At 37.3% G+C, this 72,089-nt stretch overlaps 1 pseudogene; it reads left to right on the forward strand.

The window, feature by feature from the left end:
• Positions 1–39,821: 39,821 nt before the first annotated feature.
• On the forward strand, positions 39,822–40,515 carry LOC125401422 (large ribosomal subunit protein uL16-like; annotated as a pseudogene).
• Positions 40,516–72,089: the final 31,574 nt, after the last annotated feature.

Here is a 72,089-nt window from a genome sequence, read left to right on the forward strand (position 1 = left end):
CATTGTATACCTTTAGCCCCCTTGTCGAAAATCAAGTGTTCATAGGTTTGTGGGTTAATATCTGGGTCTTCTATTTGATTTCATAGGTCGACTTCTCTGTTCTTATGCCAGTACCAAGCTGTTTTCAATACTGTAGCTGTATAATAGAGTTTGAAGTCAGGGATGGTTATACCTCCAGATGTTCTGTTATTATATAAGATTGTTTTGGCTATCCTGGGTTTTTTGTTTTTCCATATAAACTTGATTATTGTTCTCTCAAGGTCTGTGAAGAAGTTTGATGGGATTTTGATGGGGATTGCATTGAGTCTATAGATTGCTTTTGGTAGAATTGCCATTTTTACTATGTTGATTCTCCCAATCCAAGAGCAGGGGAGGTCTTTCCATTTTCTGGTATCCTCCTCAATTTCCTTCTTCAAGGACTTAAAGTTCTTGTCAAATAGGTCTTTCACTTCCTTGGTTAGAGTAACTCCAAGATATTTTATGCTATTTGTGGCTATCGTGAAAGGTGATGTTTCTCTGATTTCCCTCCCTGCTTCTTTATCCTTTGTGTATAGGAGGGCAACTGATTTTTTGGAGTTGATCTTGTATCCTGCCACATTACTAAAGGTGTTTATCAGCTGTAGGAGTTTTTGGGGTCGCTCATGTATACTATCATATCGTCTGCAAATAATGAGAGTTTAACTTCTTCCTTTCCAATTCGAATCCCCTTGATCCCCTTATGTTGTCGTATTGCTATTGCTAGAACTTCTAGCACTATATTGAAGAGGTATGGGGAGAGTGGACAGCCTTGTTTTGTTCCTGATTTCAATGGAATGGCTTTGAGTTTCTCTCCGTTCAGTTTGATGTTAGCTGTCAACTTGCTGTAAATAGCTTTTATTATATTTAGGTATGATCCTTGTATCCCCAATCTCTCCAACACCTTTATTATAAAGGGATGTTGGATTTTGTCAAATGCTTTTTCAGCATCTAATGAAATGATCATATGGTTTTTTCTTTCAGTTTATTTATATGATGGACTACATTCCTGGATTTGCGTATGTTGAACCAGCCCTGCATCTCTGGAATGAAGCCTACTTGATCATAATGGATAATTTTTCTAATGTGTTCTTGGAATCGGTTTGCCAGGATTTTATTGAGAATTTTTGCATCGATGTTCATGAGTGAGATTGGCCTGTAATTCTCTTTCTTGGTTGTGTCTTTATGTGGTTTTGGTATTAGGGTAACTGTAGCTTCATAAAAACAGTTTGGCAATAACTCTTCTGTTTCTATATTGTGAAATACCTTAAGGAGTATAGGTATCAGCTCTTCTTGAAAGTTCTGGTAGAATTCTGCATTGAAACCATCTGGTCCTGGGCTTTTTTTGTTTGGGAGGTTTTTGATAACCGCTTCTAATTCTTCGCGACTAACAGATCTATTTAGTTTGTTCACCTGGTCTTGATTTAACTGTGGTATATGGTATTTATCTAAAAATCAATCCATTTCTCGTACATTTTCCAACTTTGTGGCATATAAACTTTCGTAGTAAGATCTAATGATTCTCTGAATTTCCTCTATGTTTGTTGTTATGTCCCCCTTTTCATTTCTGATCTTATTAATCTGGGTGTTCTCTCTCTGTTGTTTGATTAGTTTGGATAGGGGTTTGTCAATCTTGTTGATTTTCTCCAAGAACCAACTTTTTGTTTCATTGATTTTTTTGGATTGTTTTCTGTGTTCCTATTTTGTTGATTTCAGCCCTCAGTTTGATTATTTCCAATCTTCTACTCCTCCTGGGAGAGTCTGCTTCTTTTTTTTCCAGAGCTTTGAGGTGTGTTGTTAAGTCTCCAATATGTGCTTTCTCCGTTTTCTTTAATTGGGCACTTAGTGCTATGAACTTTCCTCTTAGCACTGCTTTCATTGTGTCCCATAGATTTGAGTATGTTGTGTCTTTATTTTCATTAAATTCAAGGAAGACTTTAACTTCTTTCTTTATTTCTTCCTTGACCCAGGGATGATTCAGTAGTTGACTGTTCAACTTCCACACATTTGTAGGCTTTCTGGTGTTAGAATTGTTATTGAATTCTAACTTTATTCCGTGGTGATCCGACAAGACACAGGTGGTTACTAATATTTTTTTGTATCTATGAAAGTTTGCTTTGTTTCCGAGTATGTGGTCAATTTTTGAGAAGGTTCCATGAGCTGCAGAGAAGAAGGTATATTCTTTCCTTTTTGGGTGGAATGTTCTATAGATATCTGTTAAGTCCATTTGATTCATTACCTCTAGTAATTCTCTTATTTCTCTGTTGAGTTTCTGTTTGATTGACCTGTCCATTGGTGAGAGGGGTGTGTTGAAGTCTCCTACTATTAGTGTGTGTAGTTTGATGACTGCCTTGAGTTCTAAAAGTTTTTCTTTTACATAAGTGGGTGCTTTTATATTAAGGGCATTGATATTCAGGATTGAGACTTCCTCCTGATTATTTGTTCCTGTTATGAGTATAAAATGTCCATCTCCATCTCTTCTGATTGATTTTAGTTTGATGTCAGTTTTGTTAGATATTAGAATGGCCACGTCTGCTCGTTTCTTAGGTCTATTTGCTTGGAAAACCTTTTCCCAACCCTTTATTCTGAGTAGATGTTTATTTTTGTGGTTGAGGTGTGTTTCTTGTAAACAGCAGAATGTTGGATGCTTTTTTGTATCCAATCTCTTAGTCTGTGCCTTTTTATAGGTGAATTGAGACCATTAATATTAAGTGATATTAATGACCATTGGTTGTTGATTCCGGTTATTATTTTTTTGTGTGTGTGTGTAGTAGAGTTTGTGTGTTTCTCTTCTTTGAGTTGTGGTTGTGAAGGGTCGCTAAATGTCTGGGTTATTGTAGGCAGTGATGGCAATGTTGGATTCCTTGGGTAGCAATTTTCCTTCTATTACTTTCTGTAAGGCTGAATTTGTGGCTACGAATTGTTTAAATTTATTTTTATCCTGGAATATTTTGTTTTCTCCGTTGATAGTGAATAATAGCTTGGCTGGGTATAGTAGTCTGGGTTTGCAACCAGGGTCTCTTAGTTTCTGCAGTACCTCTATCCAGGATCTTTTGGCTTTCATGGTTTCCAAAGAGAAGTCCGGTGTAAGCCTGATAGGTTTACCTTTATAAGTTACTTGATCTTTTTCTTTTGCAGCTCTTAAAATTCTTTCTTTAATCTGATTGTTTTGTGTTTTGATTATTATATGGCGAGGGGATTTTTTTTTCTGATCCAGTCTATTCGGTGTTCTGTATGCTTCTTGAACCTTCATAGGACTATCGTTCTTTAGGTTGGGAAAGTTTTCTTCTATAATTTTGTTGAATACATTTTCTGGGCCTTTGATCTGCAGTTCTTCTCCTTCTTCAATCCCTATTATTCTTAGATTTGGTTTTTTTTATTGTGTCCCAGATTTCCTGAATGTTTCGTGAAGAGAATTTGTTGGATTTGCCATTTTCTTTGACCAGAGCATTTATTTTCTCTATGGTATCTTCAGAATCTGAGATTCATTCTTCTATCTCTTGTATTCTATTGGTTATGCTTGATTCTGTAGTCTCCATTCGTTTACCTAGGTTTTCCATATCCAGCCAGTTCTCGGTTTGTGTTTTCTTCATTGCCTCCATTTCAGTTTTCAATTCTTGAACTGTTTCCTTTACCTGTTTGATGCTTTTTCTTGGTTTCTCAGGGTATCATTCACGGATTTACTTATTTCTTCAAACTTTTTGTTATATTTCTCCTCTATTTCTATACTCATTTCTTCAAACTTTTTGTTATATTTCTCATCTAATTCTTTAAGGGAGTTATTCATATCCTGTTTAAGGGACTCTATTGCTTTCATAATGGCACTTTTTTCCACTTCTTCTGGGTTAAAGTGTTCAAGTCCTTCTATTGTAGGGTCCTTGGGATCTGGTGTTTTCATGTTGTTTTTCAGATTGTTGGATGAGGTCTTGCCTTGGCGTCTGCCCATCTCTTACTTCAAATGCTCTTTATTGGAACTTCTGGTACCGAGTCAGGTTCCCTTCTTGGGCAGGGACTTCACTGACAGAATGCCCACCTTTCCTCAGGCAGGCTATTGAAGCACAGGCACTCCCTCTTTCCGGGATGCGCTTACAATGCAGGCCCAGCTTGCAAGGCAGGTGAGCTGGGGAATTTTTATGGCCCAAGGGGGAAGGGAGAAATATAGGAATTCGTCCCTGGATGGGAGCTGGGATGGCAGGCGGGAGGGGGGAGCCAGCACTGCAGGGTGACCTGGGAGTCTATGGGGTCGGGGAACGTCCGAGGTCCTCCTCACTGGGACCCTGCCACGGGCCCAAAGCAAACTCACCCCTCCGATGGCCCTCTGCCGATATAATATATCTTGATATAATATATGAGGTATCTTGCTTAATACTTGTCTTGTTATATGTAATTTTACTATGTTAAAGTTAAAACCTTCTCTTTTTTTTAAACAGAAAAGGGGAGGTGATGTGAAATGTCCCTGTGTATGCTGTGAATCCAATTGGTTAATTAATAAAGAACTGTCTTGGATTGTAATAGGGCAAAAGAGTAAAGCTAGCTAGAGAAAACTGAATACTGGGAAAAAGAAGGGTGGAGTCAGAGAGAAGCCATGTAGCACCACTGGAGACAGATGCCAAAACTTTAGCCAGTAAGCCACAGCTGCATGACAATACTCAGATTGATAGAAATGGGTTAAATTAATATGTAAGAGTTAGCCAATAAGAAGCTAGAGCTAATGGTCCAAGCAGTGATTTAAATAATATTTTCTGTGTGATTATTTCAGGCTGAGGAGCCAGAAACAAACTAGTGGCCTCCTTCAACATTCCAGGTCTGGTAATATTTTTTGCTGGGTGGTCTTCTTGTATTTAAGTGTAATACTTCGAATTATTCCCTATTTCATGCCATGGTCCAATAAATTTGTGAAAAATATGAATTGTTCATGATTTACAAATAATGTTTTTCTGTCCTTATAAAGGCATATGTGAAAGTTTTATGTGAACCTGATGTGGGATTCCCTTCTGTATTCTGTGACTACTATTGGTTAATAAAGAAGCTGTTTTCAGCTTGTGATGCAGTAGAGTTGAGCTAGGTGGGGAAAACTAAACTGAATTCTGGAAGGAAGAAGGTGGAGTTAAGGGAGAAGCCATGTAGCCCCACCAGAGACAGATACCTGAGGGAATTTTACCTAGTAAGCCAGAGCCACATGGCAATACAAAGACTAATAGAAATGGGTTAAATTAATATGTAAGAGCTAGTCGATAAAAAGTTAGAGCTAATAGGCCAAGCAGTGATTTAATAGAAACAGTTTCTGTGTGGTTATTTCTGGAGTCTGGGCAGCCAGGAACCTACAAGTGGCCTTCATTGCAATATGAACGAACTACTTAAACATTTAGTGAAACTAAACTCTTACAGATACTCCAATACTAAGTTAAGCCTTATTAAGCATTGAGAAACTAGTAAAACTAATAATGTTGGCACATGCCTCAAATCTTAATACCAAAAAGGCAGACACAGGAGAAATAGAATCTCAATGTCTCATGAAATGAGAAAGTCATAAAATTTTGTATTTTATTTGTTCATGTAAAGAATGGTTCAGAAGGTGCAACTGGGCTTCCTTATCCATCTTGAGATTGACATGTTTCTTGTGGAGGGATTCATTCTTGTGCATGTGTGATAAATTTTAATGTTGAGGTGTGAAGAATGGATTTAGAAATTTGAAAAGATCATACAGGGAGTTTTAATATACAGTTTCTCCAATGCTAACTTGCATGTAATAGTTCCTTTGTTAAAAATGGGTAGATTCCACCAATTTTTGTTAATTTCCATTTTAGCTCCAGGATCAAGTCTAGAACACCACATTGAAACTGGGCACCTGCAGTCCAAGCCTCAACTATGTGCAGATTTCTCAGTCTATCTTCACTTTACATGACTTTGACAGTTTTAAGGAACAATTCTTAGTACTTTGTAGAATGTCTCTCAGTTTGGGTGATATTTGCCAAGCAATTAGACCAGTATTATGGACTTCAGGGGAGAATCCCATGTCAGTTCGCTAGCTTTTTCTTATCATATATTGTTCAATACAGAAGGTCAACAACATGCATTATTGCAAATGATATCATTTTATCAGTTAAGGGGATGTATGACAGCCTTTTGAAAAGTTCTTTCCCTCCTATATTGGTTCAATATTAGTTATGAAGTCCACACCATATTCAAGGGATGCAGGATTCATTTTATTATGTCCTTTTTACTTAGTGACAAAGTTTATTTTGAATATTTCAACATAATTCATTTGTGTATTTTCTCTAAATGTAAATCTACAGTTTTATAATAATTAATTTCACCATAAGCAAATTTTACTCTATACTACCTACCTTCTCCTTATGTATATCAAACGTAGGATAATCGAAGCACTAGAAACAGGTAAGGAACAGTTAATAATTATCTGTAAATATATGGAGAAAAATTGAAAGAAAAAGCTAGTAATAAACGGTTAAAATTGCACTCACACAATTAGGAATTTATCTTCGACCCAGTGAGTGTTGTTTCTGATCCTATTATATCTGAGGGGGAAAAGTTCAAGAAATATGAATGAATCCACAAATTTTGTTCTACAGCAGAATTTTAAAGAATGTCTCCTAATTACAGTTTTATAGAGTGTGCTTTCAACCATTCCTATTTTTAATGTCAGACACTGTCACTAAAGTTCCCAACTCAAGCATGCACAACTAACTGCCTTTGCTTGAGCTCAAAAGCTATGTTTCTTTGGATTTCGGGTTTTTCTAACTGAGCTACATGAACTCTGACCACAGTTATGAAAGCGATCTTGTAAAAATTCTCAGTGCTGGAAAGTAGCTATTTGTTCAACAGAGCATCCACTTCCCCTGCTTTTCAAAAGAGCATCTTTGCTCTCTGTCTTCATTGTTTAATAGTTTTCATAGTATTCTCCAGGTAACAATTTGTGCTAAACAGTTTTGAGACTGCTGGAAATGATCTTTCTCAAACAAGAGTTCCACAGATGTGACATGGTCTCCTCCACATGCAGCTTGAATCTGGAGGCACTTCGAGTATGAAGTAAGAGTCTTTACTTTATTGGCTCTCTGTGGGTTGTTTGGTTTCTTGGCAGGCATGTTTTGCATGTTGAATATTCCCCATGAATACTTTCTTTTTTGTTTAGTGTTTTGAGGCCTCCAGTACTAGTAGGTGACCAATAAATTAAGCAAAACAAATTAAATATCCCGTTCTTCATGCTTCGGTTATACATCTTTAAGAGACGAGTATTTAGGGCCTAAATTTTCTACTTAATTGACTAAATTCTTAATTTTTATTTTGCTTCTTATAAACCCTCAGTAAGTTTGTGATTTCCTTTGAGGGTAGGGATTATGTTGTTTATTTACTCCCACAAGGCTCCATACAGCACTTAGAACAAAATCGAACTTCAAAGTAGGAAAAAGAAAATTTCTCTACTTTAGGTTTTACTCATTCCTAAAAATGTTGTAAGATGTTTGCCAAGAAATTAATACTGCAAAACTGAATCAAGAAAACCATTCAAATACCTAATGGTCAGAAGATACATAATGATAAAGAAGTGTTTTCTTATATGCCACTTACACTATATACAAATGTCTTATTTACCAGTGTAGCCATTTTCTAAACTTCATTCTTTTCTAAACTCTGAATCTCACATGTATGTATGTATATATGTATGTATTTTCCTATTCTGCCTCTTCAGCTGTCCTTTGTGGCTGTTATGCCAAGAAACCAACCAAACAAGATGAATTATAATAGTTCAGATGTATTCCTATCTAACCTTGAATGTGTTTTTTTATTGCATCCTTCTTATTTCCATCTCCTCAAGACTGGCTCTTCATCCCTAGTGAACTTCATTTGCATTTTAGGAGCATCATTTAGACTATACTATGTACAAAATAGTGGAAAGGGGCTGGGAAAGATATTGTCTAGGAGCCCATCTCAGTTGAGATTCAGGACGTGGAGAGAATGAGATGCAATCAGAGTTTAAGGTCCAAGATGACTAATGGAAATGGAAAATGGGGATGGAGAGAGAGGTTGGAAAAGATCAAAATATGCTTTGAGGCTGCTTGCATAGATGGTAGGGTATTTCATCTTTACTACTGATAAAGTGACAACGTAATACTGAACATCACACACAGTTGAAGAGGGAGAGCTAATTGATGTCGTATGACTTGAAAGCAGGCTGGGTTTATTTCTATTTTTGAGGTTGAAAGTCCTGTAGAATATTCAGAAACATGTTATTAAACATGGATTAGGCAAGATTCTGTGTGACTATTTTGAAAAATATCCCATAGTGTCCAGTCCATCATCTTTAGTTCTTAATAACTATTTTCCTAAGTAAATGAAAAACTGTGATTAAGGGAATACATGAATAGATGTAGTCAGGTCCTCAATAGCAGAGACATATTTATAGCTTTCAATATTCCATCCTCTAAATTGGTTCATGGTGACCTCCAGGAGAGCAAATCCCTTGAGGCAGCAATAGTCACATCCCATTTATATTTGTCATGGAAGGAACTAAATACAAGACAGTGTTCACCAACCAGCCTGTCACTGTCCACCTCTATTTCCTTTCTAATTTGGGGTTTATTATATTGCTCTGTTCTTCATCTGACTTTCTATGTATCTCTAATTGTATTTCAAAGACTGAGAAAATTCACAAAGAGATGGACTGTTCCTGGCAGAAGGTGTCAAAGCAATATGAGAAAGCTAGACTTTAAGTTGGGCATAGGGTTGTTAATGGACAGTCAAATGAAATATGCTTTTCCATAACTGAATATAAAGTTTTTGTTATGTTCTGAAATACTTAAGAGTCTTGTGGAACCACTACCAACTAGGAACTTAAGAATTTAAAAAGTCTTTTTCCAAAAAAAAAAAATCATAATCCTTCAGCTTCACATCCATCTATCCCTAAGCAAGAACTTGGTATATTGGACAGCTGCCAACACATAAAATCAATTTGATTTCTGCCTGGCAAATGATGGCTAACTTCTGCAAAAGGCAGCCATATGGAGAATACTGGCAAATATTTGAAGGACTTAGGCAAGAAATCATCTGGCAAAAAAATTCTCATTCAGTAAATACTTGATGAAATAATAAACTTATGCACAGGAACAAAGCTGTGTGCATGCTAGCTCTGGCCTAATTAGGTCACTGCATTTTTTTTCTGAAGTAATACAACGATTCTATGTTGAAGTAGTATTGCAAAGTACAGGAAACTCTTTCAATAAAGTCATGCTTCCCAGACTGCAAGTTAGGTGTTGATAAATTGCCTACCCTTCCCACAGCTAAGTTTCTTCCAAGAAATAGACATGGCAGCACCTTTCCTTTTGGGTAAGAATCAAATATGATTGTGAGTTAATAATTTAGCAATTCTGGTCCTGCAGGTCTTGGCACCTGCTACTGTCTTCTCAAAGAGCACATGATGTTCCCCAAAGAAATAAAATAGAATCACAAATCTGCATCATTGCACTTCTATGGCAAAAATAAATAGCAGAAGGACACCAATAAATGTCATCTTGATAAAAAAATGAATGAGCTTCTTGATTCTGCCTCCGCTACTGCTGATTCATCACACATGATTTTCTTTACACATATTGAAATCCAGATCTCTTTCTGCAAATAGTGTCAGCATCATGTGCCTGAGTTACTCAGGGGCTTTCAAGTCTGATGAGGACTTTCCCAGAGACTCTGAAAGCCTAGTAACTTCTAGGTTCCAGACAATTCTGGCGAGGGCTGGAGAGATGGCTAAGCAGTTAAGACTGTACAGAGCTCTCTGAAGCGGACTTGAGTTCAGTGGTAGCACCAGTAGTAGGCAGTTCACAACCTCCTCCAACTCCAACCCCTGGGGGATCAGATGCCTCTTTCCCATGCTAACCAGTAGCAATCCATAGTGTTAATTATTCTCTTAAAAAGAGATTTACTCTTGAGTGTGTGCACATGGACAGCTAAAAAGTCCTTGAGACAGACAGGCAGCATGAGTCACCACTCCCCTAGGTGCCCTTTTGCAAAGGTGGACAACAGGTGCCACTTATAGAAAAGACAGAAAAGCATGACTCACTATTTTAATTTAGACTACTTTAATGAGCAGGAATTCAGAAGGGAGACAAAAATCCCTATTTTTTTTTTTTTGGCAGCTCTTTTGCTTGGTTTTTGACTCTGCTTATCTCCAAATTAGATAAAGTAGCAGAAATAGAGGGAAGGTTTCTAGAGAGGCTTAGATAAGAGAAAAGCCTGTGAAAACATTGTGCCTCAAGTAGGACAGGCACCTCCTCTTCGCAGCACGGCAGACAAGCCAGAGGAAGACACAGGCTCTCTTTTCCCTCCTTAATTTATGTCACCAAGGGTGTAAAACCTAATGCACTTGTTTTCGCCTAACTTAAATATTAGTGCTATAAGAGGTTTTCAAAATATTTTTTCCATCAACCAATATTAAAACCTCATATCTCTTCCTAGGTGTTTTGATAAGTGCTTATATTTCTTGTTCTCCTTTTAATCTGTTGTCTTATTTTGGTTTACAAACTTATAGAGAACAAATTAACAAAAAGTGAGGATGACTGGAAATAGTAAGAAGCAAAAGTGACATCAGGCTGATGCGCAGAAAGAAAGCCTTGTTCAGGATCTGGAGATGGGTCTGTGTGACAGTAGGAGGTAGGTGAGCATCAGTAACTCAGCACACAGGGTCCTCTGTGCTGCACCAAAAATAGAGCTTTCAATCATATATAAAATATGTTGTATTTTACAATATATAGGAAAGATTTCTACTGCAGTTTCTGTAACTAGACAATCTAGAAAGAACATGGGAATACATAAGCATAACACTTAAAGACTGAAGTGCTACCCATTAAAAATGTAAAAAAAAAAAAATAAGGAAACTGGCTTAGTTATGCCCATGTAGCTCTCTCTAGAGCTCTCTCTCCCAGCAGCCTGGTGGCTCCCCGACTAAAGTAGACTAAAGTTGTCTCTGCCCATCATCCCAGCTGACTGTTGTTTCTGAACTCAGTCCAGAATTCTTCTTATCACTGCCTGAGTCTCCATAAATTAAAGTCACGGGAGTCCTTTGCTGACCTGGTTTTAGGGGCTGTTTACAGAGCACGGAGCTGGTGTACATTTAAACAGCAAACACATGTGCAAAGACTCAACAGAATCGGTGAAAGAAAGCTTCTCTCACTGGTTTTAAAAGTAGATCAACAAGGCTGGAGGAAAGCCACCGAGGTTATGAACTCTTAGTGCTCTTGCTGAGGACAGGGTTTTCATTCCCAGCAACCACTTGGTTACTGACAACATCCCTACCTTCAGTTCCTAGGTATCTAACTCCCTCTTCTGGCCTCCGAAGGCACCAGGCTCACGTGTGCTGCACAGACTTAGATGCAGACAAAACACTCACACACATGAAATAAAAATAAATATTTCTTAAAAAAGCAACTCCAAGCCCTAAAGTAGGGATGTTAGGATCAGGAAAAACAGAGATTCCCAAAATACACAGAGTGAGCAAGGCAAAAACTTACAAAAACAGGCTAGTGTAGAATTTACAGAACATGGAATTTCCTTATTGAATGATTACTACAGTATAGTTTTATGGAAACTCTACATTAGAAACAGAACTCTAGAAATTTTCTTAGAAAAAAAATGTCCAACAAGAAGGACGCTTAACCCACCCTCTCCCCAAAATCCCTACTCTGGGACCATCTTCTCCTCTGCCTCTTATCACCAGTTTCAGTTCCAAACGCTCCCCTACTCCTACCTCATAGGAGATGAGATGGACTCAGTGCAGGAAACTATTCGCAAAAGTAAACCATATTTTAAATACTTATATGTGTAAGAGATTTTAGTTTTTATAAGCCACCAGTTAATTTCTGAGATTTGTAACTACAGTTTGAGATTATAAATATGAAGGCAACTAAATGAATTACTGGCTACAGATGTTTGATGCCAAGCCTGATCACCTGAGTATGACCCCTGGGAACCACACGGTAGAAAAAGGCAAGTGGCTCGTGCAAGCTGTTTTCAGACCTTCACATGCAGTGAAACACGCATACAGTGCCCTCACCCACACGAACAAGTAAATAAGCATAATTAAAAATAATTATAATAACTTTTACTGTCAGGCATAGTTCAATTTTGTGGTAGTAAGGCCTAGAATAAAATATTTAATACAATGAAAAATTCTCTGATATATTTAGAAATAAGCTTGTCAAATAAAGAGGAACTTATATAATCAGAATACAGAACAATTTCATGTATTTTTGTCAACTTTTACTTACAGTTTTAAAGTTCATAGGTGAAAATATACGTGTTAAAATATGCTGGCCATGTAAGCCTGGGAGAAATGTTCTAAACAGCCATCTGATAAGTCAAAAGATGACCTGAGATTAAGGTTCCAGGAAGAAGGTAAAATACAGATTTCTTTAGTCTTAATGTCAGTTAAACCTTTAGGGAAGCCCAGAGGACAGAAGAAACAAAACTGACAGCCTTGAATAGTTTAGGTTGTGAAATGGGCAAGCTGTGTTAGAATGTGAAAATTGTAACACTTGGTGGAGGTGCATAAACGTTCTCTCGTTTTGACTATTTAGCAGTCTGACAAGCCTTTAATGTTGGGAATAGTGAACAATGGTGTACTGTAATTATTAAAAAGATGAAGTCTTACGTGTCGTCAGGGGTTTCCACAATTCTGCTTCTGTATGTGCTCTGGGAGCTTCTCTGATGTGGTTTTAGTTACAGCTTTTCTTTGCCAGAGAGGATCAGCATTAAAAGAAAACCAGACTCAACTCCAAACTCTCAAGATTAAAATGCATGCTATTTCCCCTAAGTATTTGACAACTATCTTACATATTTACCCAAGAGGAATTTTTATAGTATATAAGACTGAAACTTGGGAGGTTATACCATTTGAAGAAATAGAGTAAAGTTTAAAATGGTCTCCTTTTCCCATTGTTTCATTTGGACATCACTGTTTTCAAGTTTTTGCATTTATGACAAAGAGAAATGGAGCATTTTGCTAAATTCATGCAGAATATATAAGGCATTTTCTCATCTTCCTATCAATGTTTAGAGAAACTGGTGACAACTGAATCTCGTAGCAAAATTATTTTCATGGTTTCTAGTATTATTGCTTAATTTTACCTTTAATTTTGAGACCACTGTAGTCTCACTTTCTGGTATGACAAGTGACACCGTGAGTTCTATTCTAAACCTTACTGGTTTCTCGCAGTGATTACTCATTCAAAGTATAGAATACTAAGACCAGAATACCAGCACCAATTTACTCCCTTAATCATGTTTCACTTTCCTTGTGTTTATCTGCATGTGTGAATTCAGTCCTATGAACGTTTGTCTTGTGTGTCCTTTGATGCACATAATACTGTAACACTCTATAGAACTAGCCATCAGTATCAGGAAGCACTGTAGGACATGTTCTTACTACACTCGACTTCTAGTCCTTCACTACCCTTCTCTTTCTTTAATTTTCTCATTTAAATAATTGAGGGTAGTCATATTGATGGCCTCTTCATGTATAATTATTAGAGTTACACATGCAGAGAGAGAAAGCATATCTCCTAAGTTCATGCACTATTGCTCATCTTATTACAGTCAGAATGATGACCAACAAAAGAGACAGCAAAAGCTTAAAAGAATGCGTAGAAAGAAAAATCCTCAACTACTGTTGTGGGGATTGCAAACAGGTCTAGCCATGATAAAAGAAATAGTATAGAGGGTTGTCAAAAAGCTAAAAATGGATTTACTGTGAGATCCAGCTCTACTGTTCCTGAACATGTTCTTCAAAGGACTCAGTAGCCTCCTATGGAATACTTGACTCGCCATGTTCATTGCTGCTCTATTCACAATGAAATGGTAACAAACTGGTTGTGAACTAATAAAATGAATAATGAAAATGTGCTACATGCACACAATGGAATTCTATTCAGCGCTAAAGGAAGATGAAATTTTCAGGTAAATGGGTAGAACTACAAACTACTATGAGTTTAGTAACCCAGAGCCAGAAAGAAAAAGGCAAAATGTTCTACCTTATTTGAGGATCTTGAGTACATTTTAAGGATATTTATAAATTGGTTATGTAGCATGTTTGAGAGTGGCTTCTTATACTCATGGTAATGTCCTTTGCCACTCAAGTTGTACAGAGCAATGCAGTTTTAAGTGTTAAATACTAAATTGAAGAAGACAATTCAAACCACAATCTTCACACAGCTTTATGGTTGTTAACTTTTTCTTCTGTGAATGGTCTGGCATAGCTACTCAATCACCGTGATGGCTTGTTACACCAAATTGCAGCCTCTAAACCAGCCCCTTGAGTTTCTGACTAAGTACTCTAGAGATGGACTTAGATTAAAACAGTTGTATTAAAAAATCTCCATTGTTGTAGGAGGCGGCTTGTTTGTTCCAGGCTGCTCAGTCCTAAAATAACCACACAGAAACTATATTAATTAAATCACTGCTTGGTCTGTTAGCTCTAGTTTATTATTGGCTACTATTACATCTTAATTTAACCCATTTCCATTATTTTATATTTTATCACAGGGCTCATGGCCTAGCAAGGTACCAGCTGGCAGTTCATGTCTTTCCCCTCTGGTGCCTACATGGCATCCCTTGACTCTGCCCTCTTTCTCCCAGCATTCAGTTTAGTTTTTCCTGTCTAACTGTGTTCACTTAAGCCATTGGCCAAAAGCAGCTTCTTTATTAACTAATGACAATAAAATATATTCACACCATAAAGAGTGGAATCCTACATCACTCCATGAGACTGACGCTTTTGAGATCACTTTGATAAGCACTGTATAAATTTATAACAAAGAGCCCAGCATAATTCTCATCTCATTGTTCTGGAACACTCTGCTTTCACTCATGCAGGACTTGAAGTCATGGACCTACAAATGTGAGAATTTTCTTGGACCTCGGAAGGAATCTTCCTTTAAACAGACTATGTAAAACAGATATAAAATGAGCAAATGGAAAACGCATTTATAGAAGAGAAACTATAAATGGTCAATCAACATATGCAAATGATAGTAAAATCAATAAAGGGTAACTTAAAAGGAGCTCACAACATTTTATTGGCAAATATTTCACCATTTGGTAACATAATACGCTGGCTAGGAAACAGAGAAACTTGGAGTGTGACAGCTAGCAGCTCAGTTCCTTCCATGGTCATTGTTTATAACTTATCAAGGTTAAGTATGCTTCAGGGTTGAGCTATTACAACAGCACATCTCTTCTCCATAAACAGATAAAAAAAAGTTGTTCACAAAAGTAGAGTCTAAGTGGTTTGTTACAGCTCATTGAAAAACTCAGCAAACCTAAACATCTATCAATAAAGAGAAGACAAACTGATAGCATTCAAGTATTTTTTCCCTAAAGGAAGTCATTCTCCCTGAGTGTAGGGGTTCACACCTCTAACCTCTACACTCAGGAAGCCAAAGGACCACAAGTTCAGGCCACAGAATGAGACTCCATCTCAGGAGAAAAAAAGAAGAAATGAAAATGAATTCATTTTACAACTATCTGGGTAGAAATGCTTGATAGTGGTGTTAAAGTTTTTTCCACAAAACAGTATATATGTATTTGGCTTAAGTTTAGTCTTTTTGTCAGCTTGTCTCAAGCTAGGGACCTCTGAGAAGACGGAACCTCAATTAAGAAACTGCCACCATCAAGTTGGCCAATAGACAAGCAAATAAGGCATTTTCTTGAATAATGAATGATGTATGAGGACTCTGCTGACCTGGGCAGGTGATCCTGAGTTGTGGAAGAAGTCATCTAAGCAAGTCATGGAGAACAAGTCAATAAGCAGCATTCCTCCATGGCTTCTGATTCAGTTCTGGCCTCCAAGTTTCTGAGAAACTTGAGTTCCTGCCTAGGCTTCACCCCATGATCTACTGTGATGAGAACACATAAGACAAATAAATCCTTTCCTTTACAAGTTGCTTTGGGTTTTGGTGTTTATCACAGCAACAATAGGCAAACTTGGACACACTGTCTGTCCTTAAAAGAAACATCTCAATGACTCAGAAAATGGCAAATAATTATTAATCATTCACATGTTTTGTTCTATACTAAGTGAATTATATTTGTAAATAATTATTACATTGCAGCTCTGTGCACTAAATCCTCTAAAATGATAACTGGTACTTCCAATTATTTATTATGTATTCTAGAGATTGTTTGATATTATTCAATAATAATAAACAATAATAATATTAGTGTATAATACTTAATAAAGTATTCTTTTAGTCATATTGGAAAACACTATGAGGTAGGTATTACTTTTCATGTATACATTTCAGAGAAGACAAGCAGGTACTCAACAGGCTTTAGTGAGAATATGAAGCAGGGTGAGGCTGGGAGCATGCACAGCCATGATGTCCTTCACTGGAAAGAAGGTAAAGATTTTTTCAAGAGGAGAAATCTAGTGACAAGGGATTTTTGCCTTGTGTCAAATTCCCAATGGAGAGACTCAGGTTAGCTTCCACTGTTGACGTTTCCTAGCCTATCTATCTATCTCTTCCGTCAACAAAGTTCCAGGACCTAGTCCCTGGAGCCTGACCTACCTACATATACTGACTTATCTCTCTGAGGTGAGAGTTGACGAGCATAGGGCAGAAACACGATTCTAAACCAGGAAGTTCTCCCAAAGTTTGTCTGTCTTAGGAAAGAAAGTTTCTGAGGACTGCTAATGGTGATTCAACACTATAGATTCAATTAGTATTTACAATCACATCTCAAGCACCCAGGCTGGTTCTGACACTACTGTACCATGATTGTTCTATAAATATTCTTAAGTAGATTCTTCTCCTTTCCCAGTCTCAAAACAAACACAAGGATCTAAGTGTAGCAGACTGTATTCTGTCCTGCCTCTACAGATGAAGAAGCTCAAGCTGACAAATGGCTGGCCCAGGAGTCATGTGTTAGCAAAAAGGGAATGACACTGGGACTCTGAGCCAGGACTTTGTATCCATAGACTATCATCTTCCTCATAGATTAGAATATTCAGGACTGACGTGGGAAAGAAGAGGCCCTAATAGTAGCTGATTGCTCTGAGAAAGAGGATGCTAATGTCCAAGGAGGTAAGTAGTAAGATCTGGATGAAAGATTTCACTAGCTATAAAATATGATGGGTAACAAAGAAGAAATGTATAGAGAAAGATGCAGCCAGTTTATTAATATAACATATATGATAAATTAAAGTAGTAAGTAAAATAATATTTAAGCCTAATTTAAGGAACCCTCTATGTGATATAAACAAAAATTTCCTCTGATAATACAAAAACACTCCATATTTATATCAATGAGAGGTACTATCAAGACGGCTTCAGCTTAAAGATGAAAATCTGTAGTGAAAAGGGAGGTCTTGATCTTAAGACTCTTGGAAGAGGTACATCTAAGGAATTTCTAAAGTTAGTACTTGTAGATACTCTTCACTGTATTCAGTTGCCACACAGAGTTCGGATTAGAATTATAGAACAAAAGAAGAAATTATCAGGTCAACATCAAGTTCTCCTCTTTCGTCAACTCAGTCTGTGAGCAGGAAATGGTCCAAGACCTCCCTGTGTAGAGTAAGGCATAGAAATAATGAGAGTAAAGACTCGGTTAGGCACTTTTTTCTTTTTAACTACACAAAAAAAATATTTTTCCTTGCTTCCTTGATGTTTCTTTCCAAAAACTCTGATGCTGCCTCTAAACGCACCCCTACATATTAGTAGTAGTAGTAGTCATAGTAGTAGTAGTATAGTATATTTTTATTTAAGCAATATAAATGATACTACTGAGACTTTGAAACACAACATGCTCATCACTAAACGTATCCTAGGTTCCAAAGACATTAACATCAGTTCACTTAATGTTTGTGTAGTCCCTCTCAATCTGCAGCAAATGTTGGGTTTGCTTAACTATATTAGCTTATTAGCTTACTCTTTTTTAATTTAAAGAAACCTTTTTTTCTATTTCTGGGGTGCTAAAGATACTTTCATACTTTAAAGATCTTGAAAACGGTAGAACAATGTCCCACATTCATAGTGGGTGACCAGTGTTTGGCACAGGGAGCAGTTGCCAGGACACCAAGCATTTTAGCATTGTTGTGTCTGGGGAAGGAAGAGGGAGGTGAGACAAGTGGCAATTGAGAGTGGGAGAGCGTTTCTTCTTTCTAAACGTTTCTGTGTGCTTTGAGTCTTTTACATCAACAATGTATTTATACACGACTTGTATGATTTTGAGAACAATAAAATAAAAACTTCAATTAAATCAATGAGAGGGTCAATTTCCTGCATTATGTTGACTAAAGGTTAATTTTTGAAAGAATACTTCTTCAGTTTCTCAGGCAATTATTTTTAAGGCTGTGTATTTTATTTTCCTGAGAGATGTCAATTTTTAATTGTTTGCTATACTGCAGCTAAAAATAATTTTTAAGTGCACGTAGAGTCTTAAGTGCATTTCAATATTAATACACAACTGCTCTAGTACTCTTTACAAGATGAAAGTAAGAAAACACTTGTTTGAAAGACATTGTAGTTAAGTTATTTCTTTCTCCTTTCACAGACCCTTACTAACCAATTGAAAGTAGCCTGAGGATTGTCTTTTAGTGCCCGAACCATTTTTTGCTCTGTTTTGTTTTTCACTGTTGTAGTCTAATATTAACGGAAGGGGTTTTGCTAATGTATTTTTAATAAGAGTTGTAGAAGAAAAGAGAAGCATGTCAGTCTCTGTAATTTATATTATGAATACTGGGAACCCCAGGTGTCTCTTCTTGATCGTCTCTTCCTCTGAAGCTTTTCAGTTACTTTGATTTGCTTAAGTCCTCATCTTGTGTAAGCTGAGTAATCTCTAGCAAAGGTTTTCATACCAGATTTTTTTTTTAACAAAATCATCAGTTTCTACCTCTAACCACACTTGTGCATCTCTAAGCAAAAGAACTCTGGGAACTACAAACTTAGAAGTTACAGAAGTAGATCGACCTCTTTCACTAAAACTAAATGTGACTTTCAATTACCTGTTTGTTCTCAACCCAGGACAACTATGTCTGCAAGTGATGTTTGACATTGTCTGGAGGTATTTTTAATGATCACAACTAAGGGTAGAGTAGCACACCTGTTTTTGTTTCATGGATCCTGGGAGGCTAATGAAGAACTTTGATTTATAAGGAATTGCCTTTCACGTATGTAACTCAGATGTTTCTATTCCCAAATGTAAATAGAACCAACTTTGTAGGAAGACTAATTTTTCAAACAGTTGTGAAATGGTTAGAGTAATGCTTAACTGGTTAATTCACAGAGAACAAGAAAACTACTCTCCATCCTTGACACTATTCCCTCCCCCTTGATTCCTGCTTCTAGAGGCCTACCCGTCCCTGGTCTAGAGTCAATAAACCCTGTGTTTCCATCACCACTGCTTCAACCTAAAGTCATCGTTTCCTGTATTATATTACACTTTCACTTGGTTAATCTCCTCTCTATCAATCTCATTTCACACTGGGGCTCTTCTGCTCAGAAAATTTCCAAAAATGTAAATAACTTCATGTCACTTTTCTGTAAAGATCACCAAAGATTGCCACTGCCAAAAGATTATATCCACTTAAGAAATCCTCTTCTTCCATGGTCCTTTTAGGCTTCTAGCTTTAGTGTGTGTGTGTGTGTGTGTGTGTGTGTGTATGTGTGTGTGTGTGTGTGTGTGTGTACTTGTATGCCTGGTCAGAGGACAATTTGTAGGACTCAATTCTCTTCTACCATGTGGGTTCTAGAGATCCTTCTGGAATTTTCAGGCTTAAGGACAAGTGTTTTTACCCACTAATCCACCAGCTCATGTATAGCCCTTTAGTCTTTTCTTTCCAGAATCCTTCAAATCTATTCTGAGTTTCTCCATCCACCATACTTGTTAATTCTCAAAGATATAGACAAGTACTAGCTATCCACCAGTCTTGGTGGCTTTGTAGGTCATGTAAATGCTACCCTATTCACTCTTCCTTTTTATTGTTATTAAAAATGTTATTTGGCCTTGTCTAATAACCTGAGTTTAATCCTTGGAATCCACATGATGTTAAAGAGATAACCAATACCTGCAAGTTGTCCTCTGACCTCCATGCACCATGACATGCATCTGCTTTCATATGAGCAAATACACATCATAATTAAATATAATTTAAAACTTAAACTTATTATTCAACACAAAGGTTATATTTAACTTTGAAAATACCTCCTCCTCCCATTCCAGCTAATTTAAATCTCTGCCAAAAATACCGGTATCTATCACTGTTCATGGTTGTAACATTAGAACAAGATCGAGACAACTTAAGTAGGAAAATAATTTCTTAAAAGAGTATTAGTAAAGAATTCTATACAATATAAGAACTTCAGGATGTATTGCAATCCATGACTTCAAACTCTACTACAGAGCTACAGTATGCGAAACACCCTGGTATTAGCATAAAAACAGACAAAAGGATAATTGGAACCGAATTGAAGACCCAGATATTAATTCACCTACCTACAAACACCTGATTTTTGACAAAGAAGCAAAAAGTATAAAAAGGAAAAAAGAAATCATATTTAACAAATGGTGATGGCATATTTGGATATCAACATGTAGAAGAATGAAAAAAATTTATATTTACCACCATGCACAAAAATCAAGTCCAAATGGACCAAAGACCTCAACATAAAGCCAACCACATTGATCCTCATAGAAGAGAAAGTATGAAGTACTTTGAATGCATTGAAATAGGAGACCACTTTCTAATTATAACACTAGTAGCACAGACAATAAGAGAAACAATTAATAAATGGGACCTCCTGAAACTGAAAAGCTTCGGTAAAGCAAAGGAAACAGTTAACAAGACAAAACAACAACCTACAGAATGGGAAAAGACCATCACTAACCCCACTTTAGACTAATCTCCAAAATATACAAAGAACTCAAGAAGTTGGTCACCTAAAAAATCCCACTTAGTCCAATATAAAAAAAAATGGATTACAGACCTAAACAGAGAACTCTCGACAGAGGAATCTAAAATGGTTTAAAGACACTTAAGGAAATGCTCAACATTCTTAGCCATCAGAGAATGCAAATCAAAACAACTCTGAGGTTCAATCTTATACCTATAAGAATGGTCAAGATCAAAAACACTGATGATAACTTATGCTGGAGAGGTTATGGGGTAAAGGGAACACTCCTGCATTGCTGGTAGGCATGAAAGTTGGTACAGCCTCTTTGAATATCACTATGACAATTTCTCAGAAAATTAGGAAACAACCTTCCTCAAGACCTGGTAATACCACTTTTGGGTATATAACCAAAAGATGCTCAATCATACCACAAGGACATGTGTTCAACTATGTTCATAGCATTTTTGTCATAGCAAGAATTTGGAAACAATCTAAATGTCCCTCAACTAAAGAAAGGATAAGGAAAATGTGGTACATTTACAAAATGCAGTATTACACAGCAGAAAAAAAATGACATCCTGAAATTTGCAGGCAAATGGATGGATCTAGAAAACATTATATTGAATGAGATAACCCAGACCCAGAAAGACAAATATCATATGCACTTTGCTTTTAGGCATAAACCAAAGAAACCATCCTACAATTTATAATTCCAGAGAAACTACACAACAATTAGGACCCTAAGAGACACATGCATGGATCTAATCTACATCGGAAATAGAAAAAGACAAGATCTCCTGAAGAAATTGGGAGCATGGGGACCTTGGGAGAGGGTTGAAGGGGAGGGGAGAGGAGTGGAGGGGAGCAGAGAAAAATGTATGCCTCAATATAATTAATAAAAAAAGAAAAACAAAGAGTATTAGTAACTCTAATGGGATGAACAAAGTCTACCTAAAATTTACATTCTCTGGAAATCTCTGAATGATAAATTTAAGATTATCATTAATATAAATTGCCAAATATGGGGCCTTTTATCGAAAAGTATTAATTCAAAACATCCTCAGGAGGATGCTCCCTAACTCACTTATGACTGGAATCCTCCTAAAGAAGGAACTCTGGAGCAGGAAGCATGGGTGATCACATTGGATGTGAGATAGGGAGGAACTGGAGAGATACATCTGCAAGCCACAGAAATAAAGTCCTGACAACAAGCCCAGGAAGCCAAGGGAAAGAGCCAGGAGCAGATACTCCAGAGTCTCCAGATGTCCGTTCACACACTCAATTTTGAATCCCTGGCCTGTAGATAATTTGTTTCGATAGTTTAGAATCCTGTGAGCAATGGTTATCCCCATAACCTTAGGAAAGACTACCATCCATAGCCTACATTATCATTCTAAAGATCAAGTTGTGTTCTCTAGGTATCAAGTTGTATTATCTAGGTGATAAATTAAGTCAAAATTAAAATCATGCTCTTGGAATACTTTGCTTAGTAAGTTGTCTTGATGCTTTCCTTCAACCTTGTTGCTCCAGAGACACTCCCGTATTACCAGATTCCTCAGCAGTCCGATCTCTTAACTGGATCCTCACATCAGCTCCGAAGAGCATCAAATGCTCTCAAGTAGTCCTAGGACTTAGTCCCACTACCTCAAAAGTGGGTGATATAGTACTCTTTTCAAATAGAACTTGAGGATCCTAATGAAAATTGCCAAATATGGGGCCTTTTATCGAAAAGTATTAATTCAAAACAGTAACAGAGCACTAGGTCAGCTGCTTCTTGCACATATCACTGCTGAACCTGGCTCTGACATGTTCCGTGACGGATGCAAAGCAGACACTTGAAAGGACCCAGAGACTTCTGTCCATTCCTTCCTGTGTTTACCCCAGAGAAAATGATCCTTACTCTCACTCATTCTTGAATTCTTCCAGTATCAGGATGTTATCTGATGGGTGGGAAAGAAAAGACAGATCACTAGGTTAAAGGCTGCACACATGATCCATAGTGCCGCATGGGGACTGACTCTCAGAGTTGTCTCCCCTGGGAAAACTCTTAGACAGCAAATGCTGAACTAGATAAGTCAGTTATCATTTCCTGTTGCTAGCACTTTAAAACAGAGATGACTCACTTAATGATATAGGAAGCTCTCATTTAAAAATGTACGTGTTGGTAATACTGAGGCTTTTATTTTACATGCACTGAATTAATATGGAGAATGATTTCTATGGAACCTTATACTGAAGGCACAGTAAATTGATTAAAATGCAAACTGTTTTCCACATTCTGTCTTTTGAAATATCAACCATCTTAATAAGCCCAAACGACTTCCATGTGTCTTCTTTCTTTCCTAAGCACTAGGAAAGGACTATCATTTCTGACATCCCCCAAATGACTTCATGTGCTCTTCCAGTTTCTGCTCTAGCTTTACTAGGCAGTCCAACTAGGCAGATCCGGAAAGATTGGATCTGAAGACTGAATGAACTCTCCACATTCTCTTTGAAAAGATAAACATGCACTCTATAAACTTCATCGGCCTAAACAACAGAAACATCTGTTTAGATTCATGAGCAGCATTTTGGCTGCGTTCAGCAAGAGAGAGGCTTAGGAAGTGTGTCATCATCCACTGTGTTCCACAGCACCCAGGCATCATCGCTAGTCACAGGGATACACTGAGAGATTCCCAAGCCTGGGAACAACTAAACTGGGTCACTATCCATAAACAATCTTTGGTAAATGCTATTCCACTGTTCTCACATCTCATGGTTCTGTCTTCAATGTAAAAGAGAAATGTGGACATAAACAAATATGAAATACAAAAGATCGCTGAGCTTATAACTGTTTGATCTTTCAAACAGATAAATTCTTGATTCCAGGAACAGATTCCTACACGAGCCTTCTCTAGCCTCATTACTCACCAAGGCTATGGTCGATCAGTTTTAACAGATTAAATGCATTATTACCTTCTGCTGATTACAAATATGATCAGAAATATTATGCCAGAATGCTGATGGAACATTCAGGGACTTCGAAGCAAGGGGAGAGCTATCCATGAGTACTGCATGGCAGTTCTATGGGAGAAAACTGGTGAGCTTTGTTGTTCATATTAGCGTGCTATACATTGATCTTTAGTGTCTTGATTAGATTGAAATTAGAACTAGAAGTTCCCTCAAGGTAAAAAAAAGTTACCAGAGTGATAAAAAAATCTAACTGTAATCTACATCCCTCTAATTTTTCTGATACTGCCATTATTTTTATATGCCACATAAACCATCACATTTCCAACGTGTTAGACATCTTCATTTTATCTGTCAAGTATCAATTATTTGCCCCAACATAAGTTATTAGGTAAAGTTTTACATTGTAGGTAGTCAATAGGCAGTTTCCAGAGAAGGAGGTAGAGACTCTTGAAAATGTATCAGGAATGGCCAGAGAAGAGCCCTCATAAGGGCTTTGCAAAGCAGTGAAGAAAATTAATCATTTTACATTTTAAAAGTCAGGTTCAATTCTGTTTCTGTGCATATCTATTGGAAATGTTACACACACCCAACTTTACAGAAATATTCATAAAGACTCCATTTGGGTTCCCATAAGTTTTGCTGAGATATATATGTTCACACATGCAATGCATCCCACACATGAGCCTCACTGTTTGAAGTAATAACACTTTTATATTATCTATTTGTACTTAAGGTTATTGGGTCAATATTGCAATGCGTATATCCATTGTCTTTTGTAAGTCTACAAAAAAAATCTCTGGCTTTTATTTCACATTAAAATTTTGGCAAAAACAAGCAAAGACTCAAATTCACTACATCACTACACAAACCATGTCTGTGTCATTGAGATGCAAATTACAATACAGTCGACTGAACATAATTTAAAAAGTGAATCACAAATCATTTTACCTCAAGAAAAAGAGCAAAACATTGTCTACTTCTTTTTTTCCAGAAATATTATTCATATTAAAAATAAGCTTTGGAAAGTTTAAAGTCAGGTACTTCTTAATTTAATAAGAAAATATTTGAGATTGTTGACCTGTGAGCCAAAAGTCTCATCAAAGTGCATTCACAGAAATATCTTTGAAATTAAAAAGTAAAGTGTGTTAATTGAAAAGATGAGTTATACAGAAATTTCGGTATCATTTAACATTCTTTGGTTATTAATGAATATAAATAAGCATATAGTCTCTTAGATAGAGTAGAAAAAAGAAGAAAGTAATTCTCACAGTAAGATGATGATTATTTTAAACTCATGAACAATTTTTTAAATAGTCTCAAGGAAAATTTTATGATGAGAAAAAAAATCAGTTGTGGGGCTGGAGAGTCCACGAGCACATGCCCTTCTTCCAAAGGACCCGGGTTTTATTCCCAGCACCGACATGACAGGTCACTGATGTCTGTAACTCATCAATGCACAGCTGCACAGGAAAGGCAGAACACCTGTCTACAGAAAGCAGGGTAAAGAACAGTAAGAATTAGTCGTACTCATGCTTCTCATGTAATAGAGATGACATTTCATGTGAGAGCATTTTTGTGTCATTCACTGTACATGATGTTGATGGCATTATGGTCTCTCATTTACAGGCTTAAAAGGCACGACAGAAGAAAATGTTAGTCTTATGGAAGCCTACTATTGCAGAAGCCTGTGTGAGTGTGTGTGTGTGCAGTGTGTGTGTGTGTGTGTGTGTGTGTGTGTGTGTGTGTGTGTGTGTGTTGTAATGAATTTAAATGGAGTTACCCTATAACAGGACAACAAATAAAACAGCTCACTTCCAGGAATGAGTTACCTGTTTAGGATTGCCAGTAGGTCCCATAGACACCCAAAATATTACTGCCTATTGCCATTGCTCTTGATTACCTGCTGAAAGTTGACAGTAAGATCCTATTGACAAAAATGTCATAGTTGAGTCAGAAAACAGAGAAATCAAGCTTCTACTACTCACCTGGAAGTTTCATCTCTCCTGGTTAACTCTCTAAAAAGAACAGATACTCTAACTTATTTTGGATCCTGACAATTTAATGTAATATAATATGCTCTTTTCATATAAAGAACTAAAGTTCTTTAATTCAGGGTTCAAGAGCCTCTAGTCCAGAAGTGAGGACAATACGGAGAGCCCAGCTTGTTTTACTCCATGTGAAACTTGTGTTTCCTCATGCAACTCTCTGGATCAGCATCATAAAGAACATCCTCACCTTGGCAACTGCTCCACTCTGGAAGTTAGAGATCCCTAGATAATTTTATTGGTTGGGGTTTGTTTTTATTTTCTCAAATAAAAGAAAAGAGCTATTCAATGTAACTGAATCAAAAAGCAGCTTTATAGAGTTGTAGTGAAAGGAGCTCTTCTGTACGGCTTATCTCTGCTTGCTGATTGCTTTCCCTGAGATTATTCTTCTCTAGGAATATTGGAAATGAGTGTCGCTATGTCCCACATTACATGTGCTTTCTATCCACAGTAGAAAAGAGCAGTCTTTTTTTATGTAACCCTTAAAAACACAGATGAGGATCCTTATAGGAATGCATTTGGGTTTCAACATGCACACAATCTGGCTATAGCCAAGTACCAAGTATTTGATATGATAGCCAAGGCAGGCACAAAATCATGCTGTAATTAATTTAATGACAGAACAAGAGCTGTCCTCTGTAAGAAGAAACTTACCTGTTTTGCCCAGAAAAAGAAAACGTGTAATACTCTGGGTTGAATTGCACAAAATGATATATTCAAATCTTATTTCTCAGTACCTTATTATGTGACCTTACTTGGAAACAAGGTTACAGGCACAAATAAAGTCATAATGGAATAGTTTGACTTTCTAATTCAAAATGACTGACATGTTTATAACAAGATGGTTACATTAAAACAAAGAGAAGGCTTGGGTATGGGTAGAAATTGTAGTACGGAAACTGTAAGCCAAGGCGTACAATGGACAAACCATTAGAATTTAGAAAGTAGCAAGGAATGGATTTCCCTGGCAGACCTGATGGGAGTCAGCATTGTTGGATGTCTAACTATAGAAATATGAGGCATTGAAATGTCTTATTTCGAACCGTCCGGTTTGATGTGGCACTCTTTGACAATAAATACAAGTGCTGAAAAGGGAGAAGTTTACAATTCCTCACTGTGTTGATATCTGGGAAACAGCTGAAAGAGGAAACATGGAAACACCAGGAATCCCAGCTCGTCATTTACACAGAATGTAGCATTTGCGAACAATATGTTCAGTGTGTTCAAAAATGTGCACAAGGCCAGAAGTCACTTGGTGACGTTGAAGGTACTCCAAGGAACTGAGGCATGATCAGAAAATATTTAATTGAAGCATCACCCTGCTGTTATGGAAAAACTTTAATCTTTTTCCATTTCAAAGAGTAACTCTAATTTTAGTATTTCCTTCCAGTACTTGAATTTTCTGTAGAAAAAAGAAAATTATTGACATATTTATGTAGCATTTTATATGCATGACTGACTTCAATTTACACAAAATCTCATTTCAAATGTAGCAAATAAATATATAAAGTTACTCCAAATGAACAATATTTGTCTTAAAGATTTTCTCTAGTTTTAATGAGCATCACAACTAATTTGTTCCACTTTTAGAGTAGAGAAAGGTGTTTTTAAAAAGCAGATGTTTTCTAACTAGTTGTATAATAGGCCTACCTAGCCATCAAATTATATAAAGAATAAAATAACCGTTATAATAATTCCCTTAAGTTATGAGATTGGATAATGCCTGGTAAAGACAACTTTGATGACCTCACTTCTGTACTTAGTCCCACATGAACATTCTTGGGGAATCTAGATTTGAGGCCAATTTTCTCTATGCCAATATCTCTAGATATGAGCTGGAATTGTCAAAGGAATTTCTACATAGGACTTCTAAAAAGACCTACAGAGGAACAGTTTGACTAAACATTTGGCAATGGATAGAAGCCTCAGATTATAGCTCCAATTAACATTGCTTAGTCCCGGCAGAGATGGATGTCCTAAACACCAAAAACAGGGGTGAGAGAAAAACCTCTATTCACAGATATAATTTGGAAAACAGCAGTTTCCAACCAACAAATGGCGTGCTAATATTTCCTAGTAATTACCGTAATGACACCTCCCCCCAATACACACACACTGGTTTTCTCTGCAGGGAAAAATAAAAAAACAGCAGACCTACTGGTGGGAAAGAAAGTCAAGGAGAAAATAAGTAACATTAATTCTGTCTAGCAAGTGCCTAAAACTAATTAAGTTACAAATATACAGGTGAATTAAGTAGATACTGAGATCATGACAGAAGAATTGATAGCAAGACACATATCCAAAAGTATCAAACAACAATAGACTTGGTGATCCCTGATTAAAACCATTGAATAATATCTAATTCTTTTTCGAATACATTCAAAAAGCTTTAAAAAATGTTACAAAGCCTTTATTATGTGTGACACATTTGTCTTAACAAGTGACCAATTTGTCTCATGACTTTTATATAATATTTAGAAATGTATATATACTCCCTTGCTTAGATGTTTAAGGTCTACTGCTCCCTTCTACTAAATTAGCCTATACCTTCCTACACAGATCCTTTCCCTATCCAAATCCTATCAATATATGAATTAGCTCAAAACCACATCCTTCTATAGAACCTTTGCAATTTCCCTGACTAGCTAGGTTTTAGGTACTTTTCCAAATATATTAGTTAAAGAAATGAGTAATGGTCAAACTAGAGAAAGGAAAACTTTCTTCTCAACATCTTGGGAAGAAGAGGAGAGAGTTGTACAAATGACCCCAAGTTTATCTTTGGAGTACAATGTGAGCTTTAGGTTTAAATAGAAAAATCAATACAAAAGAGTAAGACTATGCATGATTAAGTAGGCTGCTCATCATTATGTCAGATCTGGTTCTGCGAGATACTTAAATGAATTGTTAGCACATTCTTCATTATTGCCACCCAAGGGAATCAGTTTGGTTCCCACAAGAATTACTCCTCTCTGGCATGGATAACTGTTCTTAAAAATGGTCTGTACTCAGGATTTACTATGCCTGGAGATCAAAAAGACTTCAGGTTTACTACAATGACCTATCTCTTTGCCTCCAACATTTAATGTAGACGAGATAAGTTATATAAATTCACTCATTTATGATTATTATACTTATACAGATTCAAGAGTTAGTCTGAGCCAAATAAAGGAGATAGACAAAGAATGAAGGCAGCTGTATTGGACTGTCATCCTGTACATAACTCAAGTTAGCAATCATTGTTTTTCAGTGAAGGCAGTTTGTAGATGCCTGCAACAATCTGTGAGCCTCTGTCTTATAGAACACTAAGTTTAAGTGTGCTCAAGTGCCTCCCATCCCTAAGAGAATGAAAATTTCTAAAAGACAGATAGGAACTCTTACCTTTCTTATAGCCTTAATCCTCAACACAGTACTTAACATTACAAGGATACAAAGATACACTTTACAAAGATACACATTACAAAGATACTTAGTATACTTTTAACAGAGAAGTTGAGGGAGTGAGGAAAGGAGGACACTTAAAGAATCACCAGAAAAATTCAAAATTGATTGAAGAAGTTCTTTTGAAATGCTGCCTACCTTTTCCTAAGGATAAACATTGTGATGAAGGTACTTCACCCTTTATTTTAACAACAAAAGCATTTGTATTTTATTCTGTATGAAGGAAACTACACACACACACACACACACACACACACACACACACACACACACACCACACTTACTTTGACTCATTAGTTAAGAATTAGCCTGTATCTAGATGTCAGCCCTACAGCAGCTGAGGTGCACCAAGTACAGTGGCTTTGATATATGCAAACCCGCTTCCCACCACTCAGAGACAGAAACAAAGAAGGAAAGCGTGATCTAAAAGACAAGGTTCAGTTGGGCCAAAGTAAGCCTTGAGTTGACTTACTACCTTTATCGTGGTACTCTATAGAAACACTATCCTAAACACAAAACAAATGAAGAAACCCACCAAATACTGTGGAAGGAAGATTCCTTGTTGATTTTCCAGATTGCCTCTCTCTGAATAAAACATGATTTAAAGATTAGATCCTGCTCTGTTTGCATGACAGCAGGGTGGTCCACTCACAACTCTATTACCTTACCTGGCTACCATTTGTTACAACAGACCACAAAGCACTACTCAGACCAGTGGTTCTCCAACTGTGGGTTGCAAACCCTTCGGGGATCGAATAACCCTTTCACGGGGGTTGCCTAAGACCATTTGCATATCAGATTTTTATATTATGATTCATAACAGTAGCAAAATTACAGTGATGAAATAGCAAATTATGGTAGGGGTCACCACAGCATAAGGAACTGTATTACGGGTGGCAGCATTAGGAAGGTTGAAAACCACTGGCTTAGATTTTAGCTTCAGTATCTCTTGGGCATGAAAGTAAGGGGTGTCTTTTTTCCCCCACTAAATTTGATAACTCATTGGCTAAGCGTTAAATTTTCACCTACTCTTTCTTATATGTTTATCCTCTAAGCTTTCTCTTTCTCATAAGCTAATGTGAATCAAACATCTTATGAAAGAAAGAACAATCAAATTGTTCCCAGGTTCTATGCTTACTGAACACATTTTGATGCTAATTCACACATCTATGAAATTTACATTTGTAAATAGACTTCTTAGTTTTCCCTTTTCCTGCTCATATGGGATGGATTGGAAAGCCTGTCAACCCCTCCCTTTACAAAGCACACATAGACTTGAGTGCAAGGAAGACAATACTTTACTTGACTAAAGGGTCCCCTTAACATGGGGCAATACACTGCAGTTCTGAGCTTTCCTTAGAACTTACGATGCTAAATCCTGGACTTTTAGAAAGTAAATCCAAATCCCAAGGTAAATATTCCTCTGGCAAAACAATCATGAACTAGCCATAAGGCATTCACTTCTCAGCTTTTTTTTCCTTCACTTATATATGTATGTGGGGTTTATCACAGGCAGGGAAAATGAATCAGTGGCTTTTTGGATATTCTGCTTTAGTAGAACACTGACAGTAAAAACAGACAAAAGTGTGTATAGGTATAAACCATAGCACACAATTACTAGGAAAAGCACACAGTGCCACGAAGATCCATCACATGAGGGAGGGACTCAATTTCTGAGGCTACTCTGAAAGTCTGACGGAGAATGGACTAGAGAAAGTGATGTATTTTGAAAAGTTTTGTTTAACATTGCAGTTTCTGAAGCTGATGATTATTTATTCCTTTCTGTCTTAGTCTGGTCTTCTGATAAGACTCATCTGATATGAGTCATTTGGGTAACATGACTGGAATCCACCCCACCCCACCTATATCTTCTAAACATGCATTCCAAGACACCATCTTCCAGATAACACTACCGCCCAACACGATTGCCCGCTGCAGTGCTCATAGGGTGCACTTCTCAAAGACAAGAAAAACCCTTTCCCATACTATAGATGCTCAACTACAGCCACAGACTGGTACCGTAAAATAGATTTGTGCATTCTTTCCTAGTTGTGTTTCAGGAATAGAAGCTCTCCCTGAACATAAAACTACCTAATAGCAAAGACAAGGTTCTTCTTCATAGTCATAACCATGCTTAAACGTTACATTAAACATGCGTTAAAGTATGCACCGTGTACTATATACAATGAAAAACAAATTCTTGAAAATATGAAAGAGAATCTACAAGTATCAAGTATGTAACAAAACAACTTGACCACTTGAACGGAGATTTTAAAAAAAAAAGTCTTGCTAAGAAAGAAGGACCATTTCAAATTCGTCATACTGCTAATCCTAGTCCCTGGAGACTGAAAATTCATCTTTTGGCAGCACAAATAAACTGAAAAAAAACTGTAAAGAGCTGACCCACATATCTCATTAATTAATTACAGTTGTGTAGCTCTCACTGGTTTTACCACCTCCTGTTTAAATTTCCAGCAGCTCTTGCAATAAAGAAAAGTGACGCACAAATTTTTAGCTAAAATTGAGGATTTTTTTTTCGCAGTTGTTCTTACTTTATAGATAAGAATTATCCTAGAGAGATCAGATATCCTCGAAGTCCCATAGGTAGTTGAGAAATAGAGCTCAGACTTGGCTGTGGACTTACCTGGCCCCAAATCCAGGGATCTTCCAGCTGTAATTTCCTGTCTCTCTAAAAGAGATTTAAAACAAGGTACGAAGACAGGGAAAATTGGCTAGTGCCATCACTATAAATTTCTGAATACAAAGAGATCATCAAAGAAATATGGCTGTGTAAAGTCAAAGTGGAAGAAAATAACCCCTCTGTTGTGATATGCTTTTCCAGAGTCCCAAGCACTCACATTTGCAGTATCTTGTATTTCTCCAATACCCCCGAGATGAATGTAGCATTACACACATCACTATCATCCTTCAACAATATTTTTCCCAGAAATTATCTGCTAGAAGAAAGGAGCAAAAGCTGTGAACCTGAGCAGGGTAGTAACAGATGAAGGTTTGTAAAGAGGGGCCTCAGAGCTAAGGAAAACTCAAAAAATTGAGAGAGGACACCTGTCAGATTAACACCAGAGGATGCTGATCTTAGTATTATGGAAAAGGATATGTGCAAACACTTAAAATAGTCTCCTAAGCAATCATTCTTAGCTCTTATGTTGGCACAGAAGGCAAGAGCACAAAAATAGGATCGAGAAATGGAGGCTGGTAAGAATCCAGAAACAGGATCCTTTGTATAAAGAAAAGTGTTTGAAGTCACTCAAGAATGACATGGGCAAAACGAAAAATGAGTTTTACTTCACAACAACACGGCATTGAGGAGAACATTCTTCCTTCCTTGCCAGTCTTTCTCTTCCACAAATGTACACTTGAGGAAGTGTCAGGACACAGTGTGCCCCCACCAAAAAGCTCCCTATCCCTAGCCAGTGCTGTTATCTGAAACAGAAATTACGTAAAACTTTACTAATAATAGCCAGTGTTAAGTGAACACTTCCAATGAGAAATCCTTAGGGCCAGCTCATGATTCATCTTGTCCTCTTCCCCTCTGTGATGACCATGGAAGGATGCTAGGGCCTCTGGTATCTAGGGGTGTCCCTCTAGAGACCACATTGTTTTGCTGTGTATACACATTCATCTGTCTGATAACCCACTAATGTTTGGAACTGTTTGTTACCACAGTGTAATCTAGCTCAGTGACTCTCAAAGTGAGATACTGATTGGCAACCTGAAAGTTGTTTGAAATGCAGCATCTAATGTCCCACTTTGGATCTACTGAATTAAAACTCTGGGAACAGGATCTAGACACGTTTTAAAACACTCCCAACCAATACTTATGCATAGTATGGTCTAAGGATACTGATTACATATAGCATGTTTATAAGGAAAACACTCATATAACATTATTATAAGGAAAAGCTCATTATTATTCCCACTTACATTTGAGGAAACTGTAGTCCAAAGAGATAGTCTAAATGAAAAAAAATCATTCAATCTAAAGCTGGGGTGTAGCCATCTGGAATCAGATGTTCGCAAATTAACCATTTTGCTGTCACAACTTGTATGGAAGGATCAACATGCCTATGATCTTGTCATCTAGCCTCATTAGGAAAATCAAACTAGAAACCATTAATGATGTTTATCATAGAAAAACTTCCAGTTACTTAGCATGTTATTACTACTTTCAAATATTTATATTTGCTTCATACCAAAAGAAACAAAATCTATAAGATAATGTTATCTCCAGTATGAGAACCAAGAAAGAACTATTGCTATATTCTTGAAGAAGTAAATAGTTATGGCTTATAAAATGAACAAGTTTACAATGTGGTAAGAATAAAGGACAGTTGAAATAACAACTCTAGACACGTATTTTAGAACACACCCTTATGACTCAGGGAATAAGAAAGCAGTGTCAAAAGATGGAGAGACAGACAATAAAATATCATTCTCTGAGCAGAAGAGGAACTCCTAGGAGCTACACATACTGGCATTGGTCCACAGGAGTTGTACCCTAACAGTCAGCTGTGAAAGAAACTCACAGGGTCATCAACTATCAACAATAAATAGATCCTGGAAAAGGGGGAGAGTTGGTATTTTGCTATATATTCGTAGTGATCCTGCCAGGCATCTACAGCTATTTGCAAACTTAGGGTTACACAAATGACCTTGGTTAAACTCTTGTAGGACACAAACACACACACAATGAGCAAACAAACAGTAACAAGAAAACAAACAGAAACAAAGCTATTAAATAAAATAAAATAAAATAAAATAAAATAAAATAAAATAAAATAAAAAGTGTTTGTAATGGAGGCAGGGACCTGACAGTAGTAGCTGGAAAATAGTAGGGTTGGGAGTGGAGGTAACCATAATGAATATGGATGGAAGCACAAAATGACAACATTTACTGATATAAAAGAAACACAAATTATGTCTATAAGTTTGTATTTGCAAATAAACCTCCAAAGGGATTATAAACATTTTTTTGAGGTTAGCTGCTGCTCTGGTAATTTAACTTGTCTTTCATGTTTACATGACCTTAAAGTTTCCTTTTCTTGGAAAAACTGTCTCAGGATCATTTCTTGACAGAAGTAACCTGTAACCCTGGTGTCTTTTAAAACCAGTTCGCAGCAAGCGGTAACTGAAAAAAGACAGAGAGATGTGAATGAGTCGAGAGACATCAGGGAGCTGCATTAGGAGACACAGGTCCTTATGGTGTATGGTGAGAATTTAGCTTTCACACTGATAAAGCCATAACAGGCTGTCCATGAAAAGGTATCCTGTGATAGCAATTCAGTCTTACTGTTTTATAATTATTTTCTTCTACTGTGCTATGAGCATCTCTGTCTGGATATGTGCCATGAAAGAAGGGGCCCAAGGAGGTCACAAGCATTGGACACCCTACAGCCAGAGTTACAGGTGGCTTGTGTCATTAAGTAGATCGTGACACTACTAATTACTACTGAGAATGCTGAAGGTAGACTAAATGTGAGCAAACACCGTATTTGAAAGTTAGGAAAACTTCGGGCCAGCCACATTCAGAGAGTCCAGCCAAATTCCAAGAATCTGGTTAGATCACGTCCTCGTTCAGTCCCTGTCCAACTGGACTTGGTAAACTCTCATTAGATCCGTTCCCTTGTATCAGTGGGTGATAGCATCCCTCGCAGTCCTGATTTCTTTTTTCATGTTCTTCTTCCTTCTGCTCCTCATTTGGACCTTGGGGGACTCAGTCCGGTGCTCCAATGTGGGTCTCCATCTGTATCGCCGTCCTTCGCCAGATGAAGGATCTATGGTGATAAGCAAAATATACATCAGTATGGTTATGGGCCACGGCCGGTTCAGGCACCCTCTCCTCTGTCCAGAGAACAATCTGGGGGATCTCTCCTTGGACCTGGGATCCCATATATAATCAAGTCTCCTGTAAACCCTAAAATGACTCCCTTAGTTGAAATATATTCTTCCCTGATCCCATATTCATCCTTCCTCCCTCCCCCCCCATCCCAGGCCACCGAGCTTTCCCCTTTCCTCCCCTACTCCCTTCTCTCTAACCCTCTCCCCTTCCATCAGCCCTCCCACCCCCCATGCACCCGAGGTTACCTGGGACTCTTGTCTATTTCCTACCTCCTGGCGGATAGCTAAATAATCTTCATCAGGTTCATCTTCTTATTTAGCTTCTCTAGGATCACGAATAATAGGCTCAAAGACCTTTAATAATGGTTAAAATCCACTTATGAGTGAATACATACCGTGTTCCTCTTTTTGGGTCTGGCTTACCTCACTCAGTAAAGCGTTTTCTATTTCCATCCATTTGCATGCAAAATTCAAGATGTCATTGTTTTTTACCGCTGAGTAAAACTCTAATGTGTATATGTTCCACACCTTTTTTAACCATTCTTCTATTGAGGGGCACCTAGGCTGTTTCCAGGTTCTGGCTATTACAAATAGTGCTGCTATGAACATAGTAGAACAAATGCTTTTGTAGTATGTTAGGGAATCTCTAGGGTATATTCCCAAGAGTGGAATTGCTGGGTCCTGAGGGAGGTTGACTCCTAGTTTCCTGAGAAACCGCCACACTGATTTCCACAGTGGCTGCACGAGTTTGCATTCCATACTGGGACTTGTTTCCTCTGCATATACTGGATTTTGGGGATCCAGTCTGTTTGGATACTCACCTTCCTGGACCTGGAGGGAGGGGGGAGGAACTTGAACTTCCCACAGGGCAGGAAACCCTGACTGCCCTAAGGGACGAAGAGGGAGGAGGAGAGGGAGTGGGGGGAGTGGGAGGGTGTTGGGAAGAGGGGCAGAAATGGAAACTTTTATAATTTAATAAAATTTACTTTAAAAAAAAAAGAAAGTTAGGAAAGACTACTTAGATGCTGCTTCTCAGAGCAGAGTTGAGAGTCTGCATGTCAAGTGAGATATTAGACATCAATACATCTAAGAATCAAGCCTGGGGACAGTAAAATGGCCCAGTAAATAAAGGTGCTTGCCACCAAGTCTGATTACACATTGATTCCTGGGACCCACATGGTTGAGGAAGAGAATAGATTTCTCTATGTCTTCCTTAAGCTTCATACATCTTTTGTGAAATAACCCTTATCAAAAACATGGGCACAAAAAAATAAATGAAATGAAACTTAACTAAATCCATACCATATTCATGAATAGTATGGTTAAGAATTCAAGTAAAGGGTGGAGGATCACCTACCCCATCTCAGACTTTTCCATCTACTTATTAGAACTGTGTCATCTATTGTTAAGTTCTCTGGCATGCTTTGTTCTAATGCTTTACAACTATTAGCCATTTTCAGCATATATTTCTTTAATATTATATGATATGTTCAGATTTAGGTTTATTACAGATCAATAACAAACGCATTGAAGAAGAAAAGAAATAGAGACAGGAAGGAAGGGACAGAGAGAGGGAGAGAGGCAGAGAGAAAAGGGAAGAGGGAGGGGGAAGAAGAAAGAAGCATGTATTCATCCATCTTTCTCTGAAGATGATGATGCTTCTGTTTTATGTCATCACATTTTCTTCCACAAACCAAATGATGTAGCTGAAATCAATACATCCAAAAGATGACTCACCTTCTTGAACTATTGAAAAGAGTTGACTCAAATCTCAAGAATCACCTTTTCCCTTTTTATTTCTGGAAATGTAAAACTGGATATTTTAGTAATTGAATAACTGTGCCTTTGCTTAGTTTAATGGTAAATTTGAGCTAATGTTCAAAATTAGCAGACTGAATCATAGTGAGCATTCTCTGGCTAGGCTTGTTATGTTTCTACTATGCAGACACACAAAGTCTACTTCATGGGAAATCTACCCACCTGCCAAAGGCACAACGCCATACTCAGTACAGCTTGCAGCACTGTAGTTCTAATAAGGAGTGATTTGTCAATTGAATCTGACTGATAGATTAAACCATGTCTAATTCTAAGGCACTGATTATAAAATAAATGCCTGGACTTAATTCAAAACTATCAAGCATGCTTAGAACTTCAATTGGTTAATCCTGCTGGAATCTTAGTCTCTCAAGTCTAAAGTCACAGAAGTATGTTTTGGCTTTAATATGCAGACATTTTTCCATTGCCACAGCCTTTTCATTTAAAGTAACTTCCCTGTGAAAATTTTTAGGTCTTAGAGATTTTATTGAGTAGTATATAAAACTAGTGTTTCTATGAAATTATTGATAGAAACTCTATTTTAGCTGGAGAAAAATAATAGCAGGTTATATTTTGAGTTATTAAATGTATAGCAATATGATTCCATCTTAATATGTCCTCCAACTTTTATCTCAATTGCAATTTGTTGCAGAATATTCCTTTAAATTGTGTGACAATGTGTCACTGTGATTGGTTTAATAAAGAATAGAATGGCCAATAACTAGGCAGGAAGAGGTTAGATTGGACTTCTGGGGACAGAGAAGACTCAGGGAAGAAAAAAGGCAGAGCCTCCAGCCAGACACAGAGGAAACAGGGCTTGCAGAAAGAGAGGTAAAAGCCATGATCCACATAGCAGCGTGTATATTAATAGAAATGGACTAATTTAAGTTATAAGAGTTAGTTAGAAATAAGCCTAAGCTAAAACCAAGCTTTCAAAATTAATAAGTCCGTATGTCATGCTTTGAGGGCTGATGTTTCAAAAAAGGTCTGCTACACTAATTAATGTTTGCAGAGGACTGTAATCTGTGAGTCTACCCCTAAATAAATAACCTTTTATTATACTCAGTTCTGAGCTAGTGTGGGATCTTTTAGCGTCCATCTTCAAGTCAGGACTGAGGTCACTGCTAATTTTCTGTCAAGGGTAAACAAATACCTCCAAGCCTGCATGTGGTTTCTGTCACATTGCTTTTTCATAGAGAATCTCAAGGAATGACACCTTGATTCTTAAAGAGCACTGATAAAATCTGTAAGTGACTTAAGATTGATTTAGATTTAGTAAGCACTTTTGATTATGTCAAACCTGTCAAGGTGAATCTAGCTTGTAACTGACAGAAAGTCAACTATAGATTACATGTATAAAATCTCTCTAGATTTACCACGTGTGTAATCTAGTCAAAGAATTAATGTTTCAGCCACTTTCATGTTCCCTAGACTAGACATAATAAGTTGCCTAACTATTTTTCCTGTATAAGGATGAGCTTATACAGAGATGAAGTTTATTAAACATGTGTCTATCTCAGGGAATGTCCACCAAAGATATGGAATATTTTTTTAAATGACTGGAAAACTAGAAATGGTGTTCAGTACCTGGTGATTTTAAGTTTTAAATGGGCCAACTCCACTTGGAAGCTTCTGAAGCAGCCTTTTGGGTAGAGTGTTCGTCATGAGGCATGACACCAAGAGGCATGCATAGACATGGTTTCCAAATTTTGAAATTGGTTTTAAAAGCAAGCCAAACTTTAGTTTTATTATCAGAAAATATTTTATACAAAATTATCCCTCTGTCCTCTGCCTCTCTGTTTTGAAGAAAAATGTATCCATTGATGGTACAGGCTTTGTAAACCTGAGAACACTGTGAAGAGAGGCATTCACAGTGACCATGAGGCTGAGTTTCCCTGAGACTAAACCCATCATCAGAAGACAAACAATGCCCCATTGAACATAAATGAGCATTTGGGCTTTCCCTTAGACTAGTGTGACATTCTTTTGAAACAATCAGTATAGTTATAAGGATAAAATAATTTGGTGTCTTCTAGAAATACACTAAGAATTAGAATAGCCATACCATTTCTTAATACAGTTGTAATTCAGATGATGAACTCTATTTAGCAATATATAAAAATAATAAATACATTTAATATTTAAAACAAAGCGTGTATTTGATGTAGGAATTTCTACCACCAGTAGCATTCAAGTTACCCGCCCCCTTGGGCATGGCCTTTTATACTATATATGCCAATGTAAAGCGAGAGTCCGGACTCTCTTCTGGCTGTGGGATTCGGTAACTGTTCCCAGTTCCAGCAGAGGACTGTGATCTGTGAGTCTACTCCTAAATAAAGAACCCTCTATTATACTCAATTCTGAGCTAGTGTGGGATTTCCTTTAAGTGTCCTTCTTCATGTATTCAAATATACTATGGAAATACTGGATTTTAGGCACCAATATCAGCTATTGTTCTTCAAATGTACACTTCACTGTCAGGGACTGTGTAAATAAACTCTGGGTCATAAATCAAAACTATAGTGGTCTAATTTTTATTGATGTCATAAAGTCTCGTGTTCCACCAAGAGTCTCCTAAAGCATCCATCCAAGTAAGTGGAAAACAGCATTTAACTTATCCAGAAAATGAAAAAGTATTTCCTATGAGACTTAATTTTTCTAATTAGGATTTTAGTTTCATTTTTCACACCTAAAAAAACTCGCAAAGATATATCTTTTGAGAAACCTTTAAATATTGGGTAATAATTCTTTTGTAAAAATATGGAGTTCGCTCTTTTCCTCCAGCGTGCTACCAATGGTCCTATTGTCATCATGGGTCGCCGCCCCGCCCGGTGTTACCGGTATCGTAAAAACAAGCCCTACCCAAGTCTCGCTTCTGCCGAGGTGTCCCTGATGCTAAAATCTGCATCTTTGACTTGGGACGGAAGAAGGCAAAAGTTGATGAATTCCCACTTTGTGGCCACAAGGTGTCAGATGAATACGAACATCTCTCTTCCGAATTTCTAGAGGCTGCCGTATTTGTGCCAACAAATACATGGTAAAGAGTTGTGGCAAGGATGGCTTTCATATTCGAGCGAGGCTTCACCCTTTTCATGTCATCCGAATCAACAAGATGTTGTCCTGTGCTGGGACTGACAGGCTCCAGACAGGTATGCGTGGTGCCTTTGGGAAGCCCCAGGGCACAGTGGCCAGGGTTCATATTGGCCAGGTCCTCATGTCCTTCCGCACCAAGCCGCAGAATAAGGAACATGTGATTGAGGCTGTAGAGCCAAGTTCAAGTTCCCTGGCCTTCAGAACACCCACATCTCAAAGAAATGGAGCTTTACTAAGTTTAATGCAGATGAATTTGAAGACATGGTTGCTGAGAAGCGACTGATTCCTGATGGCTGTGGGATCAAATATATTCCTAATCGTGGTCTCCTGGACAAGTGGCGAGTCCTACACTCCTGAGGGCTTTCACGGTGCTCTCCTGTACCCTACCAAATCATGTTCCGTAATAAATCTCACATCCAGTCTGAAAAAAAAATAGAGTTCACATAATATATGGCAATTTGCTTGCTTTCTCTGTCTTCTAAGTTTTCTAAAACTTCACAACACATTTCAAAATGCTTTTCTGACTGCAGACCTACTTGCAACAGTCACTCATTAAAAACAGCTTATTATATCTGAGGCTAATGCTGAAACTTGCCAGACCTATGGAAAGTAAAGTCAGAATGAGTTTGATAAGGACAATTCCAGGGAATCTAAAGGCCCTGAGACATGGTATTAGGACCACAATTGTTAGTGAACAACAAATGAAGTGAAGATGCTGTTGTTATCAAGTTAATGGGAGACATGCTATGTCAGGCATTCTATTGGTTGAGTTTCTTTCACACTGAGTTTTAATAAATGTTTGTCAACCTACTTACCTCTCACTTTTTCTAGAAGGTGAACTCTGAAAACATGATTCTGAAATCCAAAGTAGAATCCTGTCTAATGCAAAACTTGAAAGCAAATTTAAAATATTAACTATTACTATTTGGGAGCAGTTCAAGTATAATATTAGCAGTAGTAGAGCTAGTATATTCTCCTAGTATACATGCGTGTGTCTGTATAGGTGTATTATACATATATGATTAGCTTAATGAAGCAAATAAGTATTGATGGAGAATCGTCTCACTAAAAGAGCTGTTGACAGGGTTGAATGAAGTATACAAATTCACCTATGCCTACTATACCCAGTCTGTATGGTCTCACCTTTAGACTGTCCCCTTTACCTTAGATCACTGTGTTGGATATTGTGGATAATTGCAATTGTAAGCATCTGTGTGCAGAAACATATCTGGGCATGACAGAATAGCGTAACACTATGATATAAAAATAAATATATCCATAAAGGAACTTACAGGAATGAAGTTTTCAGGCCCAGGAGTTGCTTTGATTAGGTGGGTGAATGGAAAAGTTTAGGATGTTATTGTCAACTGCTATAGACTATAAACACCAGGTACCTGGACTAGACAAACTTTATTTAAAATGATTATTGATTCAATAATCAAGTATCTCTAGTTGATATAACAGTTTAAGTCTATAAAAGATGTTTTTCTGTGTTTCAGTAATTTATAACAGTATATACAGTAACAATTTGGATAATTTTACAAGAATATATTTTTGCTTGTATTTCTTATTCTATAAGATATTTCCTACTTTTCACTTTTTTGTTTTTAAAAAATCTTGTTGTTGTTAAAAATATAGGCAGTGATTCACACACTACCCCAGGCCTACAACAGTTCTAGATGATTGTCATTACTGTTCCTACCATACTTATCCCACTGGAAGCTACATTGCACAGTGCAGATCCTGGTCCTACCTCCTTTCATGATAAGAAGTCCTTCCTCTAGCATCACTTCTGAAAGACCTACCTAAGGCAGGTTAACATTATTTTATAAGTACAGAAGTATATCCTAAAATAATAATTAAATGTACAGTATTTTAATAAAAGGAACCAATAATACAAATGTTAACATCATCACCAAATATCATTTATATGTGTGTGCGTGTGTGTGTGTGTGCGTGTGCGTGTGTGTGTGTGTCTGATTAAATGTACTGTATTTCTTTATGGCTGACAAGGAAGATGGTATATTTAAGTCAAAATACCACAAACACATGTGGTGTTAACAAAACAGCTATGACATCACGAAGAAAGGATTTTTTGAGGAAGGTTGCTTCCTAATGTTCTGAGAAATCACCACACTAACATCCAAAGGGGTTGTACCAGCTTGCATTTTCCGCCAGCAATGTAGAAGTTTTGGGTTTATATCCAAAGGATGCTCTAATGTGTCACAAGGACATGTGCTCAGCTACGTTCACAGAAGCTTTGTTTGTCATAGTCAGAACCTGGAAACAACCTAAATGTTCCTTGACTGAGGAATGGATAAGGTACATTCACACAATGGAGTACTACACAGAATAAAAAAATAACAGCTTGAATTTTGCAGGAAAATGGATGGAGCTAGAAAACATTATTTTGAGTGAGGTAACCCAGACACAGAAAGACAATTATCACATGTACTCACTCATAGGTGGTTTTTAAACATAAACCAAAGAAAACCAGCCTACAAACCACAATCCCAGAGAACTGAGACAACAATGAGATCACTAAGAGAGTCTTACATAGATCCAAACTACATGGGAAGTAGAAAAAGACAAGATCTCCTGAATAAATTGGGAGCATGGGGACCTTAAGGGAAGGTTGAAGGGAGGAGGGAAGAGGCATGGAGGGGAGCAGAGAAAAATGTAGAGCTCAAAAAAATCAATAATAAAAGAAGGGATGTTTTTTCAGCTTCTTTTTATAGTCTTATGAGACTGCTTGGTCTACCACGAACCTTAGTCCTATTATAGGATATGTGACTACAGTCTATATTGATTTTTAATGGATATGCACACAAAACAACCCTTAATTTACAGCTTATAATTATTGCTAAATAAACTTCATTATGAAAAACTTGCCAATAAGTAAAAAGACAACACATGATAATTAACTAGATTCAAAGTCTGTAGAGCTTAATGAACTTTTACACAGCTATAATTGGCTTTTGAAACACAAGCCATGAAGCTTCCCATTAAATATTACACACTGCTTACAAGGAAGATGATCACCTAACAAAGTCTTTCCAAAGCCTCAAAGGTAAAACAACATAAAATTCTAGATTTATTGAGATTTTGAACTTAGGTTTACAGGGTCTTTTTCAGGAAAGTCTTGGTTACAGATATTTAAGATTTATGTACAATACATTTGAACAACTTTTTATGCTATTTTCAAAGTGTATTCATTATTTTATGTATTATTAAATTGAATAAATAATCTAAAAGCACAAATGCTTCAAGAAATGATACAGCTATATAGATTCCTCTGGTAGTCCTAGAAATTTTAAGTGTTAGTTTATTTTAATAATACAGATATTAATTATAGAAAAAATCTTAAGAATAGTTATTTACTTATGGCCCCAATGTCCATTCCATTGGGGAACATAGGTTTTTTCAAAGTAAATATGTTGAGCTCTACATTTTTCTCTGCTTCCCTCCCTGCTTTTCCCCTCCCCTTTAACCCTTCCCAAAATGTAGAGCTCAATAAAAATCAATTTTAAAAAAAGCCTAAGAAATACAAATAACTCTGGAGAACGCTCCTTCCACAGTAGAGGAGCAGGCAATAGAAAAATGAATACTTTAGAGGTGGTTAACCTCTCAGGGAATCAGGTCCTGGGTAAGGGAAAGGACATCAGATCTGACCTTTGCATATGCTGGAGAACACGTAACCTTCAAGATTACCTAAGGCAAAATTTAACAATCTGTACGTAAGCAAGACGTGCAGCAGAAGGGCGAGTCTTTGAAGGAAGAAAGGGACCAGTAGGAGAGGCCAAGAGGAACAAGAGATGTTAATAGGAGGCTGACTATGGGATATGTATCATGGATCTACATGTGTGGAAATGGGAGGACAATAACATTCACAATTTTTCTAATAAAATACTTATTTTGTTTTTTAAAAAAACAAAGTAAATATGTTGAGAAAACAAACAATAAATATTTTTTAATTTTTGCTCCCACACATTTCTTCACCAAAATGTCCATTTTTCCTCTTTCTACACTTATTTTTGTTTACTCTCTCTCTTCTTACACCTGAATGAGAGAAGCCTCGCCACAGCCTGAAAGCTACTATTTGTAAATTCTCTTCGCGAACCTATTTTACTTTAGTAAAAGAATCCTTTACTCCTTTATTCAACCTCATTTAAGTCCTCAAAATACAGGCAAAACACAGTCAGATCCCAAATTCATGGGCACAAAAAGTATATATGTCTGCTTGAAAAGTTAATGAGTTCCTAGAGCAACATAAGGAGTAACGTATGTTAAACATAATTAGATTATATTTGAAAGCCTGAAGCTGGATTTGGCACTGGAAAAGTGCTACATCCAGAAGAGGCCTCTATTTCTTGAGAAATCAGATGGTGTGAGAATTTTATTACAGAATCCTAAGTTTTGTGTTTTTGGAGCAGATAGACAGAGAGAGGACCCTGTAACTGATCATCTAATATGTTAAGGGGTCTCGTGCTGAGGGGTTATTGAGCTCATCTGAAGCTGCTTCTGAAGACAGTTACCAGAACAATCTAAGATGGAGCAACTTGCTTAGGGAATGACAGCCAGGAGAGTTTGACATTGGCAACCACAACCATGTGAAAGATTCCCTAGAAACAAGACATACCCAGCTGTCCATGGTGTAGGGAAGGAGGGAAACAGAAAGAGGGAACTCTGTAGGAGGATGTAGTCCTTCACAAACTCTGCAGGCAGGTACTGTGTGTGAAAGAGAGATCAAGTCAATCCATGCAGCCTGCGCGGTTACTCCTCTACCTGACCCTTTGTCAATAATCAGACATAACCTTTTCTCATTCAGGCTTGACCTTCTGTGTTTCTATGACTAAATTTCTTTGCCGTCTTAGAATGAGCCTAATCTTCCATTCTGTTGCCAAGTTTGAAAAATTTTAAATTGCTTAACAATGTGATTTTGATGGATATCAACATGAAAGGGATTTTTATTTTAATGAACATGTAATGTTTATACATATTTATGAGATACAGTACAATAATTTGATCAATGGGCACAGTGCATAATGATGTAATTATTATTTCAACTTTTTCAAGCATTTATCATTTTTATATTGGGAAACTCCTGAGTTATTTGAAACCACATTATAAAGTTGTTGCTGGCAGTAATTACTCTTCTATTCTAGAGAACACTAGAACTAACTCCTCCTGCCTCACAGTGTTAGAGAAGAGGAAATGAGGCAAGATCCCGGCTTCAAAGATAGTACTAGTCCTATAGTTCCCCACTGTTTCACCTTGGAAGGGATCCAGGCTGACAGTTCATATTGTCTACACATCCCAGAGTAACCGATGGATTTGACTCCATTGTATCACGGCAATGGGTTTATCCATCTTGCATATTAGCAAAGGGGGAAGGAGGTCGGTAACCTACAATGAGTTACACAATGCCTATGACATGTTTCAGACTAGAAAGACTTCATTTTAGAGGACTCAAGCCCAAGAGGAAGTAGAGACTGCTAATGTTACTGAAGGCAGGCTTTATCTCTGAGGGAAAGGTCAAAAGCAAACCTGCTCACCCTAGCTTGGCCAGGTTGGAATGGGGAAGGAAATGCAAACTGGAGAGTCAACAATTCTGGAATAAGGTTAGGGGTTTCTAGGGTGGAATTGGGAGGCACAATGGGAGTTGTTTAAGTACAAAGGTGGGATTCATAAATGAGTTTAACATTGATCTTAGGATTGCAATAAATTTAAATTTATTGAAACGAATTATGCATAAGTGGAAAATATAAATTCAGTAGCTTTGTGGTCAGTGGCTTCACAACATGTTAATGTTAAATGTTCAGATGTACAGTTAAATATTCAACTTCAAAGGTTTGCTATTTCCCTTATTACAGGTTTTAAAAATCTATAGACTGAGGTCAATAAATAGCTCTTCTATTATTATTAAAAGATATTCCAGATTCTGTGACTTCTATAATCACTTCCTTATCTAAGAAGGCGATACAGATGGAGACCCACATTGGAGCACCGGACTGAGCCCCCCAAGGTCCAAATGAAGAGCAGAAGGATTAAGAAAATGAAAAAGGAAATAAGGACTGCGAGGGATGTGATCACCCACTGATACAAGCGGATGGATCTAAGGAGAGTTTACCAAGGCCAGTTGGACTGGGACTGAACGAGGACGCAATCCAACCAGATTCTCTGAATGTGGCTGGCCGGAGTCTTTCTGAAAAGCCATTGACAATGGCACTGGGACTTGTTTCCTCTGTATATACTGGATTTTGCGGATCCAGTCCGTCTGGACACTCACCTTCCTGGACCTGGAGGGAGGCGGGAGGAACTTGAACTTCCCACTGGGCAGGAAACCCTGACTGTTCTTAGGGATGGAGAGGGAGGAGGAGAGGGAGTGGGGGGAGTGGGAGGGTGGTGGGAGGAAGGGTGGAAATGTAAACTTTTATAATTTAATAAAATTACAATAAAAAAGAAGTTCTATATTAAAATTCAGGAACTTGAGTTTAAAAGTTTCATTAGTGTCATTTCAAACTGAAGGCATAACAAGAAAATTAGGAAATGATGTAAGATGTTAGCATCCATAAAGATTTACCACGTGCATCAGAAAAACATACAACTCAATACCTCAGTGAAAACGTAAGCCGTTAACTCAGACTGTTTACTCCACAGCATCAAGCATCCAGTTTGATTATGTAACTGATGGATTGCTGATCCTTTTCAAAATGGATCCATTCTAATCATTTCTTAAAGTGTTATTATAGCTATGTGGGTACAAATTTTCAGCATGGAAATCATTGGTGGGCATTAAGGTCTCTGGCCCCTCATGAACCCTCTGCTTTTCTGGATGCTGTACTTCCAATCTTCATTGTCCTTTGTTACATACAGTGTCAATGATAGTGTTTACTGAGCGTTAAAGAGATGCGGTGTGCTGATTACTCTAAAATAAAACTCTCACATTAAAAGTCAGGTAAAAATAAGCACCTCAGATTTTGTTTCCTGCATCATTTTCTCTGACTATGATGACTGCTACCAAGTATTAAAGTAGTTTATTTCATGTTCAACAATAATCAGCCACTGTCTAAAATCCCTGACAAAAATTTTTAGTGGACTTCTTAAATAATTACTAATAAAATGTCAATAGGCTTGGATTTGGGCCATTCTAAGTCTGGTTTGACTTTGGCTTTAATAAGCTCCCTTTTACTCAGGTACAGACCAGCATTCATTTTCTCTTTGCAAGACCCTATCAATATGTTACTTTTAGCTATAATGTAACCAGGGCAGTCAGTTCGTACTTGGTCAATGAAAGAAGCTGTTCATTCATTCCATAAAAATGATTTATGGATGAGAACTTTAAGTACACAGCACAGCAAAAATAAGAGAATAACAGTTTGATACATGAATGCAGGTGCTGTTTAAAAATTCTCCAGTGATTTGTACAGAAAGGAAACTTGTACATTCTGTGAGACATCTCACATGTTTTGCCAAGTGGGTTCGGATTATGCCTTGAAGAATAATGTTCTTCAAGGCCGATTTCCCAATAAATATCCATATTCTCCGGGGGATAAATAATGAAATAAGGGAGGTTCTTCATTTTCTGGTACACATGATGTCCAAAGCATCTGTAGCTGTCAAGTTGAAATTAAAACAAGAAGCCTGTTTGCATGTGATAAACTGAAATCAGTTCCAAATGATGTCCAAATTGGAAAGAGCCCAGATTTTGTCACCACAGTCCCGTAACTTCAGTTAAGATTAAGAACAGACCCGTGCTCTACAGTGTCTCTGGAAGGAGTCACTGTCTTCTTCCAGCTGTCCAGGAACAAATACCCACTTCCACTAATTACTGTCAAACCACTTCTTAAAGGAAGCTACCTTGGGCACAGCAGTTTTGCCGGTTTGTAAAATAAACAATACAATGTTTATCTCTTCAAATCGACATTAACATGTGTTCTAAAAATAATGTATTACTTTTTAATAGTATAACATGTTTGTATTATTCTGATGATAGTAGATAACCTGAGGAAATGTTCTGTTACAGAAAGTTTTTGTGATTGCATGTGGTGGCACATACCTTTGGTCCTAGTGCTCAGGAGCTAAAGGCAGAACTCAAGTGAGTTCAAGACCAGGCAGGTATACATATCAAATCACAAGGGCTATACAGTGAGACCCTGTCAAAAGAAGAAGAGGAGGGTCAGAAAATGAAAGAAAAGAGAAAGAAACTATTTTCCTAATTATGTAAAAGTATTACCCTCATTACTTAAAGTATTTTATATCTTAAATTATCACTGTTTATCTGGCAGAAATTTTTATTGCAGGTTTATTAATGCAGATTTAAAATAGTCACATAAAATGAAAGAACAATTTACTAAATCCCAATGATAGGATAGTTGATTTAATACATTCTGAAATTATTTAAAGACACTAACTATCACAGTTGAAGGTAAAATGAATCTCTTCTTGCTAGAACCAAAGTGTGTTGGAGTGGGTTTGAAGCAGAGGACGCTTGTTTGTACTGGCTACCGTCTAGTTTAGCCCCAAAATAACCACATAGAAACAGTATTAATTAAATCACTGCTTGGCCCATTAGCTTTAGCTTCTTAGTGGCTAATTTTTACATCTTAATTTAACCCTTTTCTATTAACCTGTAGATCACCACGAGGTCGTAGCCTACCAGCAAAGTCTCAGCAAGTCTATCTCTGGTGGCAGATCCATGGCATCCCCTGACTCTGCCTCCTTCTTCCCAGCATGCCATTTAGTTTTCGCCATCTACCTAAGTTTTGACCTTACAACAAGCCAAGGCAGTTTCTTTATTCATTAACCAAGAAAAGCAACACACAGAGACAGACGGACCTCCCACCATTTCCCCTTTTCTGTTTAAACAAAAAGAAAGGCTTTAACATTAACATAGCAAAACCACATATAACAAAACAGGTATCAAAGCAAGAACTACAGTTACAATATTTATATCTACTTTACCTTTTATCATAACGAAGGAAAACTATAACTATAAATTCTTCAACTCCATCAAAGACTCCAGAAGGATAAAATATTAGGGGTTGAGGGGGTAGAATCTAGGTATGGTGAGAAGTCTCATCCAGCTGAAATTACTACCTAGCCTAATCAGCTGGTGACAATCCCTCAACCAAAGATGGTAGAAAGAGAAAAATGACTCTCACAAACTGAGCTCTGACCTCCCTACACAGATGAGCACACATAAATGCACGCGCACACACATACACACACATACACAATAATAAATAAATAACTTTAAAAGAGAATAAATAAATATAAAAAGGGAAATGAAGAATCCAAGTCCTGAGTGTGAAAATCCTTAAAATAATGTCAAAGTCTCTGAAGGCCTTGTTTAGGAAAATTAGAGCCACAAGACAGTCACCAATCCAGCTGTCCTTTTATGGGGTTAAGGAAACAGAAACAGATTGATGCCTGTCTTCAGCTCTACTTTATTACGTGAACGAAAAAAATTATAGTCATCTGAGAAACCATGGCATACTAGGATCTTAATTTTGTAGATATGTCCTTTTGTTAATGATTTATCTTACATATTCATGAAGATTTGAAACAGCATATTAAATTCCAGAAAATACTAAGAACAAGAGAAATATCTCTTCCTCGGGTCTCCTTTTGATTGTTTCATTGGCTCATTCTATAATGACTAGTTAGTATGTAAGTAATTCAGAACAATATGCTATATTAATATAATTGCATGTCATATCACATATCTTTGTTTATATGAGTTGTGATTAACTGCTCAAAACTAAAAAAAAATAGATCATAGCATCTCAGTGTGTTAAAATGATACATTTTTCTTGCTTGCTTATCTTATACAGTCTTTTCCATTCTGATGGAGAGACAATGCCTTTCCATTGCCTTTCAGGATCTAAGCTGTTAGACTCTTCACTATCTCCAAATGGGGCTTGAAAGAGCATAATAAATGGCTGGGTAGTGGTGGCACACCTTTAATCCCAGCACTCAGGAGGCAGGGGTAGGTGGATCTCTGTGAGTTTGAGGCCAGCCTGGTCAATAAGAGCTATCTCAAGGACAGCTAGGACTGTTACACAGAGAAACCCTGTCTTGAAAAAATAAAAGTAAACAAACAAACAAATAAATAGAAATAATAAAAAAGAGCATCAGAACTAGATATGATAGCAAGGATCTGCAATTACAGCGCTCTGGAGGTTGTGTGAGGTAGCATGGACTACAAGTTATACCCTGGCAAGAAAGAAAAAAGGGGGACGAGAAGGAGTGGATGGAGGGAGAGAGAGAGAGAAAGAGAGAGAGAGAGAGAGAGAGAGATTGATAATTCTTATCCCAGGTGCCTAGAAAGGAAGGAAATAGACACAATGGCAGCTTCATAGAGCAGTTCTGGAGCTGGTCTTCACCTGCTAGAACTCATTCACATAGCGACAAGTAAGACCAAATCAGTTTGTGGGTATACTCATTTGTATGTCCAGAGGAACAAATATTTGATTTGAATCTCTGCTACATCATAAGAAAAAAATCTATGAAAATATTTAAGTCTATTTGTAGTAAAATTCCCAATCTTGAAATACCTTGTAGTAAGAAACGAAAACAAAACAAACAAAAAATTCCCTGTGTGTTGGCTGGCTGATTTTGCTGTTTGTTTGTTGTGTTTTGTTGTCAACAATACAAGATAGAGTTACCTCAACTGAGAAAATGACTTTATCAGATTGCCTGAAGAGAGAGTAGTTTCTTGATTAATGATTGATGGGAGAGGACCCAATCTGGGGTGGTGTCCTATCCTTTTCCTGGGTACTGTGGGGGGGGGGGGGGGAGACAGGTGCTGAGGAAGCCATCAGGAACTAGCCAATAAGCAGTGTTCCTCTATGGTCTTTGCTTCAATTCCTGTCTCTGGGTTCCTGTCTTGATTTCCTTTAATGAGAGAGTGTGACCTGAGAGTTTTAAGATGAAATACACCTCCCCCTCCCTGAGAGCTTTCAGCCATCGGGTTTTATCACAGCACTGTAAAAGTACTTAAAACATGCACTGACAACAATAAATTCTTACCATGTTGGGCAAGTAGCAGATAGTGTGTGTGTGTGTGTGTGTGTGTGTGTGTGTGTGTGTGTGTGTGTGATGTGATGTGCTGGAGAAACCCAGAAGATTGAAGCACAGTAGTCGTTAGGATGCAATCTCCTTTGGAGGTCTTTTGACTCTGAGGATGTTATTCTCTAGCTTGGGTGAACACCTAAACATCGCCCAAGGTCAGATCTGCAAAGCCAAAATAATATTGCTACTTCATTAGGATGCAATGTGGATTAAATGCTTTATTCATAAAGCAGTTAGAACATGCCTGGTACACAGTATTCAACAAGTTCACACTGTTATTAACCACAATGACTGCTTGACTCATGGAACCCCTATTTTAATTCCTTAGTGTTGCTATTTAAACATCTTCTTAGAAGAAGAGAATTGTAAATGAAGTGTGTGAAGATTCCAGTTCTTATTCAATTAGCCAATGAGTTCCAGAATCCTTATTTTCAGTTCCCTTTATTTAGAAGACAGAACCGGAGCTAGAATGTATAAAGATCACTAGAGGCTTAAGTAGCAACCACTCTCATGGAACTTCTCCCCCAGCCCCGGACCCCTCCCCCACATTCTCCCAAGTGGTAAGCAAGTGCCAGGCTGAAAGAAGAGAGGAAGAAGGAAATTGTGTAAGTGGAGATTTGATGGTTCTCCTGGGGCTCCAAGCAAATGGTCTTTCTGAGTTGCTGCTTGGGAAAGGGATGCAGGAAAATAGGCACAAGAATGAAACAGAGATTGATGGATGGTCCTGTCACAGAATGGAAAGGAAGCTCCAAGAAAAGGAACTGTCAAGAGCTGAGCACAAGCACACAATCTTTGTTGATATCCAAGCCACTCACATGAATAGCAAATGATGTCTGTCAGTCACTGTCAATCAAAGAATTGATCCTGAGTTTTGCCCATCTCCTTTTTATTTTTTTTTTAAATCCCAAGAGCTGCTTCGAGTAAACCTGACTCTTTAAAATATGTTATCCTCTGTAAGTTGTGTGAGTACCCCTCTCGCGTGTCACTGAGTGCTCCATCTTATCAGCTCTTGGGTATCGACAGGGTTGGCGTGTCTGACTCCGTTCTATTGCTTATGGGTATTCAACTGCTCCTACACTCTAATGAAGTTCCTTCTTTCTCAACTATCTTATCAAAATCAGCTGACCAGAAAGAAGGCTTTATTACCAGATGTTATCCCTTTAATTGTCTGAAGTGTGACTTGATAAACTTAAAAAATACAGGGAGGCAGAGTGAATCCAGGCAACAACATTCATTCATGTGCGAGTTCCCAGCACCCATCCTCTAAAATGTGTGGTAGGCTCTCTTTTAGCAGCCTCCCGCTAAGAGACTTAGATACTTAAACTGGGCAGTGCTGGTACATGCCTTTAATCCTCTGCCTTGGGAAGCAGAGGTTGGTGGAGCTCCGTGATAGAGTGAATTCCAGGACAGACATGGCTGCCCAGAGAAACCCTGTCTCAAAAAGAAAAGGCGGGATACTTAAATGTCACAAGTGATTTCTCACAGGTTAAATTCAGTTGTCTTGTTTCACTGTTGTCGGCAGGAGTTTGATATTACTACCCACCTCAAATAGAAAGTTTATTTTGTTTATCTCCTCACACGTCTCTGCCTTTTCCCTAATCTACATCACTGATTTACCTTTCCTCAACTTGATCACATGGCAGAAACTGGGCTTCCAGAATGAGGAATAAAGTTTGGGGCAGAGTACTAACAACTATGTACCAGGCAAATGAGATAACCCTGACATCTTACAAATAAACAAACAAAAATACTGCTGTTTCATTAGGGCCTGCGAGATAGATTGCTCAGGGGTGAAGAGCACTGACTGTTTTCTCGAAGGACCTGAGTTCAATTCCTAGCATCTACAAGGTGGCGCACAATCATCGTAGTCCCAAGAGATCCATGCCTCTGCCTGTGTAATATTTGTACACTGTGAAGATATATTGCTGTGATTGGTTCAATAAAGAGCTGAACAGCCACTAACTACGCAGGAGGTATAGGTTGGACTTCCAGGCAGAGAAAGAAAGAACGAGGAGATAATTGAGGAGGCACAATGAAACATGGAGGAAGTTGGGCATACAAAATAAAAAAAAATGGGGAAAAGTCACATGATAAAACATAGACTAATAGAAGCAGGTTAATTTAAGTCATAAGAGCTAGTAGGACAAGCCTAAATTAAGGCCAAGCTTCTATAATTAATAATAAGTCTGTATCATTATTTGTGCCCCCCAAAAAATGTCTGATTCCATCTGCCTTCTGGTCTCTGTCCTTATCAAACATTCATATGGTGCATAGACACACAAACAGGCATAACACCTGCACACATAAAAAATGCAAAGATGTCCAGTTATACCTGGTATTCATTCTTACCATGTTACTAATTGTTGAACCTTAGCTTTCATCTGAAAAATAGCTTCAAAACGATACGGTGACTTAGAAGGTTCTCCCTCATTTATTGTCAAGTTACTAAATTATCAGTATTAATAGATTTTTAAAATGGATGTGGATTTTAGAATATAAATCCTGCCTTTGCTGTCACTCTTTCTGTGTGTAGAGGATGGCCAGAGCCCCATTTGCCGTCTTGAAATGGTAAAGTAGAAAAAAAAATGAAGTTTGCTTGTTTTCTTACGATGTTTTGTTACTGCCCAATCAGTCCAGGATGGCTGTCAAGGATTTTTTTTTATAATAAAAAAGAAAAAGCTTTCTCTATTATGGAAATCACTTTGAGTTTGTTTTGCTTGTGTTTCATTGATCTTTATGTAACAAAGCTTTTTAATGGTGCAAATTTACCAGTCACTAAACAAAGTATACGGAATCCCTATAGATATTTTTGTTACACTGTGTAGTATATCTATGAAATCCATAATTTAATTGAGAAAATTTACAATTTTTAGTTGGGAATTCCTAAGACTATAATACTACTAAAAATGAGTAGTGTGTTCATAGGGTGAAACAATTTTTAAACAAACTTTGCCTAATGCTTTAGAAAGCCTGTGGTTAAACAGGTTTTTGTTTTTACTTTGCAGACAAAAAGGGAAAATTAAGAAGTATGTTTATAAATATACAGATAGGAAAGCTAATGATTAGGACTTTTTAAATTATTTTGTATGGCTAAAGAATGTCTAGTGTGTGAATATGGGGGAGGGTTGAATCAGCAAATAGGGGAAGAATGAAGAGGTTTTCAAGAAAGTGAGAGTTCAGACCCACCCAATTCATCAATGGGCATGTTCATGAATGGTCAGTTCTCCCAAAGAGTAAAAACATACTGCCTACAAGTGCAAGGAAAAAACAATGTTGGACATTCCTATGCATCAGGAAAATACAAGTTCAAACCACACTTAGGCTCATTCCTCCACACAATAGCTTTAGTACTTATTACTCTGCTTGTCACAGGGACAACGTAAAGGAAGGCATTTAATATAGCTTACAGTTTGAAGAGGTACAGTCTATTAGAAAGTAATACCTGCAGGAAGGCAGCTCCATGGTGACAGGAATAGCAATTGGAACTCCTTGATCTTCATATCATGAAGAAACAGGAAGCCAAAAAAATGGGCAGAAAGTGGGGCCAAGCTATGAAACTTCATGCCCACTCCCAGCGATTCTTTATCTCCTAGAGTTTATAATATTCCAATGCACCACCACATAATGGAGACCAAATGTTTGAATATGTTTGCTTGCGGGAGCTCCCACGTGTCTTTTAACTTAGAACCTCTCTAAAACCTTCAGATAAGAGTCAAGATGCTCAGCTTCTGAATGTGTGGCACCTTTCTAGCAGGGATATAGTACATTGCCTTCTGGGCTACTGTTCATTTCTCATTACCTAGTACCTCAACTACACCACGATTCCATTTTAATATTTATTGCTGCAGGATTCTTTCTTGCAAAATTCTACCACATATTTAGAAGTTTGGGCCACATACAATAGAAAATATACTTAATGTACTTCTCATGTGACTTCCAATGCTCAACTGGGGAAAAAAACACAATTAACAAAAGCAGACCTTCATTGCTATGGCCCAGGCAATATGCTAGTTTGTTTGACATAAACCACCATCCTAAGGCAATAAATTAAGAAAACTGATATGAACGATGACTTATTTCATTAAACAGCTAGGAATTTGCAGACAACCTCTGTGCTTATATCCCACTGACTAATTAGAAGCTGCCTAGTTGTTCTAGATTCAAAGGACATTGAAAGGTAGTGTGATATACCTTAGAGAAAATATGCCCAGCTACCAAGTTGGATAGAATTAATATGTCATAACTATCCAACTCTAGAAAAAATATATAGTATAAAATGACATTCTACTGTCAGGAAAAAGTCTCTCCAAGAATTGCTGAGAATTACCATGCTACTTTGAGAACCGTTTATTCTAGTTCCCTAAAGTAGAAAGCTACTCAAAGACCAAAGCCAAATGAGACATGAAATCCAGCTGGTCCTCCCTCTGAAACCTCTCAGAGAGTGTGGTATAGTTCATGTCAAACAAAGTATTCAGATACAAAATTGTTATTACTTGAATGACAATGTGAGGAAATTTACGTATAAGGCTAAAACATTGCTCTTGCCATTCCAACTTAAGCAACATTATTTAATATCTCTCTGCCTTTGGTAAAATATACTCTCACGAAATATTTAGAAGATTGAACATAAACAAACTTTAAACAAAAATTAAATTAAATTAAAATTGGCAAAGTAGTTATAGCTTCACAATATGAACTAACAGTATTTGAAAGATTGAGCTTTGAGTTAAAAACAATTTGGAAAGTGTTCAAATTAGTTTTACTGCTATATTCCTAATGCTAAAGCCAATTTGGACTTAAACATGGATGAAATCTCATGAGTCAAATGACTCCCTTCCAGAGTGTGTGTATCAGAATGGGTCACCTTCTGGCCTGTGGTCATTCAAATTCAAAATCCTGGGACAGTGATAACATTCCATCAGTCCTTCCTTGGGTTCCTAGGATGAATTGACATTGCATGATCCAGAAGCTTCCTTGCCAATACCCACATTCCACCGAAATCTTCATTAAAGATGAAAAGTTACCCAGCTATTTAAAAGGACAGATCCACAGATACACTCAAGCATTTTTTCTCTTTCTTCCTCTCTCTCTTTTTATCTATCTCTTTTTTTAAAATAAAATTATCCTACTGGAAACAAACTCAAGTATGAAAGTCCACACAGCTAGCCTGAAGTAGTCACTCAAACACTTCCCCAATCCCAGACATTATACATTTCTATGATTTTCTGTAAAGTTTGATTGGCCATTCGGAAGCAATAAAGCTTCATTTGGGGTTTTATAATTTCACTATCAATTACTTTTGTTTATATTTATTGTCCTAGTTTGCTTCTCTGCTGCTATGATAAAGCACTGACCAAAACAAACTTGGGGAGCAAAAAATTTATTTGGCTTACAGGTTATAGTTCATCATCAAAGGAAGTTGACATGAACTCAAAGAAGGAAACTAGAGGAAGAAAAAATGAAGCAGAGATCATCGAGGAATGCTCCATACTGACTTGCTCTTCATTATTTTATAAGCTTGTTTTTCTTATACAAGCCAAGACCACCTGTCTAGGATTGATACCACCCATGGTGGACTGGGCCCTCAGACATCAATCATTAATCAAGAAGAAAGACTTGCTCACAGGAAGTTTGATGGAGGCAGTTTCTCAGTGCTTCCTCTTCTCAGATGATACTTGCTTGAGTCAAGGGAAAAAATTAACCAGTATATTTATCCTTCACAAAAGAGGAAGGAAACCTATGACAGAATTGGAACTAGAAAATAAATAATAGCTTTTAATGCTCTTTCACAAAACATATGTCCCTTTGTTTGCAATCTTCCTTATTTAGCAACTAATGCCATCCTTTCTTGGTCTTCTTTTAGAATGTTATTGTATATTCGTACAGGTTTATTTATATCCACGCAGTGAGGAAAAGCATACTATATAAATATATATCTATGTGTGTGTTTGTGTGTGTGTAAGATATATATCATATAATACATATATAACGTATTATATATATATCATATTTATGTTGTCTCATAAACTGATGACATTTAGATTAACTCCATTTTCTGTTATAAATATAGCAACAATAATCATGAATATGCAAATATCTCTATGGTAGAATATTTAGTTCTCTGGGTATATTCCAAGAAGTGAAATAGTTGACTCGGATATTAATTCTACTTTTTCCTTTTTGAGAAATCTTCAAACTGGGTTTCATAATGTCTGTATTAATTTTCTCTCTCACAAGCATAGAATAGGGTTCTTTGTTTCCCCCAAGCTCTCCAGCAGTTGTCAGATTTCTTTATGGTAGTCGTTTGACTGTGGTAGATAATGTCTCAAGGTACTTTTAATTTAATTTCCTTAGTCTAAGCATGCTGAACACTTTTTAAAATAGTTATGGACCTTTTGTGTTTCTTCTTTGAAAATTGTTTTATTTCAATAGTCCATTTATTGATCAGCAGTTTTATTTCCTTGGTATTTAACTTCTACAGCTCTTGGTATATTATGGTTATCAGTCTTCTGCATGAGTTAAAGTTGGTAAAGATTTTCTCCCATCCTGAAGATCAATTAAGTCTTTAAAAATTATTAAGTTGAAATTCTGTTGCTTATTATTATTATTATTACTGGGAGTTTGTCCTAGAACTAGCTCTTGTTGACCAGACTGGCCTCGAACTCACAAAGATCCAACTGCCTCTGCCTCCCGAGTGCTGGTATTAAAGGCGTGCGCCACCACTGCCCAGTTCTGTCGCTTATTATTTCAACTCAGAAAACTATGAGTTGCTGCCAGGCCTGAATATTCCCAATGATAAAATTGGTACTATAAAGTCAGTGAGGGAGCAATGCCCAAGGTAGCTGGTTAAAGAGTAGGAGCCTGCCTCTGCCTTTGTTCATGCTTTCTTTGTGTTATTGAGACCCATGGATAGCACTCACGTAAGCCACGGTGATTGTCACCTACACTGCGTTCTCAAGTCTCCAAGAACTGAAAGATACTGAGGATTCGTTTAAGAGAACAGGTTAAATTCAGCCCTGTAATATCTAGTTAAACTTGCTTTTGCCCCACTTTGCAGTGAGTAAAATCTCATCTCATCACTGACTACTCTGAAACCAACACTCTAAACAAAGGAGAGCTACCTAAGAAACCTGCAGAAATGCCTCTGCTTTGTACCTAGTGACAAAGCATTCAGGTCTAGGCAAGTAGGAAGGTGACAGGTGACAGCTCAGAGTTCTGACAGCTGTTAATTCTCTTTCATTTGATATTAGAAGTTTGTTTTTATTTTCTGTTTCTTCTTGAGTCAGTTTTTAAGCATTTTATCTTCCTTGAAACTCGTGTTTTATCTGTGTACAATTTCAACATTAAGTTTGATTTTTATATTTTATAATGTATCTGCTATATCAATTTCTTGAATTTAATTTCAAATATAACTAACTAAGTTGGCCAAATTTCTTTGTTTTGTATAACTGGTGATTTCAATAAATTAATGTTTTGCCTTGTTAATCCTTTTTAGAGTATACATTCCTCTATTTCCAAAACGCTTGCTTCTTTTGTTTGCTTGTTTGTTTTGTTTTGTTTTTGGAGACATGTATTCTCTTTGTAACAGCCCTAACTGTCCTAGAACTAGCTCTGTAAACCAGGCTGGCCTTGAACTCACAGAAATCCACCCGCTTCTGCCTCCTGATTGCTGGAATTGAAGGTGTGTACCACCACTGCACAGCAACACCTATTTCTTAATTATTTATACTTTATTTGGTTCTACTTTCATTTATTTTAAAACTCTGAAGATATCCTTGCTTTTCAATATTAATAATTACTATTTGGTAATGTCAGTAAACTTTTTTTAACTACCAGCTCAATTTTATTTTACAAATTTTGATGCTAATAATTCCATTGACATTTATTTCTTAGTATTCTCAAATTTATTATAAGGTTTTCTTTGATCTTTTAATTATTACATGCCATCTCAAATATATGATACTATACAACTTTGACTTTTACATTACAATACTAATACATTTATAATGGTTCTTTAATGTACTTTTGAAAATTCTAACATTTATTTTAAAACAAAATGTGGTCTCTGAATTTATGAATAGACTTAAGAAATGTTTTCTTAACTCAACTTTTATTTTGATTATCGATCTGCTAATCTCCCTCCCATCGTTTCACTTTTCCCCTCCTCCCTGTTTCATTATTTTACTTCTGTCTGTCTTCCTAGTTTCTTTCCACATATGGTCATGAGCTATTACTTATCTGTGCTTTAGCTGTGAGAACCCTTGTTTTTGTATCATCAAGGGAATAGTTGTATTTTTTCTAACAAAATACTTATGTACAAGAAATGCTAAGATAGGTTTAAGATTTTTTTTCTGAGTCTGAGTTTTGAGCTGTGTTGGATATAATCACTAGACTTTGGTGAGATTATCCATCTGGATACCAAAAAAATTTAAACATAGTTTTCTTCATGCTAATATCCAATCTTTAATATTTGATTTTAATTTTCTACATTTTTAAAAAATGCACATTTTCTGATTCTTGCCCTTTGACAGGGCAGGTGTGCTAGTATGCCAGTTCTAGAGTTCACATTTTATTAGACCAAACATATCATTGTTAAAAGATATGTGTTCTGAAATACAAACTTGTATAACCACTTTGGAAATCAGTAAGGTAGCTTCTCAGAAAATTGGGAATCAACCTATCTCAACACCCAGCAATACCACTCTTGGACATATACCCAAAGGATCCTTAATCATACTATAAATACATTTGCTCAACTATGTTCATAATAATATTATTCGTAATAACCAGAACCTGGAAACTACCTAAATGCCCCTTAATCGAAGAATGGATAAAGAAAATGTGGTATATTCACACAATGAAGTACTACACAGCAGTTAAAAAACGGGCTTCTTTAAATTTGCATACAAATAGATGGAACTAGCAAAAACATCCTGAGTGAGGTAACCCAGACCCAGAAAGATGACCATGGTATGTACTCACTAATAAGAGGGTTCTAGCTGTAAAGCAAAGGATAATGAACCTATAGTCCACGACCCCAGCGAAGTCAGGTAACAAGGAATACTAAAAGAGAAACATACATAGATCCCCCTTGAAAGTGTAAACTGACAAGATTTCCCAAAAAAATTGGGAACGTCGGGGTAGGGGAGAAGGGACAACAGAAGGGGAGGAGGAGAACTTGAGGGAACAGGATGCTCAAGGTGGGGGAAGGACAGAAATAGAGTAAAGAAAGAGATATCTTTATTGAGGGAGTCATTATGGGGCGAGCAAGAAACCTGGCACTAAAGAAATTACCAGGGATACAAATGAATGACCCCAGTAAAACCCTGAGGAATAGTGGCGAGGGTGCCTGAACTGGGCTTGCCCTGTAGTCAGATTGAAGACTACCTTGCCATCGTAGAACCTCCATCAAGCAACTGGTGTAAGCAGATGCAGAGAACCACAGCTGATCTGACTTTTGGCTGAGCTCCCAAAGACAAGTTGAAGAGTGGGAGGAGATTATCAACAAAGAGGTCACGATCATAATAGGGATACCCACCAAAACAGCTCACCTGAGCTAACAGGAGCCCACCAACTGCAGCCTGACAGCAAGGGAGCCAGCATAGGACCAAACTAGGCCCTCAGAATGTGGGTGACAGTTGTATGACTAGGGTAGACTGTGGGCAGTGAGACTAGGATTTTTCCCTACTGCTTGTACTGAATTTTTAGAACCCATTCTCTTTGGAGGGATACCTTGCTCAGCCTAGATATACTGGGTAAGACCTTAGTTCTGCCTCAAAGCAATGTGTTAGACATTGTTGACTCCCATGGGAAGCCTAACCCTCTCTGAGGGGGATGGGATGGGACGGGAGGAAAGTGGAAGGAGCAGGAGGGGAACTGGGATTGGTATGTAAAATGAGAAAAGATCGTTTTTTAAAAATGAATTAAAAATAAAAAAGAGAAGTGTTCTGACATCAGAGGCAGGGTCAACATTAACCACCACTTTACATAAGATTCCATTCACACCTTGGGTGGGTGATAATTATTAGGCTAAAGCAAAAGCCTATAATATACTACACTGACTTATTTTCCATAGAATAGACCCTACCAGCACTTAGAAAGAGAACCAGTCTACTCTGATAGCAGGAACACCAAGTTATGAAGCAAGTGGTATTTTGTAGTTGTTGCAGCATGTGCATTAGATCCATCTTTTGAGTAAAGCAGAGGTAAGAGGAATACTGCAGCCTTGTGAGGAGTCTGAAAGTGTCTGTTTCCTAAATCTTAAGTAATCAAGTTGTATCTCTTGTCCATCCAACAACTCAGTGATTCTTTCCTTTTAGTAATTACTGAGATATTTCTGTTCATAAATTTGTGACAATCACAGTTTTGAATTTTGTAATCGGCATGGTTAATTTTGTTTTACATACTTACTTCTTTTTCATATTTTACTAAGCTTGTCCACAGAGACTGAAGCAGCAAGCACTGGACCAGCATGAGTCTGTACCATGTTCAATTCAGTTTAACAATTTTTTTGTGTGTGGGGCTCCTGAGTATGTGAACAAGTGGCTCTGTGTTTCTTGTACCTTCTCTTAGTTTTTTTTTTCCTTCTGTTGGTTTACCTTATCCAACTTCAGTGTGATCAATTGTGTTTCATCTCATACTTTATTTTATTAAAACCAAAAAAAAAAAGCAAAAGGAAAGAAATGTCTAATTCATAGATTCTCGCCATGCTAAAATTTCTAACAAAGAAAAGATATTCCTGTGTAGTTCTACTGTGGATTTAGTGTCCTCCTTGCCCAAAATATAAAGACCAAGACTTCGTCTTTGTCTTCTGTACAAATATTTTTAGTGAGTGCTATATTAATAGCAATAAACATGAGGGAGAAAGGAAAGGAAAAGAATATCCTGCAAAAGTCAGGATACATTACTTGGAATTACCATTTTAATACATTTACAAAAACATTTGTTAAAATTATACTGTATGAATTTTCGAGATAAAATGTTCCCATTCCTAGCTGATCATCCTCCCATTTCCTTTCTTAAAGTTCATAATTTATCTATTTGTTCTTTTGGAAACTACCAATCTTCTTGGAGCTCTGCTCCCTGGCTGTTTTATTCCTCAGTCTTAGAGAAATGGGCTTCTTCCCAGTGGAAACTTCAAAAGGACTTTTCCCAAAGGGACGACACCACAAGGAAGTGACGGCTTGGGCGATCATTCTAGGAAGTTTCTCCCTGTGTGTTGGCTAGACAGGATGAAATTAGATAATTTTTTTGAAACTCTACGGAGAAGAATAATAGTCATGGGAAAAAAGAGGCTTTAGGTGCCAAAATGACCTTCACTGCACTGAAAAGAAGAGTCAAGCACCAAGGTAGAAGTCTAAGACAGGCAATCTCTCTCTCTCTCTCTCTCTCTCTCTCTCTCTCTCTCTGTGTGTGTGTGTGTGTGTGTGTGTGTGTGCGCGTAGTCATAGTTATTTTTTGATTAGTAAAATTGGTTCATGCAGTGTGTGTTGAGGCAGGAATGGTTCAGTGCATGTTTGGCACGAGATCAGAGAGGCACGCAGTATAGAAGCCACTGTGTCTGCTTTCATCACTGGGTCTGTCTCAGAAATGGACCCTGATCCCCATGTTGTCCTGCTGTTCTGATTGTATGATCATTGCCCAGTATTCTGTTAAGTAGAATATAGATAGAACAGTGACATCTGCAGATGTAATTTTTAAACCATTTCTGTTTGAAAATGAGGTATAAATCCATGAGCTGCGTGGTTTGTCATTTTTTCGTATCATCAAATACTGACAGCTTTAGTTTGCTATAAGCAAAGCTTTGCAAGTCAGTGCCCTCTTTATATATGTATGTAGATGATAGATATATAGCTATAGATATAATAACATTTCATAACATTATAACATTTAATGAGACAATAAAAAATGTCTAGATATATCTTTATCTTTGGACACATTTAGAGAGTGTGCTCTGATCAAATTCAAGCTCTCTCTGTTAACCTTTCTGATCTACTTGCCTTCTCACCACCCACTCATCATTATTATGTGCCAAGGATACTACTTTTTAGGTCTCATAGGTAAATGGTAATTGCGGGTGTCTTTTTGTGTCACTTTTCAATCATCAAAAATAATATTCTTAATTTCTGTCCATTTTCTTACATATATAAAGATTTCTGTCTTGTTTATGATTAGTATTCCATTGTAAATATACACATTTTCTTTTTTCTAATCCCATTTATGGGTACATAAACTGGCATTAATAAATTAGCATCTATATACTATGCCACAATAAACATGAGTACCCTGGTATGTCTTTGATAGGCTGATTTGATTTTTTTTTAGAAAAAATCTATTCAAATGTTGAAGCTGAAACTTCTACCTTGGTCTTAAATACTTATCAAGAAAGAATAGCTAAAGAGTAAAGCAACTGATAATGCAAATATAAGAACTGGAGTGGACTATTAGCCTTACATCAGCTGTCTTAGGGAAGACTCAAGAAGAGGAACCAATAACCACATCATGAGTGAAACACTGTCCTGTCCAGTTTGGCTTCAACCTCTACTAAGTCTTTTTATTTTACTGCTTATTTTCAGTTCATTCATGTTTGATTTCTTGGTTAAAAATATATCTTCCAGATTATAAAATATTTATTCAAAACTTATCATCACAGGTAAACTGTAGCTCATTGACATCTAAAGCCAAAATCATCCACCAGGACTCTAAGGTCAGGCATCTGGGATTCCTGTCCCATCAGTAGGTAAATCCTGAAGACTTAACAAGCTATTAAGCAGCTCCAAAAGATAGTCCATTCTCCTCTAGCTCACCTGACATTGAAGATGATGGAAATTCTTGGGGGACATGATACAAACTACAGAATTACGAGGAAAGAGGAAGGCTGCTGAAGTACCTATGATAACAGGCAGAGAAACACACTTCTGCTAATGAACAGAATACCAGAGAGCTAGAAGCTAACTAATGAAGACCAAGGACAAACAAAATGGCTTCACATATCACCAAGAAATAGGTTCCATTTTACACTGTCTATAGTGATATTAACAACTCTATTTTACCAGCTATGAGAAAATTCTTCTTAATAAATCAAGATTCATGATTTTAAAAGTCACAGAGCATAAAATTAAGTTGTGATCCTACAACAAACCTTCATAAACAGACACCTGGCTTATGCGGAATATTTTAGTTGCTACTGTTTTTCTAATGTTAATACTACTTCTAAGAAAGCATAATTGGAATGAAACTTTGGGTTACTCTTGGCATAAAGCAGAGGTCTGAACTCTTGATTGAAAAAAAGAAACAATACTGCTGCTAACCTCAGAGATACAAAATGCAAAAAAAAAATTGATTGGAAATGGCACAAGTGAGCATGTTTCATAGTTACTAATGAAAAACATACTGTATTTGTATAAACATGGTCAAAAGAGTGGCCCTAAATTTTAAATATGCAGCAAATGAAAATTTTCCCTGGAAATGATAAACATTTGAATAACAGCCCAAAAGTTGCTGAGTTGGAAACTGGAAGTTGAAAATTGAGAGAGCAATGAGGAAATCTGAAGGCTAGACACAGGGGACAGCAGAACAGAATCCGCAGTCTGTACTCAAGTTGCTTTGTGTCTAGTCAGTAAGTGAAAACATAAATGTAAGTCATATGTCACTATGGACTCTCAGTCCTTTGAAAGTTCCTACAACACAAGAGAAAGAGAGGGTCTGTCTGGAAGGAAACTGATCCTTCTTGTTCTTTCCATAGTTTCTCTTACAGTGCTGTCCTTCTGCCTTAATTATCTAGATTTTCAGTAATGCCCCTTGTAATTGGTTTCACCCCAAATATAAGTCATGTGTGGCATTTGCAGGGAAGAGATATTACCTAACTTCTGTGACAATAGCATAAGCAGAGCTGGCTCTAAACAGCAAACACTCAATTGTGGAACTACAGAAACCTCTGCTCAGAAGAAGCCTTCTGCCACTTTGTTTTGGCCTTTTCCCTCCAATTTCCTGCTTCCCCCTCCTATCCTGATCTCTTTCCATCTCTTTTAATCCCTGCTTGCCCCCAAAGTCCCATTTCCCCTTGACCTCTTTAAGTAGGTCTGTGTTTTACTGTCTTCTTATACAGTATGTCTTTGTAATTCCATCATATTGCCATAAAGCAATCTGTTGGATCATTTCCTAAATAGAGACAGCTGCCTCCCTAAGAGGCACTCTTGGATCAGTGGCTAAAATAACAAACGTTTCCTTAGCAACATATGTAATACAGTTGGATAATTCTTATAACACTGACCACCAGCAGCAGTGATGGAGAGAGCTCACTTTTATCCTGTCAGGTAATGTAAATTAACTCTATTTTTCAGAGTTATTTTGTGAATTGAATGACAATAGTGTGAACTCTGTCATAGTCTAGGACAATGCTGATTGCTCAATAAATAACCACGGATAGTCATTCCATAGTAAGCCTTACTCTGACTTGACAGCCATTGCCCTAGAACGACCACATGTCAGGGACATAATTTTAAAAACCAGGCAACAGAAAGACACCAATAATTATCCTTTCAGAAAACACTTAGGTCTGAAACAAGCCATCGTGAGAACATTCAGAACATGGGACAATATGGCAACAGGATGGAGAGAAAACACACTAATAACTTACAGCAGGGAGTAGAGCCAGATAAACTAATGTAAGTATCTTTTGGTGGTTTGTCAAAGCAAGACAATAATTTTGAACTTTATTAAATACATTCAAGACAAAACCACTTACTAGTAGTCTGAGAGCAGTCTACTCATAGGCTATGGAATCTGTGTTCTCTGTTCTAGTCAAGCAATGGCTGGGATTGTGTACAGCTCGGGACTCCACACCTTGATGAACCAGAACTCCAATTTATTTGAAAACGTGTAATGTAAGCAAGGCTGTAAATGTGACACATGGGAACTGACAATGGGGACAAGGAGTGTTTCCACTGCAGAACAGCAGCGTTAAGGAACTGATATAAGGTACTGCAACATTATTGAGAGCAAGGATTAGCATTTTTGACCTTTGAGTCTGTGGTGCCTGCGTATGATTGGTGCTAAATAAAGGTCTGTTGAATGAATGAATGAATAATTGAATGGCCAGCTGTCATACAGAACAGAAAGTTTGTTCTTACATCCCCATAGGGCAGAGGGTGATAGGAGCTGTATAGAGATGGTGACTAAGATAGAGAGGGTAGCATGAGATAAAGGGTATTTCAACTTGTGCAAACTCAACCACCAACAAGAGGAACCTCTTCAAGAGAGGATCACATTTCAGTCATAGGAGGGTAGGTGTGCTCTTTTCCTAAAATGACGGGACAGCCCTGTGCTCTGTGATTATTCAGCTCCAACTCCATCGCAACCCTTGCTATCCCAGTACATTATCTCACTTAAAGTGACTAATGAGAGTTTCATTAGTATTACTTACACATGCACAGAAAACTGCCCTCCTGAAACTTCATTTTCCTGTTGCTTTTTGTTGTTGCTCTTGTTTGTTTTAATTACAATATTCTCATTTTCCTTTTCTCCCTCCAAAACATCTCATAAACCCCTCTCTGCTCTCTTTCAAATACATGGTCTCTTTTTCATCAACTGTTATAAAATGTGAATATATATGCATAAAATATACATATATTACAAAATTACATATATTTTTCTCATGGTGTGGGACAATTGTATTCTGTCAATTATGTTTTAAATAAATGCTGAGTGGCCAGTAGCCAAGCAGAAGTATAGGCGGGACAACCAGACATGAAGTAGAGGCAGAGCAATGAGGACAGGAGTATTCTGGGAAGAAGGAAGCTTCCTCTGCAATTCTCTCCAGACACTGAAGAAGCAGGATGTGACCTGCCCCACTGAAAAAGGTACTGATCCATGTGGCTAACATATATTAGAATAATGGGTTAATATAAGTTATAAGAGTTAGTAAGAAGCCTGAGCTAATGGGCCAATCAGTTTATAACTAAGATAGATTCTCTGGGTGATTTTCTTTGGGGCTTACTGGCTGTGGGAATTGGGTAGGACAGAAACCCCAACAAGCAGGCCCTCATGTTACATTCTCAAATGTAAACTGTTGAGTCTATATAATGTTGCTTATGTGCAAGTTTTCAGGGAAGACCATTTGGCAATGTAAACCAATTGTTATGCACTTGTTAGAAAGGTCCAGCTCTCCCCCAGTCTCAGCTTTACTCAGCTGCCCTGGGGTTATTTGTGTGGGGTTGAGGCCTCCTGGGCTTTTCTTGGCACAAAGTTGTAGAGTCCAGTCCCAATGAATAGATATGCAAAACACTCCCACACCTACAGCTCAGGGAACATTGCAGAAGACTGGCCAGAATGATTATATGAGCCAGATGACCAGGGACTTTGTTATGAGATTGTGTCTATTAGTAGGCAATATCAGAAGCTACACCCATAGAGTCTCACCAACAAGACTGCCCAAATATGAGCTGAACAAGGAGGAAACCAACAAACATCCTGTTGCCTTAGGCTATGTCTCATGGGTCAAGTGATTTTTTTTTTCAGAAATGATATCACACATGAACACAGAGGTAAACCCCACTGCCTGACCCACAGCTTCAGATGAAGCTTCCAGCATATTTAAATGCGGAATCTAAGTCTGGTCATAAACAGAACAAAAACAGCAATGACAGAGGTGGCAAATCTTAGCAAACATTCCTTTGTCACTATTACTGAAGGGTGAAGGTTGCTTTCATTGGGAACCTGAGGCAGACCAGTGCCATAGTCTGCCCTTTCATGTCTGCTCTGAATCAGAGCCCTGAAGAATCTCTATGTTCACAGCTGTACTATTTTTCTTTCTGTGATTGATGTTCCACTATATTCTTGAAGTAAAATTAGCCTCAGAAAAACACTGTAATTGTTCTGTTCTTAGGAAGAAATGATCACTCCCAAATGTGGATGAATAGTACTTCTGCCTTGGTTACTTATAGTTCCTAAAATACAGATACTACCTACAATTACAAAGTTAATCCAGTGCTCATAAATTTCTGAAATAATTAAAGTATCTAATTTGAACATAATATTGTCTAGTAATTTATTAGTTTAGTTATTTTCTTTGGTAGTTACTGGAAATTATAAACAAAAGAAAATAGTATTCTATGTCAGACTAGTTAAAGAAATTTTAAGGAAAATAATCTAGGTCCAATTAAAAACAAAACAAAAGAAAAGAATCCCAACAGAGAAACAAGCAAGAATTCTAATTTTAATGATGAAACCAAAAGTGTATTTTTACAATATACATTTGATATGGGATTTAGCTTTGTATGCTGTAAATACCATTGATTAATAAAGAAACTGCTTTAGACCTGTAGCAAGGCAGAATTTAGCTAGGTGGGGAAAACTAAACTGAATGCTACAAGAAAAGAGGCAGAGTCAGGGAGAAATATGGAGCCGCCACTGGAGACAGAATGTTGAAACCTTGCTGAACCTCATGGTAAAGTATAAAATAATAGAAATGGGTTAAATTAAGATGTAAAGCTAGCCAATAAGAAGTTAGAGCCAATAGGCCAAGCAATGATTTTATTAATACAGTTTCTGTGTGATTATTTCGGGAGTCTGGGCAGCCAGGAAATGAACAAGTGGCCTCCCTACAACATACATTGGGATTCTGAAAAAGATTCTCACTTGAACCATAATGAAATGAGGTTCTCAAATCTTGTTCTAGGCCCACCTGAAATTTCACATAAAATTCAGCAGTTCTAGCAATGAACCTTACCAAGGGAGCTTATCAAGAATCCCAGGAATTGCTATCTACTCACCCTGAGTCTCTAACAAGTTAGTTTCCTCATCACCCACTATGCCCAGTGTGAGTCTCCACATTCTGATCTGGTCTCAAAAAGAAGCAAGTCAGTTCTGCCAGAGTCCCCTTACAGCTATTTACTCTTAGTGGCTTTCCATCTATACATTCTACTTGCACAGAGTTAAGACTAATCTCTCACTATTGCCAAATCCCTCTGCAGCTCTACCCCTGCACCTGTCAAACACCTTGTCCCTGTCTAAGAGCCAGGATATAATTTACAATGTGTCCTTAAGTGCTGTGTGTGTGTATGTGTGAGTGAGAGAGAGAGAGACAGAGACAGAGAGACAGAGAGTCAGAGAGAATGAAAATTTGCCCAATGCAGCAATATTCTACAAAATTATCAGAATAAACATCTCAAAATGATTTCAAAAAAAAATAAAATGTATAGCAATAGCTATCATTATCTCTGGATGTTCTAAACACTAGCAAGTGAATTAAACTGAACCCTTAATGTTGTTTTTTAAATTATTTTTCTCTTTTGGGGTCCTGCCACCCAGCTTCCAAATAATCAAAAGGAGACTTCTTCTGTCTTATGAATATGTGGTCTTAGCTTGGGCTACTTCTAGCTAATTTTTCTCAACTTTAAATTATCCCATCTCCCTTTTGCCTCTGGATTTTTGTCTTCCGTAGTCCATATATTTTTCTTAGCTTCTTACTCTATGTCTTGCTGTGTAATTTGGTAGTTGGCCCCTGGGGTCCTCTCCCCTTCTCCTTTTTCATTTCTCAATTTCCTCTTCCAGATTTCTCCCCTATTTATTCTCTCTGTTTGAGCTCTGCCTATTCTTTCTCCTGCCTAGCTATTTGTTGTTCAGTTCTTTATTAGACCAATCAGGTGTTTTAGGCAGGCAAAGTAACACAGCTCACAGAGTTAAATGAATCCAACATAAAAGAGTAAAACACATCTTTGTATCTTTAAACAAATGTTCTGCAGCATAAACAAATGTAACATGTCTTCAAATAATGTTCTACAACAGAACACTAACCAAGTTATAGAAATAATCAGAAACTGAGTCCTGAAAGTAATTATTAAGGTGATTCATGCAGCAGATTTGAAGCATCAAAACAGAAATAGTTTGCATAAAACATTGATATTCCACATCATAAATATTTTAAATGCTTTCCAAAATGATTTACTATTTAAGAAATTTAATATCAATATATAACTCAGAATAAGATTTTATCCTAACAGTTCAAACATTTTCAATCTCTCTCTCTCTCTTTCTCTCTCTCTCTCTCTCTCTCTCTCTCTCTCTCTCTCTCTCATGTATGTATTTTGGAAGACTGTGTTGTGCTTTTTTGTTAAAGATTTTGTTTCTATTTGTAAATTAGCTTACAAAGGAACAAATATTCTCACCAAACTTTCATGGTTATTTCTGTCTGTTAGTTTTCAGTCCCACCTGCCTTCCTTTCTACTCAGCCCTCTCCCTTCCTTGTTCTCTTTCACCACAGCATTCTCTTCTCCACAGAATATAGTCTGGCAAATTGACAAATAGGGTTGCATGAAATTAAATGTCTGTTAAAAGAAAACCCACAGAATGGGAGGAAACTCTCTTGTTGTAAGGCTAGAGTTTTATGCAATCTGGAAGAACTTCTCCAGAACTCTTATGTTTTGAAACAAAATATGTGTACCAAGGAACACTAAGAATGCAGAATGCTAGAGTTTGTCATGCACGAACATCAAACAAACAAGTCCCCAACACACTGTCTGATTCAAAGCAGCTGCTCAATGAGAGGCACCACTGCTGATATCATTGGACAAAGGACAAATTTATCATGGATAACCTGCATCCAAACATCTACAAAGTGATTCTTGAAACAGGAGATGAGAGAAAGAGGGGAGTCAGAAAATTATGTGTACTGCATCATGTTAAATGTGCAATGTACTGTTGCTTAATTATTATATAATGTAGTAATTATAATTGCTAAATAAACACACAGAAGTAGTCTTGTTATGTCAGTTTTTATGTGTGTGTATGAATGTGCATGGTGGTGCATGCTACTATAGGGCACACATGTGAGGATATTCTTGAGTGTATGTATATGTTAATGCATGTAGAAACTGAAGGTCAACTTTGTATGTCATTTTTCATGAGCTATCAAGTTTGTTTTTTTGAGATAGAGTCTCTCATTGGTCTCGAGATCACTTATTGATTAGGTTGGGTAGCTAATGAGCCCTAGGGTTCTCACTTCTCTACTTCCTAAAACTGACATTGCAATCAAGTCACAGCCCCCACCTTTTTTAAATAGCAGGTAGCTATTGAGTTCCATGAGCCACAAAATATTTGACATGTTCATCAAGGCAAGAAAAGAGGCCTAGACTAAAAAGGTGGATATGAGGTGAAGAAAAATATTATATTTTATTTCCAAATGAGTACCAATAAGACTTGCTAATGTACTCAAAGGTGAGGTTTTGGTTCTATTTTGTTTGAAGAAAGAATTTGATGAAACATGACTTTGTATCTTAAAGAATACAGGAACATGAAAGATGGACACAGAAGGGAAAACTGCACAATTTCATTGTCCAAAGCAAAGAACCTGAGCTTCATTCAGCGAGAGATGTCAGGCACACATCTAGATATGAATGCTAGGACCTCGGTAGAGAAGTGGATGAGACCCACGAAAATGTGGGTGTCAACAGCAGAAGTGAGCTCATCCAGAGCAAAAGTGAGAAGGAAAAGGCCACAGCCTGAAACCAATCCTGAGCTAGCAGATGAGAGAGGGGCTTAAAGAGGCAGTCAGAAAAGAAAACAAAAGAATAAGAATGAACCAGAGGCGGGTGGGTGGGGACCAGGGCTTTACAGCTAAGAAAGAAAAGCCTTCCTCCGAAGACAGAGGTGGTGTAGAACTGGTTATTTAACAGGACATTTGGAAGTGTAACTCTTTTTTCATCTAGGTTACTGTGCAGAGAACAAATGTTACTGCTGCCAATGGGGGAAGATGACAAGCTCTCACAGTGGGTGGACAAACCCATGGGGTTGACTTTCCGAGATACGTGTGTCTATTTCTGAGAGCAATGACTTTTGCTGGAACTAGGACGGGGCAAATCCTAAAACTAATATCAGAAACAGGGAGTGATGCAAAATAACTTGAGTTGAT

Source organism: Myodes glareolus, chromosome 4 (genome assembly GCF_982192425.1).
Source record: "Myodes glareolus chromosome 4, mMyoGla1.1, whole genome shotgun sequence".
Taxonomy (NCBI): domain Eukaryota; kingdom Metazoa; phylum Chordata; class Mammalia; order Rodentia; family Cricetidae; genus Myodes; species Myodes glareolus.